Source organism: Zea mays, chromosome 5, assembly GCF_902167145.1.
Source record: "Zea mays cultivar B73 chromosome 5, Zm-B73-REFERENCE-NAM-5.0, whole genome shotgun sequence".
NCBI lineage: Eukaryota > Viridiplantae > Streptophyta > Magnoliopsida > Poales > Poaceae > Zea > Zea mays.
Window position 1 is genome coordinate 198054626 of NC_050100.1, and position 71672 is coordinate 198126297.

General features: G+C 49.7%; 2 protein-coding genes and 1 pseudogene across 3 annotated transcripts; 1 reads left to right on the plus strand and 2 right to left on the minus strand.

Moving 5' to 3' along the window:
- Window positions 1-5777: 5777 nt before the first annotated feature.
- Window positions 5778-41671, minus strand: LOC118471965 (NEDD8-conjugating enzyme Ubc12-like; annotated as a pseudogene).
- Window positions 41672-44565: 2894 nt separating this feature from the next.
- LOC100283773 (Pseudouridine synthase family protein) lies at window positions 44566-49334 on the plus strand. Of its 2 annotated transcripts, none has more exons than XM_008645539.4 (3): window positions 44566-48027; window positions 48112-48532; window positions 48611-49334. In XM_008645539.4, exons 1-3 carry the CDS (start codon window positions 47130-47132, stop codon window positions 48987-48989), a joined length of 1698 nt encoding a protein of 565 aa, XP_008643761.1. In that variant the 5' UTR covers window positions 44566-47129; the 3' UTR covers window positions 48990-49334. The 2 variants fall into 2 exon arrangements, with proteins under 2 accessions (XP_008643761.1, NP_001150144.2); NM_001156672.2 differs by having other exon boundaries at window positions 47044-48027; window positions 48121-48532; window positions 48611-49331.
- A 1461-nt stretch (window positions 49335-50795) lies between these two features.
- On the minus strand, window positions 50796-51860 carry LOC100282866 (cellular retinaldehyde-binding/triple function, C-terminal). The gene is made up of 3 exons (NM_001155772.2): window positions 51643-51860; window positions 51269-51542; window positions 50796-51173 (listed from the first exon to the last, which is right to left on the minus strand). Exons 1-3 carry the CDS (start codon window positions 51773-51775, stop codon window positions 50951-50953), a joined length of 630 nt encoding a protein of 209 aa, NP_001149244.2. The 5' UTR covers window positions 51776-51860; the 3' UTR covers window positions 50796-50950.
- Between the last annotated feature and the right edge of the window lie 19812 nt (window positions 51861-71672).

The window sequence follows — 71672 nt, forward strand, 5'->3', positions numbered from 1 at the left end:
CGCTTGCGACTTCTTCTTGCCTTTCTTCTTGGCGCCGCGCTGAGTCGACGCCTCGGGAGCATCTTCCGATGGGCGGCCCTGGGCTGCTTGTCCTTTTGGAAGATGGCCTCGACCGCTTCCTGGCCGGAGGCGAACTTGGTGGCGATGTCCATCAGCTCGCTCGCCCTGGTGGGGGTCTTGCGACCCAACTTGCTCACCAGGTCGCGGCAGGTGGTGCCGGCGAGGAACGCGCCGATGACACCCGAGTCGGTGATGTTGGGCAGCTCGGTGCGCTGCTTCGAGAATCGCCGGATGTTGTCCCGGAGAGACTCTCCTGGCTGCTGCCGGCAGCTTCGGAGGTCCCAGGAATTCCCGGGGCGCACGTACGTGCCCTGGAAATTGCCGGCGAAAGCTTGGACTAGGTCGTCCCAGCTGGAGATCTGCCCCAGAGGCAGGTGCTCCAACCAGGCGCGAGCGGTGTCGGAGAGGAACAGGGGGAGGTTGCAGATGATGAGGTTGTCATCGTCTGTTCCACCCAGTTGGCAGGCCAGACGGTAGTCCGCGAGCCACAGTTCCGGTCTCGTCTCCCCCGAGTACTTTGTGATAGTAGTTGGGGGTCAGAACCGGGTTGGGAACGGTGCCCGTCGGATGGCCCGGCTGAAGGCCTGCGGACCGGGTGGTTCGGGCGAGGGACTCCGATCCTCCCCGCTGTCGTAGCGTCCCCCACGCCTGGGGTGGTAGCCTCGGCGCACCCTCTCGTCGAGGTGGGCCCGACGGTCGCAGCGATGGTGCTCGTTGCCGAGGCGGCCCGGGGCCGCAGGCGCGGTGTTGCGCGTGCGCCCGGTGTAGATTGAGGCTTCCCGCATGAATCGGGAAGTCGCGGCATGAGGTTCCGAGGGGTACCCCTGCCTTTGGGAGGCAGAGCTCTCGGCCCGTCGGACCGCAGCGCCTTCCAGGAGATTCTTGAGCTCCCCCTGGATTCGCCGGCCCTCGATGGTTGATGGCTCCGGCATCGCGCACAGAAGCATCGCTGCCGCAGCCAGGTTCTGGCCGACCCCACTAGATGCGGGTGGTGGCCTGACCCTGACGTCGTTGGCGATGCGGTGCTGGAAACCCTGAGGCAGATGACGTATTTCTTCGGCCGGGGGTTGGCCCGCCCATGCCTGCCCGACGTCCCGGCGGATCGGCTCAAGCGCTCCTGCTTCCTCGTCGAGCCTGGCCTGCACCCCGTGGATTTGCCCGAGCTGTGGGTCATGGCCCCCCGCCTGAACGGGGACCACAGCTAGCTCCCGTGGGATGTCAACACGGGGCACCGGCCTAGGGAGATCACCGTCCTCCGGCATGCCGAGATGATTGCCTTCGGAGGGACCCCCTAGATCGACGTGGAAACATTCGCGGCTTGGGCCGCAGTCCTCGTCGCCGAGGCTGCGGCTACCGTCGGAACAGTCGGAGAGGCAGTAGTCACATGCGGTCATGAAGTCCCGCATGACACCGGGGTTTCCAAGTCCAGAGAGATCCCAACAGATGCTGGGCTCATCGTCTTCCTTGGACCCAGAGGGCCCGTAGGTCGAGACGTCCGTCAGCTGGTCCCAAGGCGACCGCATGCGAAACCCCAGAGGGTTTGGACTCGCCTCTACGAGAGCGCCCGCCAAGGCGAGGTCGCTAGGCGGGTTGAGGCTGAACCCAAATGACATGGGATGGGAATCGGTCGGTACCTCTTGGTCGATGAGCGGTGATAAAGTCACGTCGGGGACTGACTGCACCGTCGTCTCAGGTACGAGGGTGACATCCAGCAAGCTTTTCGCGAGCGCGCTGGCGTCGTCCACTTGCTCGGGATTGGCGTGTCACGGGGAGACGGCGCTCGTCTTTGTCTCAAGCGCGAAGTCGATACCCGGTGCGCCCCTCGTTGGGGTGCCGGCGCTGTCGACTCGCTCGACAGCCGACGAGGTGTTGCCTCCTGCTTGGCCTTGGTCGCCCTGCCTTCCCCTCCGTCGGCGGGGGAAAGGGCAGGATGAGCTCGAAGGTTGTTCTTCCACCACGCGGGGAAGACGTCGTCGATTCCGCCGCCGGCGGGCGGGCTGTCGGCCATCATTGTCGTTGCCGCGCGGCGGTGGAAGGAGTATCATGTCGTAGCTGCCGTCGAGGGACATGAACTCAAGACTCCCGAAACGGAGCACCGTCCCGGGTTGGAGAGGTTGCTGGAGACTGCCCATCTGGAGCTTGACGGGAAGCTGTTCATCAACACGCAGCAGGCCCCTACCTGGCGCGCCAACTGTCGGTGTTTCGAGACCGGGGGGTCCTTGGGCCGATGAGTGAATGTTGCCGCGTGCCCCAGCCCAGATGGGTCGAGCGCGAGGGCGAGCGCGAAGGGGGGAGAGCGAGGCGGCCGGAGACCGGCGTGAGAGAGGTGGGAATCCCGCGGCCTTCGTGTTCGTCCCGCGCCCAGGTCGGGTGCGCTTGCAGTAGGGGGTTACAAGCGTCCACGCGGGAGAGGGAGCGAGCGGCTCCAAGCGAGCGCCTGTCCCGTCCTCGTCCCCACGTGGCCAACCCTCTCTAAGAGGGCCCTGGTCCTTCCTTTTATAGGCGTAAGGAGAGGATCCCAGTGTACAATGGGGGGTGTAGCAGAGTGCTACGTGTCTAGCGGAGGAGAGCTAGCGCCCTAAGTACATGCCGTTGTGGCAGCCGGAGAGATTTTGGCACCTAGCTGGTGTGATGTCGTGGCCGTCGGAGGAGCGATGGAGCCTGGTGGAGGGACAGCTATCGGAGCGGTTGAGTCCTTGCTGACGTCCTCTTGCTTCCGTAAGGGGCCTGAGAGCCACCGTCGTCACAGAGTACGCGGGGCGCCATCATTGCCTATCTGGCAGAGCTAGCCAGATGGGACGCCGGTCTTGTTCCCTGCGGCCCGAGTCAGCTCGAGGTAGGGTGATGATGGCGCCTCCTATTGACGTGGCTGGTCTGCGCCCTAGGTTGGGCGATGTGGAAGCTCCTCCGAAGCCGAGGTCGAGTCTGTCTTCCGTGGTCGAGGTCGAGTCCGAGCCCCTGGGTCGGGCGAGGCGGAGTTCGTCGTCTTCTAGGGCTGAGCCCGAGTCCGAGCCCTGGGTCGGGCGGAGCGGAGTTCGCCGTCTTCCGGGACTTAGCCCGAGTCCGAGCCCTGGGTCGGGCGGAGCGGAGTTCGCCGTCTTCCGGGACTTAGCCCGAGTCCGAGCCCTGGGTCGGGTGGAGCGGAGTTCGCCGTCTTCCGGGACTTAGCCCGAGTCCGAGCCCTGGGTCGGGCGGAGCGGAGTTCGCCGTCTTCTGGGACTTAGCCCGAGTCCGAGCCCTAGGTCGGGCGGAGCGGAGTTCGCCGTCTTCCGGGACTTAGCTCGAGTCCGAGCTCTGGGTCGGGTGGAGCGGAGTTCGCCGTCTTCCGGGACTTAGCCCGAGTCCGAGCCCTGGGTCGGGCGGAGCGGAGTTCGCCGTCTTCCGGGGCTGAGCCCGAGTCCGAGCCCTGGGTCGGGCGAAGCGGAGCTTCCTATGGTGCCTTCGGCAGGGCCTGACTGCCTGTTAGTCTCACTCTGTCAAGTGGCACCGCAGTCGGAGTGGCGCAGGCAGCGCTGTCCTTCTGTTAGGCCGGTCAGTGGAGCGGCGAAGTGACGGCGGTCACTTCGGCTCTGCCGGCTGGGGGGCGCGCGTCAGGATAAAGGTGTCAGGCCACCTTTGCATTAAATGCTCCTGCGATTTGGTCGGTCGGTGCGGCGATTTAGTCAGGGTTGCTTCTTAGCGAAGGCAGGGCCTCGGGCGAGTCGGAAATATGTTCGCCGTTGAAGGGGGGCCTCAGGCGAGACGGAAATCCTCCGGGGTCGGCTGCCCTAGTCCGAGGCTAGGCTCGGGCGAGGCGTGATCGAGTCGCTCGAATGGACTGATCCCTGACTTAATCGCACCCATCAGGCCTTTGCAGCTTTATGCTGATGGGGGTTACCAGCTGAGAATTAGGAGCCTTGAGGGTACCCCTAATTATGGTCCCCGACAATATTCTTCTTGTCTTCATGACCATCTTCATTAGTTCATTATCACTTGATGAAGTATCATAATCCCATTCAACATAATAGGTGTGGCCCTTATTTTTCTTAATGCCATCTTCTTGCCTTGCTTGTCCTCCTTGCTTTCTTGATTGCTTCCTTGTTGTAGTTATTGTGAGGACAGTCAACAATAAAATGATCTGGCTACCACACATGTACCATCTTATTTCTTCTCTTGTTTTTGATGAAGACCTTTTTCTTGCACTATACCCTTTATCATTCATGAACTGCCAAATCAGCGCACGAACTAAGTCGTTTCTTCATCTTCATCATTTGAACTTGAGCTTTCATCTTCACTAGATTATTCTTTCTTCTTGCTCTTACCCTTGGATGATGTGATGGATTTGAATGCCACACCATTTTTATTATTATCATCTTCTTTGTATTCCCCATCTCTTTCCATACAATGTATCTTGTGTGACCACATGACTTAATACTTGAGTTAGGGTTACTCCTTTTAGTCCACCTCTCATAATGATTGTGACTAGAGTTTCAAATCTTGGAGGCAAACACCTTAGGTACCAATGAGAGAAGTCCCTACCATCCACATTGTGTCCCAAGTTCCTTATATCATTTATAATCATGTTGTGCTTATGGAACATTTTCAACACACTTTCATATTCTTGCATCTCAAACTTCATATATTTATCTTTGAAGATGTATAACTTCACTTGTTTCATGGCCGGTTTTTCTTCATATGAGTCTTCTAGCCTCTTCCAAATTTTATGCGCAAATTTCAAGCCTTTAATTGATTCAAAGAACTTTGGATTAAGGCTTCATAGATTACATTGGGAGATTGATCGCCTAATTACAAAATCTCTTATTCTCTTAGTGTTTGATCTTTCATGTCAAGCACTACAAAGGATCATGCACAACACCACATATTTTTCTACTCCTAGCTTTTAAATGTAAACACATACTACTTTTCGAATAATCATAATTTGTACGATCAAAATGAGGAGGTTTACTAACATGATTAATAGCCATCCTTTACACCATAATTTGTTAATTACCATCTCTTATTCTCTTGGTGTTGGATCTTTTGTGTCAAGAAGTACAAAGGATCATACACAACAACACATATTAATAGTTTATTAAGACTATAATTAACGATCTTTTACATAGTTTGTTAAGACTAAAATTAACAATGTCCTAGCTTCCATACCACTTGATAGGATAGAAGGAGTAAATGGCCTATAAAAATTATTTTACAAAGGGATCATTTCGTAGTTGCCCCCTACTCGAGGATACAACTCCCTTTTTACCACTGTGTTTTTAAACCTTGCACATATACTTATTTTTTGAAATGAACAATCAATCATGCATCAACACTGACATTATTCCACTAGTTCCCAGCTGGATGAAATGTTCCTTATAAACTGACTCAAGACATCAAAAGTGGTGTCACCTCCATGGTAATTGCACTCAAAAAGGTATGAAGGGCTTTTCAAGATGGTTTCCAAAGCAATGGTGATCCTACCCAAGCCCAAGCTTGCTATTACTTAACATACAACATGTTGAGTATTTTCTCCAAAGCACACAAAAGCATCATATGCATCGTTACCAATCCTAATGAACTATGCTAATGGTCAGATGGTAGCATGTGCTCATGGATTGTCACACCAACTTATATTACACTATCGGTGTACTTTAGCTTATCGTTTTTTCCTTGGCATCTTATGTTTCACATAGCACACACTGATATGATAAAAACAATTTCCCATGCACCATCTTCAGGCATTATATACACCGAGGGAAGTGGGTTTCACCAATGTATCATCTAGCCATCGCCTGCTAGACATTCTTCCCAAACTTTTTTGGGTCATCACAGAGAACAATTGCTGCATCATGGTTCAGGGGATCCTCATCATTAGGTTGCTACAACATGATATTTGACACAACAACAACAATAAGCATTTTCGGTGGCTAGGGCTATTTTCGGCGGTCAGGTCCTGGCCACCGAAAATAATGGTTATTTTCACTAGTCTGCAACTGCCGCCGAAAATAGCCTTATTTTCAACGTCGACACAACCATCGAAAATAATCGTTATTTTGACAGCCAACCTAAGGCCGCCGAAAATTAACGTTTTAAAATCCTTTTATCCCTTTCTCTGTGCTCGACCGCGCGCCCCTGGCTTTGTCGAACGCGCGCCCCTTTCTCTCTTGCCCCTCGCCCGCCCATGAGCTCGTCGTCGTCGTCGTTTGTATTAACCTTTCCAATCTTGACTTAACTTGATTTTGTAGAAATCCGGGGTTATGGGCCACAACACGCCACCACCGGTGATACCATCACTAGGAGGAGCTTCTAGAGGGAGGGAGCTACTAAAAAAAGGTTAGTTTGACAAACAATTCGTTTGAATAGTGGTCAACTTAACACTATAGTTATTAATGTCTTCTTTCTTTCAGACTCCAAACCAGATAGACAACTTTGTAAACAACTTTTCGCTTCTGGAGGTAGTGATCACAACTCAAACAACCCCCATATGTGATGACTTAACTCTTGTGGTGAATTTGATCAATGTGATGGATTATATTTGTAATGGAATCGTGAGTTTGTGGTAGATTGTAATGGATTTGTAAGGTATTTTGGTGGACTGTGATGTATTTGTGAGGAATTATGGTGAAATGTGATATTTTTTGTTGAATGTGTGTAATTCTAAAATTTCTGTTGTTGTCATAATATTGTGATTATATCATTGTTGAAATTGTTGTTGATTTTATATTTTTTTTATTTTTTGCTCTCAAATTAGAGGGTGTTTGGTTTAAGAAATCACTACATCCAAATTGAGGTGGTGCATCATGGGTTCATTCCTCAAATTTGGTGGGATGACCCCATTCCTCATATTAGTACTAACTAACTAACTATGAGGAATGAGGTGGTGATTGTCGGGGACCATAATTAGGGGTACCCTCAAGACTCCTAAATCTCAGCTGGTAACCCCCATCAGCACAAAGCTGTAAAGGCCTGATGGGTGCGACTAAGTCAGGGATCGGTCCATTCAAGGGACGCGATCACGCCTCGCCCGAGCCCAGCCTCAGGCAAGGGCAGCCGACCTCGGAGGATCTACGTCTCGCCCGAGGACCCCCTCCAGCAACGGACACACCTTTGGCTCGCCCGAGGCCCAGTCTTCACCAAGAAGCAACCTTGGCCAAATCGCCACGCCAACCGACCAAATCGCAGGGGCATTTAATGCAAAGGTGGCCTGACACCTTTATCCTGACGCGCGCCCTCCAGTTGACAGAGCCGAAGTGACCGTAGTCACTTCGCCGCTCCACTGACCGGCCTGACAAGAGGACAGCGCCGCCTGCGCCGCTCTGACTGTTGTGCCACTCGACAGAGTGAGGCTGACAGCAGCCATGTCCGGCCCTAGGCGCCATGGGAAACTCCGCTTCGCCCGACCCCAGGGCTCGGACTCGGGCTTAGCCCCGGAAGACGACGAACTCCGCTTCGGCCGACCCCAGGGCTCGGACTCGGGCTCAGCCCCGGAAGACGACGAACTCCGCTTCGCCCGACCCCAGGGCTCGGACTCGGGCTCAGCCCCGGAAGACGACGAACTCCGCTTCGCCTGACCCCAGGGCTCGGACTCGGGCTCAGCCCCGAAGGACGACGAACTCAGCTTCGCCCGACCCCAGGGCTCGGACTCAGCCCTGGCATCAGCCGACGGTCTCCGCCTCGCCCGACCCAGGGGCTCGGATTCGACCTCGGCCTTGGAAGACAGACTCGATCTCGACCTCGGAGGAGCCTCCACCTCGCCTAACCCAGGGCACGGACCGACCACGTCAACAGGAGGCGCCATCATTACCCTGCCCCAGGCTGACTCAGGCTACGGGGAACAAGACCGGCGTCCCATCTGGCTCGCTCCACTATATGGGTAATGATGGCGCCCCGCACGCTCTATGACGACGGCGGCTCTCAGCCCCCTTACGGAAGCAAGAGGACGTCAGCAACGACTCGACAGCCCCGACAGCTGTCCTTCCGCTAGGCTCCGGCGCTCCTCCGACGGCCACGACATCACACGAACCGGGTGCCAAAACCTCTCCGGCTGCCACGATGGCATGTACTTAGGGCGCTAGCTCTCCTCCGCTAGACACGTTAGCACACTGCTACACCCCCATTGTACACCTGGATCCTTTCCTTGCGCCTATAAAAGGAAGATCCAGGGCCCTCTTACGAGGGTTAGCCGCGCGGGGAAGGACGGGACGACGCTCGCGTGAGGCCTCTCGCTCCCTCCCGCGTGGACGCTTGTAACCCCCTAATGCAAGCGCACCCGGCCTGGGCGCGGGACAAACACGAAGGCCGCGGGATTTCACCTCTCATGCATGTCTCCCTCCGGCTTCTTCCCCCCTTCGTGCTCTGTCTCGCGCCGACCCATCTGGGCTGGGGCACGCGGCGATAATTTACTCGTCGGTCCAGGGACCCCCCGGGTTCGAAACGCCGACAGTTGGCGCGCCAGGTAGGGGCCTGCTGCGTGTTGACGAACAGCTTCCCGTCAAGCTCCAGATGGGCAGTCTCCAGCAACCTTTCCAGCCCGGGACGGTGCTCCGTTTCGGGAGTCTTGAGTTCATGTCCCTCGACGGCAGCTACGACATGATACTCCTTCCCCCGCCGTGCGACAGCGACAATGGCGGCCGACAACCCGCCCGCCGGCGGCGGAATCGACGACGCCTTCCCCGCGTAGTGGAAGAACAACATTCGAGCTCGCCCCGTCCCCTCCCCCGCCGATGGACGAGGAGGCGGGGCAACCAAGGCCAAGCAGGAGGCGGCACCTCGTCGGCTGTCGAGCGAGTCGACAGCGCCGGCGCCCCAACGGGGGGCACGTCGGGCATCGACCTCGCGCCTGAGACGAAGACGAGCGCCGTCTCCCCGCAACACGCCAACCCCAAGTAAACGGACGATGCCAGCACGCTCGTGAAGGACTTGTTGGGCGTCACCCTCGTACCTGAGACGACGGTGCAGTCAGTCTCTGACGTGACTTCGTCACCGCCCGTCGACCAAGAGGTACCAACCGATTCCCATCTCACACCTTTTGGATTCAGCCTCGACCCGCCAAGCGACTTCGCTTTGGTGGACGCTCTCGTAGAGGCGAGTCCAAACCCTCTGGGGTATCGTATGCGGTCACCCTGGGACCGGCTGACGGCCGTCTCAACCTACGGGCCCTCGGGGTCCGAGGAAGATGACAAGCCCGACTTCTGTTAGGATTTCTCCGGACTTGGTAACCCCAGTGCCATGCGGGACTTTATGACCGCGTGCGACTACTGCCTTTCCGACTGTTCCGACGGTAGCCGCAGCCTCGGCGACGAGGACTGCGGCCCAAGTCGTGAATGTTTCCACGTCGACCTAGGGGGTCCCAACGAAGGCAACCATCTTGGTATGCCGGAGAACGATGATCTCCCTAGGCCTGTGCCTCGCGTTGACATCCTTTGAGAGCTAGCTGTGGTCCCCGTCCCGGCGGGGGGTCATGACCCACAGCTCGAGCAAATCCGCGAGGTGCAGGCCAGGCTCGACGAGGGAGCAGGAACACTTGAGCCGATCCGCCGGGACATCGGGCAGGAATGGGCGGGCCAACCTCCGGCCGGAAAAGTGTGTCATCTCCTCCAGAGCTTCCAGCACCACATCGCCGACGATGTCAGGGTAAGGCCGCCACCCACTTCCAGTGGGGTCGGCCAGAACCTGGCTCCAGCGGCAATGCTTCTCCGCGCGATGCCGGAGCCATCAACCACCGAGGGGCGGCGTATCCAGGGAGAGCTCAAGAATCTCCTGGAGGACGCCACGGTCCGACGGGCCGAAAGCTCTGCCTCCCGAAGGCAGGGGTACCCCTCGGAACATCGCGCTGCGACTTCCCGATTCATGCGGGAAGCCTCGGTCCACACCAACCGCACGCGCAACACAGCGCCTGCGGCCCCGGGTCGCCTCGGCAACGAGCACCATCACCGCAACCGTCGGGCCCACCTCGACGAGAGGGTGCGCCGAGGCTACCACCCCAGGCGTGGGGGACGCTACGATAGCGGGGAGGATCGGTGCCCCTCGCCCGAACCACCCGGTCCGCAGGCTTTCAGCCGCGCCATACGACGGGCGCCGTTCCCGACCCGGTTCCAAACCCCGACTACTATCACAAAGTACTCGGGGGAGACGAGACCGGAACTGTGGCTCGTGGACTACCGGCTGGCCTGCCAACTGGGTGGAACAGACGATGACAACCTCATCATCCGCAACCTCCCCTTGTTCCTCTCCGATACCGCTCGGGCTTGGTTGGAGCACCTGCCTCCGGGGCAGATCTCCAACTGGGACGACCTGGTCCAAGCCTTCGCCGGCAATTTCCAGGGCACGTATGTGCGCCCTGGAAATTCCTGGGATCTCCGAAGCTGCCGCCAGCAGCCGGGAGAGTCTCTCCGGGACTACATCCGGCGATTCTCGAAGCAGCGCACCGAGCTGCCCAACATCACCGATTCGGATGTCATCGGCGCGTTCCTCGCCGGCACCACCTGCCGCGACCTGGTGAGCAAGCTAGGTCGCAAGACCCCCACCAGGGCGAGCGAGCTGATGGACATCGCCACCAAGTTCGCCTCTGGCCAGGAGGCGGTTGAGGCTATCTTCCGGAAGGACAAGCAGCCCCAGGGCCGCCCACCCGAAGATGTCCCCGAGGCGTCAACTCAGCGCAGCGCCAAGAGGAAAGGCAAGAAGAAGTCGCAAGCGAAACGCGACGCCGCCGACGCGGACCTTGTCACCGCCGCCGAGTACAAGAACCCTCGGAAACCTCTCGGAGGTGCCAACCTCTTCGACAAGATGCTCAAGGAGTCGTGCCCCTATCATCAGGGGCCCGTCAAGCACACCCTTGAGGAGTGTGCCATGCTTCGGCGCCACTTTCACAAGGCCGGGCCACCCGCGGAGGGTGGCAGGGCTCGCAACGACGATAAGAAGGAAGATCACCAGGCTGGAGAGTTCCCCAAGGTCCGCGACTGCTTCATGATCTACGGTGGGCAAGTGGCGAACGCCTCGGCTCGGCACCGCAAGCAAGAGCGTCGGGAGGTCTGTTCGGTAAAGGTGGCGGCGCCAGTCTACCTAGACTGGTCCGACAAGCCCATCACCTTCGACCAAGCCGACCACCCCGACCGCGTGCCGAGCCCGGGAAAATACCCACTCGTTGTCGACCCCGTCATCGGCGACGTCAGGCTCACCAAGGTCCTCATGGACGGAGGCAGCAGCCTCAACATCATCTACGCCGAGACCCTCGGGCTCCTGCGTGTTGATCTGTCCTCGGTCCGGGCAGGCGCTGCGCCTTTCCACGGGATCATTCCCGGGAAGCGCGTCCAGCCCCTCGGACAACTCGATCTTCCTGTCTGCTTTGGGACGCCCTCCAACTTCCGAAGGGAGACCCTCACGTTCGAGGTGGTCGGGTTCCGAGGAACCTACCACGCAGTACTGGGGAGGCCATGCTACGCAAAGTTCATGGCCGTCCCCAACTACACCTACCTCAAGCTCAAGATGCCGGGCCCCAACGGGGTCATCACCGTCAGCCCCACGTACCGACACGCGTACGAATGCGACGTGGAGTGCGTGGAGTACGCCGAGGCCCTCACCGAATCCGAGGCCCTCATCGCCGACCTGGAGAGCCTCTCTAAGGAGGTGCCAGATGTGAAACGCCACGCCGGCAACTTCGAGCCAGCGGAGACGGTTAAATCCGTCCCCTCGACCCCAGCAGTGACGCGTCCAAGCAGATCCGGATCGGCTCCGAGCTCGATCCCAAATAGGAAGCAGTGCTCGTCGACTTTCTCCGCGCAAACGCCGACGTTTTCGCGTGGAGTCCCTCGGACATGCCCGGCATACCGAGGGATGTCGTCGAGCACTCGCTGGATATCCGAGCTAGAGCCCGACCCGTGAAGCAGCCTCTGCGTCGATTCGACGAAGAAAAGCGCAGGGCCATAGGCGAGGAGATCCACAAGCTAATGGCGGCAGGGTTCATCAAAGAGGTATTCCATCCCGAATGGCTTGCCAACCCTGTGCTTGTGAAAAAGAAAGGAGGGAAATGGCGGATGTGTGTAGACTACACTGGTCTAAACAAAGCATGTCCGAAAGTTCCCTACCCTCTGCCTCGCATCGACCAAATCGTGGATTCCACTGCTGGGTGCGAAACCCTGTCTTTCCTTGATGACTACTCAGGGTATCACCAAATTAAGATGAAAGAGTCCGACTAGCTCGCGACTTCTTTCATCACACCCTTCGGCATGTACTGCTATGTCACCATGCCGTTTGGTTTGAGGAATGCGGGTGCAACGTACCAACGGTGCATGAACCATGTGTTCGGCGAACACATTGGTCAAACGGTCGAGGCTTACGTTGATGACATCGTAGTCAAGACGAGGAAAGCCTCCGACCTCCTTTCCGACCTTGAAGTGACATTCCGATGTCTCAAGGCGAAAGGCGTGAAGCTCAATCCCGAGAAGTGTGTCTTCGGGGTTCCCCAAGGCATGCTCTTGGGGTTCATCGTCTCCGAGCGGGGCATCGAGGCCAACCCGGAGAAGATCGCGGCCATCACCAGCATGGGGCCCATCAAGGACTTGAAAGGCGTACAGAGTGTCACGGGATGCCTTGCGGCTCTGAGCCGTTTCATCTCGCGCCTCGGCGAAAGAGGTCTGCCTCTGTACCGCCTCTTAAGGAAGGCCGAGTGCTTCACTTGGACCTTGGGAACCTGAAGGCGCTCCTCACAAACGCGCCCATCTTGGTGCCTCCCGCTGCCGGAGAAGCCCTCTTGATCTACGTCGCCGCGACCACTCAGGTGATTAGCACCGCGATCGTAGTTAAGAGGCGAGAAGAGGGGCATACATTGCCCGTCCAGAGGCTAGTCTACTTCATCAACGAGGTACTGTCCGAGACCAAGATCCGCTACCCACAAATTCAGAAGCTACTGTATGCGGTGATCCTGACGCGGCGGAAGTTGCGACACTACTTCGAGTCTCATCCGGTAACTGTGGTGTCATCCTTCCCCCTGGGGGAGATCATCCAGTGCCGAGAGGCCTCGGGTAGAATTGCAAAGTGGGCGGTGGAAATCATGGGCGAAACGATCTCGTTCGCCCCTCGGAAGGCCATCAAGTCCCAGGTCTTGGCGGACTTCGTGGCTGAATGGGTCGACACCCAGCTCCCAACAGCTCTGATCCAACCGGAACTCTGGACCATGTTCTTCGACGGGTCGCTGATGAAGACAGGAGCAGGCGCAGGCCTGCTCTTCATCTCGCCCCTCGGGAAGCACCTATGCTATGTGCTACGCCTCCATTTCCCGGCATCCAACAATGTGGCCGAGTACGAGGCTCTGGTCAACGGGTTGCGCATCGCCATCGAGCTAGGGGTCCGATGCCTCGACGCTCGCGGTGACTCGCAGCTCGTCATCGACCAAGTCATGAAGAACTCCCACTGCCGCGACCCAAAGATGGAAGCCTACTGCGATGAGGTTCGGCGCCTGGAAGACAAGTTCTACGGGCTCGAGCTCAACCACATCGCCCGATGCTACAACGAGACTGCGGACAAGCTGGCTAAAATAGCCTCGGGGCGAACAACGGTTCCCCCAGACGTCTTCTCCCGAGACCTGCACCAACCCTCCGTCAAGATCGACGACACGCCCGAGCTCGAGAAGGCCTCGGCCCAGCCCGAGGCACCCTCGGCTCGGTCCGAGGTACCCTCGGCTCGGTCTGAGGTACCCTCGGCTCGGCCCGAGGCACCCTCGGCCCTCGAGGGTGAGGCACTGCGCGTCGATGAGGAGCGGAGCGGGGTCATGCCTAATCGAAACTAGCAGACCCCATACCTGCAATATCTCCACCGAGGAGAGCTACCCCTCGACCAAGCCGAAGCTCGGCGGTTGGCGCGGCGCGCCAAGTCATTCGTCTTGCTCGGAGATGGAAAGGAGCTCTACCACCGCAGCCCCTCGGGCATCCTCCAGCGATGCATTTCCATCGCCGAAGGTCAGGAGCTCTTACAAGAGATACACTCGGGGGCTTGCGGCCATCACGCAGCACCTCGAACCCTTGTTGGAAACGCCTTCCGACAAGGTTTCTACTGGCCGACGGCGGTGGCCGACGCCACTAGAATTGTCCGCACCTGCGAAGGGTGTCAGCTCTACGCAAGGCAGACCCGCCTACCCGCTCAGGCCCTGCAGACCATACCCATCACCTGGCCATTTGCTGTGTGGGGTCTGGACCTAGTCGGCCCCTTGTAGAAGGCACCTGGGGGCTACACGCACCTGTTGGTCGCCATCGACAAATTCTCCAAGTGGATCGAGGTCCGACCCCTAAACAGCATCAGGTCCGAACAGGCGGTGGCATTCTTCACCAACATCATCCATCGCTTTGGGGTCCCGAACTCCATCATCACCGACAACGGCACCCAGTTCACCGGCAGGAAGTTCCTGGACTTCTACGAGGATCACCACATCTGGGTGGACTGGGCCGCCGTGGCTCACCCCATGACGAATGGGCAGGTAGAACATGCCAACGGCATGATTCTACAAGGACTCAAGCCTCGGATCTACAACTGTGGGGGATAGATATCCCTCGGGTTCACTAAAGGAGTAAAAGACCTCACGAAAGGCCCAAGGGCCCAATAAATCGTAAGGTCATTCTTTCGTGGGCCTGGGGAGAAACAACCAACAAAGCAGAGCGATGTGATACCGGATTGGTGCAAACCCGGATGGCCCACAACGTCGAGCGAGTAAATCGCAACAGAGACCCGACTTTCCCGCGCTGAAGCCCCCATGCAACGGAGCCATGCGAGGATAAGTCGGCGAGGGTTACGTAGGGATAAACTCAAGAGGTTCACTACCTTTTAGCTACTTGTTGTTATCATATCCACGTGTACTGCCCCACGGTCGAGTATATAAGGCCTAGGGGGCACCCCTTCAGAACGATCAACCCTATCTTACTTAGCCACCCACATCAACTCTCTGTGTCTTCAGTCCAGAGAGCCCTCTTGTAACCACGCTCACATACTCACCAGGACGTAGGGTGTTACGCATCTCTAAGCGGCCCGAACCTGTAAATCTTGTCCACTGTCCCTCGTGCGATCGGCACGAACCATTTTGCTACAGTCGTCGACACCGTCCTACTCCAAGAAACACCTTGAGGGGCAACCCCGGGTGTGCGGTCGGACCCAAAACACCGACAGCTGGCGCGCCAGGTAGGGGGTGTGTCGACGATCCAAGCTAGCTCAATGGCCGTCACCTTCAACAGCAAGATCACCATGCGTCCCGGATCCGTATTCTGCTTTGGGACAATCTCATCTGTAGCGGACGAAGAGGGAATTCTACACCGTATCGCGGATCCGCCGAAAAAGAAGTCTCCTCCAACGAACTCCAAAAATGCCGGAGAGGTGCAACCTCCAGCTCTTCGGAAAAAGATCGTCTCCGGAAAGTCGGGGGTCGAGGGCTCGCTGACCCGGAAGACTCCGTTGTCTACTTCCTCGACAAAAGAATGGACACGGATCACGAGGAAGGAGACCAGGGAAAAGCAAGTCGTTCTTTCCGTTCCTCCGGCCTCAAAGGAGAACGGAAAGAAAGTCGCCACGACAGCAGCACCATTCTACCCCGACGTCCTCTTCATCGGGAGAGTGGAGTCGCCCACCGTCTCTGATGACGAACCGACCGCGCCCGGAGAAGAACCGCCTCAACGAGAATCCCGCCGACGGAGGAACCGGCGCAGGAACGTTCGACGACATCACGCGGCCGGAGAACGGGATCCGGAGCAGCCTGTCTCGCGAGACGAGGTCTCGGAGATAGGAGAAACTCCGGAAGAACGCGTCTTCAGAGAACGAAGGAACTCCCGACGATGTGATCGCCGGCGGGCTCAGGAACAGGCCGAGCAAGACGCAAGGCAACGCCGGGAGAATCCATTCTTCGGGCGCAACCTGAATCCCGACTTCGCCCGAGCTATGAACACGCCGAGTGAAGTCGGAGGGGTACTAGCTCGGATAGCTGACGAACTTCCTCGAACTCCCGACGCCGAGGGTACCGACGCCTGTTCACCCAGGCAGCCAACCATCTTCTACCACTCGCTCACCCGCCGAACGATCTATGACACGCCATCAACAGTCGCCGAGACGCGCGAAGCTCCATCAATGCTTCACGCGAACGGCGGCATGAGAACGAGATTCACCGTCGGGAGGAGTACGACCGGGATCATGGCATCCCGACTCAGAGTCAGGCCACCAGGACTGAGTCGGCAACGGCCTCAACTGGCGGTACCACTCGGGGACGGTCGAGGAACCACAATCACAACTCCTCTCCCCGGGACAGACATCGTCCCCGACGACAGGAGGACACGTGCGGAGTGTCCGCTCTTACTCCACGCCTTAGGGCCATCCAATGGCCTCCCAACTTCAAGGTATCCAATGTCGACAAATATGAACCTAAGCAGGATCCAGGGGGTTGGCTAGCTGTCTACACCACCGCAGCTCGAGCGGCCGGGGCATCTGAGGACGTTATGACCGCGTATTTGCCCATCGTCCTTGGGCAAGATGCGCTACAGTGGCTACGACATCTACCCCGACACTGCATCGACGACTGGGGAGACTTCAGTCGACGTTTCACCGCCAACTTCCAGTCCCTCTCCGACAAGCCAGCGCAACCGTGGGACCTCAAATCCATCAAGCGCCGGGGGGATGAGACTCTCTGGTCGTACCTCAAAAGGTTCCAGACCATGAGAAATCGCATCCCCGAGGTCACGGAGGCGGCCGTGATCGAGGACTTCTACAGAGGATCCAACGACTCGGCTTTTGTCCGAGCCATACTGCAGAAGGCGCCGACTACTTCCGAGGAGCTGTTCCGGGAAGCCGACCTCTACATCACCGCCGACGAGCGAGCTCAGGACCTCATCGGAGGAGCAAAGCCTGCACCGGCAGCACCACGACGCGACGCGAACCAGCCACCCGACAAACGCTGGGAGAAGAGGCCTCGCGAAGAAGTACACGCCGCCGGACCACCTGCCTCTCGCGCCCGAGGAGGACCTCGCGGAGGCGAGCGCACGCTGGACGACATCCTCGACGCCCAGTGCCCATACCACAAGGACATGCGCCATACTCTCCGCAACTGTCGTGACTTCAAGCACTCCGTTGGGCATGGCCGACCCTTCCAACCTCTACCTCCTCCTCCGCCGAGGGGAGGACCGGATGAACCACGACAACCTCATCAGCCAGAGGAGGGAGGAGGAGGAGCTTTCCCACGCGTCGACAGGGAGGTCAACGTCATCTTCGGCGGACATGGGTCGCAGGAGAACAAGAGACAACAAAAGCTCAACGACCGCCAGATACTGGTGGCGACCACCGGTCCTCCCGCCCCATACCGGTGGTCAGAACACCCGATCACTTTCACTCGGGAGGATCAATGGCTCAACTTCGACCATCCGGGCAAATACCCGCTCCTCGTCGATCCGGTGATCCGAGAGAGCCGGGTGAAGAAGGTGCTAGTGGACGGGGGGAGCAGCATCAACGTCACCTTCCCCCGGACACTCCAAGGTTTGGGGGCTCACCTCAAAGAGCTCCACAAGTCGGACACTCCTTTCTTCGACATCGTGCCGACGGAGGGGGAATACCCGCTGGGCCACATCTACATGCCAGTCACCTTCGGAACTCCGGAGAACTACAGAACCGAGTTCCTGAGGTTTGAAGTGGCAAACTTCGACTGCGGGTACAACGCCATCATTGGAAGGCCGGGATTGGCCAAATTCATGGCCATTCCGCACTATACATACATGATACTGAAGATGCCAGGACCGCGAGGGATCATAACTGTGCGCGCCGACTTCCAAGGCGCCGCAGAATGTTTCCGAGTGGCCATCCAAGCAGCCCTCACCACCAAGCCGTCAACGGTCCCTTCTACACTGGCGAATTCTAAGCCTGAGGAGGACCTCGCCGTACCGGCGAACGAAGCTCAGGTCGCGACCTCTATGCGGCTGACTGAAGAAACCAAGCGAATTAACCTGGGGTTCGCTGATGAGCGCAAGACAGCCATCATCAGCTCCAGCTTGGACAACAAATAGGAAAGCGCGCTCGTCCAGTTCCTGCAAGATAACCGAGATGTATTCGCATGGCAACCTGCGGATATGCCGGGAGTCCCAAGAGAACTGGCCAAGCACAAGTTGAAGGTTTATCCCCAGGCCAGGCCAATCCGGCAAAAGCTATGTCGTTTCACGCCCGACAAGAGAGAGGCCATTCGCGCCGAGTTAGCTCGCTTGGTTGCGGCTGGATTTATTAGAGAAGTATTGCACCCCGAGTGGTTAGCCAACCCTGTTCTTGTACTCAAAAAGAATAAAGTGGATTGGCGCATGTGCGTCGACTATACTGATCTCAACAAACACTGTCCGAAGGATCCCTTCGGGCTCCCGAGGATAGATCAGGTGGTGGACTCCACCGCTGGATGTTCTGTGCCGTCTTTCTTAGATTGTTATTCCGGGTATCATCAGATTAGTCTGGCAAAAGAAGACGAGGAAAAAACGGCGTTCATCACTCCGTTTGGTGCTTTCTGTTATACCTCCATGTCGTTCGGCCTCAAAAACGCTGGAGCGACTTATCAGAGAGCCATTCAAACATGCTTGGCCGATCACTGGGGCAAGCGTGTGGAGGCTTACGTAGATGATGTGGTAATCAAAACAGAAAATTCGGAAAACTTCATCGAAGACTTACAGCTGGTTTTCAACAGCTTGAGACGATATAGATGGAAGCTCAATCCCGAAAAATGTGTTTTCGGGGTACCAGCAGGAAGATTGCTCGGGTTTATTGTCAGCCACCGGGGAATTGAGGCTAATCCAGATAAAATTGAGGCTATCATGAAGATGGAAGCTCCTCGGTCACAAAAGAAGGTTCAGCGACTTACTGGATGTATGGCAGCTCTGAGCAGATTTATATCCAGGCTGGGAGAAAAAGGTTTGCCATTTTACAAGCTACTCAAGAAGGTGGATAAGTTTCAATGGACTTCAGAAGCACAAGAAGCTCTAGATGCACTGAAGAAATTCTTGACAACACCACCAGTACTGAAACCACCCCGGCGAGCTACGTCGACTCAACCGGCTGAAGATTTGCTACTGTATATCTCTTGCACGACTCACGTGGTAAGCACCGCGTTGGTAGTCGAGCGAGTAGAAGAAGGACATGCCTATCCAGTACAACATCCCGTTTACTTCATCAGTGAAGTTCTAGGCCCCTCGAAGAAAAAGTATCCTCAGGTTCATAAGCTATTATACGTAGTACTTCTAACTGCCCGCAAGCTGCGTCACTACTTTGACGACCACAAAGTCATAGTAGTTACTGGTTTCCCAATAGGGGATATTCTTCACAACAAGGAAGCCATTGGCCGAATAGCCAAGTGGGCTTGCGAGCTGGGATCCCACGACATCGAGTTCCGACCTCGCACTGCCATCAAAACTCAAGCACTGGTAGATTTCGTATCAGAGTGGACAGAACAGCAAGTACCGGATAATCCAGAAACTGCAGAAGTATGGCGAATTTATTTTGATGGCTCGCTGAAGCTGCAGGGAGCAGGAGCAGGGATTCTCTTCACCGCACCTGGAGGCGAACACCTCAAGTACGCCCTCCAGTTGCTATTCTCGGCCTCTAACAATGCGGCCGAGTACGAAGCTTTGATACACGGATTGAACATCGCCATATCACTGGGCGTCAAGAGATTGATGGTATACGGAGATTCTCTGGTAGTCATCAGCCAGATAAACAAGGAATGGGATTGTTCAAGCGATTCAATGGGAAAATACTGCGCTGCCGTCCGAAAGCTGGAAGATAAATTCGAGGGTCTGGAATTTCATCATATAGAAAGAGATCGGAACACAGCAGTCGATGTACTGTCAAAGCTCGGATCCAGTCGAACTCAGGTCCCACCCGGAGTCTTCGTGCAAGAAATTCTGCGGCCGAGTATCTCAATGGATCAAACAGAAGAGTGCAACATCATAGATCAACCCGAGTCAGACTCTGATGACTGGAGAAGGCTGATTATCAAGTATATAAAGAATGAAGAAGAACCAGACGACAAGAACTCGGCAGAGCGCATTGCCAGGCAGTCGGCTCACTATACACTCATTGGGGAGATATTGTACAGAAGGGGCGCATCAGGCATCCTCATGAAGTGCGTTCTCCCGTCCACTGGGAAGCAACTTCTGGAGGAGGTCCATGCAGGGCAATGTGGAATACATGCGGCATCCAGAACACTAGTCGGGAAAGTTTTCAGGTCAGGATTCTATTGGCCGACAGCGAAGAACGATGCAGCCGAGTTAGTCCAGAGGTGTGAAGCTTGCCAATACTTGTCAAAGCAACAACACATACCAGCACAGCAACTACAGACCATACCAGTAACCTGGCCTTTCGCATGCTGGGGACTGGATATGATTGGACCTTTCAAGAAAGCTCAAGGGGGATATACTCATGTATTGGTGGCGATTGACAAATTCACTAAATGGATAGAGTTCAAGCCCATTGCTTCTTTAACCTCTGCTAAGGCCGTGGAATTCATACAAGACATAATATTCAGATTCGGGATACCAAACAGCATCATCACCGACTTAGGATCCAACTTCACCAGTTCAGAATTCTTCGACTTCTGCGAGCAAAAGAGCATTCAGATCAAGTACGCATCTGTAGCACATCCAAGAGCCAACGGACAGGTTGAGCGAGCCAACGGAATGATATTGGAGGCACTCAGGAAAAAGGTCTTCGATAAGAATGAAAAATTCGCAGGAAAGTGGATAAGAGAATTGCCTTATGTTGTTTGGAGCCTAAGAACCCAACCTAGTCGAGCTCTGCATGGAAACACTCCTTTTTTCATGGTCTATGGGTCGAAGGCAGTGCTACCTGCTGATCTCAAGTTTGGGGCGCCAAGGTTGATCTTCGAAAGCATAGCAGAAGCTGAGGCCACCAGGCTGGAGGACATTGACGTACTTGAGGAAGAACGGTTGAATGCGGTAATCCAATCTGCACGGTACCAGCAGACTCTAAGGCGTTATCACGACAAGGCTGTGCGGCAACGGTTCTTTTCAGTAGGAGACCTCGTCCTCCGCCGAATTCTAACGGGGGAGGGACGGCACAAGTTATCACCCTTATGGGAAGGACCCTTCATAGTAGCAGAAGTCACTCGGCCCGGATCGTATCGCCTCACTCAGATGGATGGCACAGAAGTTGGGAACTCCTGGAACATAGAGCACCTCAGAAAGTTTTATCCCTAGCTATATTTCAAAACTGCTGAGGCAACAATGTATTCTGTAAAGTGGAAATATGTCATCAATAAAGAGAGATTTCAAAGATACTCGGCTCGTTTACAATTGACTTGCATTCTTACTTAACTCGGGGTGACCACTATGCCCTACAAACGGAGCAATCGACTTAAGTCGGCAACGACTTAAGGCGGTGCAACATGCTCACGCTTACTTAACTCGGGGTGACCACTATGCCCTACAAACGGAGCAATCGACTTAAGTCGGCAACGACTTAAGGCGGTGCAACATGCTCACGCTTACTTAACTCGGGGTGACCACTATGCCCTACAAACGGAGCAATCGACTTAAGTCGGCAACGACTTAAGACGGTGCAACATGCTCACGCTTACTTAACTCGGGGTGACCACTATGCCCTACAAACGGAGCAATCGGCTTAAGTCGGCAACGACTTAAGGCGGTGCAACATGCTCACGCTTACCTAACTCGGGGTGACCACTATGCCCTACAAACGGAGCAATCGACTTAAGTCGGCAACGACTTAAGGCGGTGCAACATGCTCACGCTTACTTAACTCGGGGTGACCACTATGCCCTACAAACGGGGCAATCGATTTAAGTCGGCAACGACTTAAGGCGGTGCAACATGCTCACGCTTACTTAACTTGGGGTGACCACTATACCCTACTAACGGAGCTATCGGCTAAAGTCAGTGGCGGCTTAAGCCGGTGCAACATACTCGCGCCCATGTAATTCAGGGGATGACTTCCATATCCCGCAAACAAATTTCATAATCATCATGCGTCATTACCACAAATTTACGAACCAATAAATTTTGATACAATAAGAGAGTAATTATGTCATTCAAATGATAAACTGATGTCCTCTAACAAATACTCGATCATGCTAACCACGCGCTCAGAGCACGCAAAATGTTTCTCTATTTCGCAATGTCTTTCTCAGGAGCGACCGACGAAGAAGGACGACTCGAGGAATCGGGGGCAGCATTCACGTCAGCCTTTATGTCTTTAGGAACAACCACGCCGGGTCTCCTCATTAAGATTCGTCCAGCCCGAATAGCCTTGTCCATGGCTTTATCGCGCTGGGCTTTGAGAGTAGCAGCAGTTTCTTCGGTAACTTTAGCAGCCAGCCGAGCAGCCTCTAACTCCTGGGCAATGGATTTCTTGGAAGCTCGGAGTTCTTTGATGGTGGCATCCTTCGCTGATATCAATTGCTTAAGGCGGGTCACTTCGTCCGCAGATTCTTGCAGCTTACAACGCTGATTGTCTAGTTCCTCCATTGTAAAGCGGTGACTCCTCTCCAAGATTGACAGCGAGCTGCTAGAATCACGATACAATCTGTCTAGATTGTCACGAGAAGCAGCAAGGATACGTTTTTCTTCCTGCAAACAAAAATCAACTCCTTCAGAAACCAAGCAAGTAATAAGAGCATAGCAAGGCAAGGCACAGTTTTGTAAATTACCTTTTCAGAGTCAAGCCGAGCATGAAGAGAAGAACTCAGGGCATTGGCGTCATCCAAGGCAGCGAAGACCTGATTTAGTTCAGTTTGGCTCTGAGAGTACTTCTCCTCGAACTCAGCGCACCGTTGAACCATTTCAGCCTGATCTCGGGAATGTTTTTCCTCAAGAATTGCAATCTGCCGAGTCATTCCTAGCAAGAGGTAATCAAACAAAACGAGGTCAGAAGGTAAAACAATCCACAACAAAGGCGAAGAGAAGAAAAAGGGCACTAACCGGCGTTAGTTGCCTCCAATTCGGATACACGACGATGAAGTGACACTGGATTCCAACACGCAAGAGACGAAGCCATTTCTGGGACGGAAGCACCCTGCAACCTCAGCTGGCTGGCCATCCCATCCACCAAAGCCTGATGAGAAGAACAGATGAACATAATGACAAAAGTTCATGCAACATAAAGAACAAGCTAAAATACAGCACAGTACCTGGAGGTTGGAAAAGAACGAAGGGATCTCCAAATCAGGAGAAATCAGCTGATAACCAGGCGCAAGGCCACCACCCGAAGCAGCTTGCAACGGACCAGAAGGAATCAGCTCAATGCCTTCAACAGAGCCAAACGCCCGATCAGTGGGGACGCTGCCCTCTAAAGTGACTCCCTGGTCCAAAGTTTGGGCTACCACCATGCAGCCAGAGTGTGGAGGTGATCCCGCGTGAACGTCCATGGAAGTGCAGGAAGGAGACCCTGCTTGGGCACCCTCGGGGACTGGGTCATAGTTGGCACTGTCCACTTGAGCCGGATCATCCCCGGCAGCACCCTCGGGGGCTGGGCAGTGGCTTACACTCTTCACCCGAGCTAAGTCATCCCCGGCGACATCCTCGGGGGCTGGGAATGTGTCAGCACCATTCTTGAGGTCCAAACTCTCCGCAGTAACCACCTCTAAGGTTGACGGGCCTTCAGCCACTTCCATGGGACCAGGACAATCCAAGTCAGCATCCCGACCCTCGAGATCGCGCTCTAAGGTCGACGAAGCACGGGATGACCTCAACCCAGCATCAGGCACGGCAGCGCAAGCCTCCGTTGCATCATCATCCACTGGCTCTGATAGCAAGTCCTCTGGGACCATATCCTCAAGAGTTTGATCAAAGTTGGCCAGGGACAGTTCTTGCAGACCAATGAGGGCAGACAAAGCAGGAGAATGAACTCCACTACTTTCACCGCTGGCGACGAACTGTCGACTGTTTTTCCGAGTTAAAGGAGCTTCATTTTCTTCCTCCTCATTGTAACACCCCAGGTGTTTATATTTCGCTCGACAACGAGTATGAATTTAAGCACGTAATATCAGTGGATGAAACGGGTGCTAAATTTTAAACATCTTCGTTCATCGTGATTTTAATATCGCATCGGTGTCGTCTGTCGCAAGCGCGACATCGTTTTTATTTTTATCTATTCGGGCTCGTCGTAAAATTTTCGTGCTGTTCGGAACATATTTGTTCTGAAAATCGGGCGTCCGATGATTATTTAAAATTCGTCGCTCGCGCGAATACGAAATCGTAAGCTCGACCCACTCTTACGATTTTGATCCAGAGCAAATTTATTTAGAACTCGACGAATAAAGTTTCGGGGCAAAATAATCTGAATCGCACATCGTCCGAGAGAAATCGGGCGCGAGGTTAATAATTTAGATATGGTTTCGGCTAATTTTAGTCGAATCCCATAGAACAAATTCTCGAAGACGAAATCCGTCTTATTCGGGCCGTCGTTTCTCGCCCCGATCCAAAACTTTGGATATAAATAACAGCGCAAACTCATCTGATTCCAAAGCATTCGCTAAATCAAAACCATGTCATGTCTATATCGTATGCATTGCTAAGAAAATTAGAACCGAGCTGAGTATTCATAACTAATCTGTTTCCTATTCAGACTGCGGATAAAATTATCTACTCTAAATTAAATCAAGCGCAGTCTGTACTAGTTGACGGATATCTTTTGTTTTGCCCGGGTTACATCTCACGTCGATTTAATCAGAGAATTAAATTATCTTTGTGTTCTTGTGTAAAGAAAATACGGAAAAATAGAAAAATATGTTTTTCTCAAATATTTCACCCCTCTCTCCTTTGATTTTTTTTTCTTCTCTATTAGTCACCACATCAGCTTCCTGATTTTTTTGCTGCCGCTCGTCCACGAAGAAAATCCAGCCGTGGTTATCTCTAGGCGCTGCAGAGGAAAATCTGCTGAAGTCGCCCAGCTCCTTCTTCCCAGCCAAATGGCTCTTCCTCGCGCAGCAGCAAATCATCTGCTTCCTGATTTTTGTTCCTGACGGCGTGCCATCCCTATCCTCTCCCTCCTCTGATTTTTTTCTGCTGGCATCTTCATCTCCCAGCCGCCCTGTCTCTCTGTCTGATCCTTTCCACCGCTGAGCATCATCTTTATCTTCTTCTACAGCCGTTTTCCTTCCCAGCGCTGCAGCCTTCTCCCAATTTCTCTCTGCGCGCTGGAGCTTCCTCGCTCCATCCCTGCCGAGCGGCTCCTCCCCACGGCGCCCCTTCTATCTATGCGTGCAGTACACAGGAACACCGCTCCCTTCCTCCCTGCTCTGCTCTGCTCGCCGAGCTTGGTTTCTTCCTCACCGGCGTTCCTCCATGGCACGCGTCCAACCTGCTCGCCTGGAACTCCAGTTGCCGCGCCCAGCTTCTCCCTGCGCGCGCTCGACTGAGCTCGCTGGTTCCCTTTCCCCTCTCCCGTGGCGACTCCCTGGTGCTCGCCCCAGCCCCGGCGCCGTGACCTCTCCCTCCCATGGACGCCGCCCACCTCCCTGTGCTCCTTGTTCCAAGTCGCCGTCGCAGCTCCAGCTCGTTCTTCCTGCTTGGATTCCTGCGCTCATCCCCCTGTCTCTCCCCTATGGCTGCTCCCTCGCGCATCCCAAGCTCCGCTCGTCCCTGTGCCGTCGCTCAACTCCCTGGAGTCCCTGCGCAGAGCCTCAGCCTGGTGCCGCGCCCCAGCTCGTCTCCCTTGCGCGCTGGTCGCCTCTCCCTGCCCCAGTCCGTCTCCAAGCTCCAGCCGCGCCCCTGTCCATCTCGCTGCGGCTGCTGCTTTAGTGTTTTCCCTGCGCGCCGAGATCGCGTGCAGCTTTTCCAGCTCGTCGTTCTTCACTGCGCGCGCAAGTTCTCTGTTGGGCGCGCGAAGCTCTCTGTTCGCCATCGACGAAATTACCTCGCCGTGCGCTCTGGCTGCTGCCGACCCCGCCATAAAGTTCACGAGCGCTCCTTGCTCGGCTGATTTCGTCGTGGGCAATTTTTCCACGCCTCAAATCCGTGCTGCCAGCCACGTGTGCGCTCGCTTTTCGTCCATCGGATTTCGCGTGTGCTCGCGTTTATCGTCGAGTCGTCAAACCCGTCATCCCAGCTCGATCCCCACCTCACCAGCTCGCTCTAAACATGATCTCGTCGTTGTTCCGTGCGTCAGCAAGAAATCCGAAGAATCGGATGAAGACGAAGCTAGCAGCGTGGTGTTTACCAAGTGCGCGACAAAAAGCTCGAACATCCTGCGCGACTCAAGTTCGGTTCGTCAAAGTTATTCAGTCGAGGAAAAGATCTGCAGCAATTGATTACCAAAAAAAAGTCCCTAGATGGCGTCAACCGGAATCGTCGTCGTGCTTGCGACTATCGCGTCGAATTAGTCAGCGTAAGTTGATTTGTATTCCCGTTAACTGAGTCTATAAATAGAGTGAATAGAATTATTGGTCTCAATAAATGTTATTAATTTAGCATGCGTATATTGTGATGATTGATTTAGATAAATCGGTAAATCAAGTAATTAAGATACATAGTTTAAAGAGTTAATAAAAAGCTAGGAATAAAAATAGATTTTCTAGTGTAATATGTCAATTTGGTTAATGGATGTAGTCGATGCCCTGCTGTGATATCCATGGTGCTTAACGCTAGGTTTTTAAGTGTTTCATCCTTTTTAGTGTAGATTATCTATAATATACTCGTATACTCGTGCTCATACATGTGCATCATGCATCTCATAAGGTACGATAAATGATCGCGTGATGCGAAAGACGAGCCAAGTCGACCCCAAGCGCGGGCTAATCCGCAGGATGATACTGATGGACAAACCTGAAGATGTTCGCCAAGTGGACGTCGTCTAACACTAACCTAGTGTTACTCAGGCAAGCCCCGGTGCATTTGCCACCTCCCTTGCTATTTTAAAATCTTTCTCACTTGATTGCTGCATTAGGTGATAGGAGTTGCTTGATAAAACCATTCCTGCATTACCTTCCTTGAATTTAATTACCTTCCTTGATCACCTGTTTTACAAAAGCTTTTTAATGCTTAGCTTTGCTTTAGAAAAACAAAAGGTTTTGTTTTTACAAAATATGATGTGGCAAAAGTGGGTGGGATGTTTTTCGAAAATAAAACTTGATGATGGATCTATCAAAGGCCTTGATAGGTTCAACATCGGAAAAGATGTACCTCTGCCAGGTACCAACTTTGGGTTTGAAATGATTAAGCTGAGACCGGGCGGGTGACTTGCACGAGAAGAGAGTCTCGGTGTAGTGTCTCCGTCTGAGTCGATTAAGGACCGTCTCGATGTAGGCTTGATGATCGAGGACCCTTTAACTGGTCACATGCCTCGTCATGGGTAAGCCTTGCCTCGGGCAGACTAAGGCCGGAATAAGATAACACGAAATGGGCGTGGAGCGGTGGCGAGAGTAGCGTGTACCCTCCGTGGCAAGAGGCTGGACGGTGGTGTAGCTGTGCTCTCGGTTTGCGTGAACCTGATCCGGTCTTAAGAACCCCGGTGGCGGGTTGACATATGCAAGGGTTAAGTGCTACATATGTCGTGTGATCGGAGATCCTCAGCTGAGTATAATCGATTCGGATCGCCGTACCTTCGCGGTTATGAAGACTTGGTCACTGCCCTACACGTAGCAATCCAGTGAAGATGAAGGAAGAATTAAGAACTTGGCTAGTTCAGGATAAGTGACTGAACTAGGGTAGAAAGAACTCTAGCTGCAGGTAATTTTACTTAACTTGACAATAAAATTGGATTTTAAGGATCCACTCGTAGTAAGCTTTTCTGCAAAACAGAGTCTTTGATTCTTGATAAGCCATACCTTGACTCCCATATAACCAGCATACCCTTGAGAGTCTTTTCTTTAGTCGGGTAAGACTTGCTGAGTAATTCCATACTCAGGGTTTTATTCCCTGTTGTTTTTCAGGTTCTAACTTTGTGCTGTTGTTGATGGTGTTAAGTGCCGGTGGGCTCGGCCTTCTTATAAGTCTAAGTAACCCTTCTATACTTCTTATTGAGGATGATCCCTTGAGCTAGCATATATATTTTAAACTTATACTTTCGTAATCACTCCGATAAACTAATGTAAAATTTTTGTAACCTGTAAAATTTGGTAGTAAGATTTCCGCTGCAACAATATTGGTGTGTGTGATTTGTGTTACTTAATCCCGCGGTTCTGGTTGTAAGTGGTTTATCCGATGTCCTTGGGGCAATCGGACGGATCCTGTTAAGCTATCTGGTGCACATGCATAGCAGTCTGAGGTCTTTAAGACAAGGGCAGGTGCATGTGGGTCCGATAACTTGGGAGGTTCTGCCACACTCATCTTCCACAGTGACAACACAAGCAGCACCCCCATTGGGTTCAGCAACAGATGGAGCACCCACATTGGGATCAGTAGCAGTTTGGGTACACCCATTGGGGTCAGCGTCAGTGAGGCCAGTTGCAGGCACTTCTTCAGCAGCAGGAACTGAGGTACCAGCGTCCTCATCAAAACTGGATACTCGCCGGAGGCGTCTTCTTTTCTTCTTTTGCTCATCAGCAGAAGGCTCAGGCTGACTGGTTCGGCTAGGGTGCCTCGGGCGAGTACTAACAGGTTTCTGGACATCCAAAGTTGTATCAAGCTCTGGAAGGGGCACCACTGCCAACGTACCAGTAGGAGCAGCGTCGGAGGAATCCTCAGCTAGCAGATCAAGCATGGCATTTATATCCGCATCACTAGGGTTCAGGGGCACCTCAAAATGAACCTGTCGTTCATCATCAGGAATCTCCCCAAGCGAAGCAGCCAAAGTACTGACTTCTTCAGCAGAGGGTCGCACTCTAAGGCCCAAATTGCCATCAGTCGCAGGCGGATTTGACACAAAAAGGGTGAAAGCTTTGGGAGGAGGCAGGCTCCAGGCCGAGTATGCCACTGGAGCACCAACATTTGACACCTTACCCCTGAGGATCATTTCAAGTCGGCTTACCAAGTCTACAGAAGGAATTCTCCTATTGGTAACCCGAGTTGAGTCGGCTAGCCCTCGATACAGATATGCTGGATAGGCCCTGTCTTTCAGTGGCTGAATGTTCTTGAAAACAAAGTCAGCGACCACAGCTTCGGCAGTTAGACCTCTCTCTTTCAGCAGTCCAACTTCAGTTAGCAACACACCTGCCTCAGCCACTTCCTGATCTGTGGGAGACTCGGTCCAGCTCGGAGTGCGAACGTCTGGCTGTCTTCCCGACCGGGAGGGGAGAGAATTTCCATAATTATCAACTATGAACCACTCTAGACGCCACCCCTTAATACTGTCCTTGAGGGGAATCTCAAAATACTCAGTTTTCCGCCCGCGATGCATCTCCAAACTGGCGCCTCCGACCAACTGATGTTGTCCCCCGGCCATCCCAGGGCGACAATGATATAAATACTTCCATAAACCAAAATGCGGCAGCACGCCAAGAAAGGCTTCGCATAAGTGAACGAAAATGGAGATTTGCAGAATGGAATTAGGGTTCAAATGGGTCAAGTTAATGTGGTAGAAATCAAGGAGGCCGCGGAAAAAGGGAGAGATGGGAAGGCCGAGGCCGCGGAGAAGAAAAGGAGCGTAAACTACAGACTCGTGGGTATCCTCTGTCGGGACAGTAGTCCCGTGGCAAATCCGCCAAGAACAGAGTTCCCGCGGAGGAAGAACCCCGATGGACACAAGGTGGAGAAGTTCAGCTTCGGAAATGATGGACATATGGTTACCTGCGAAAGGCAACTGGCTGTTGGGGTCGATCGGAGGGATCACCGCAGCAGACGAGCTCGCAGTTTTCCTCTTGGGCGCCATCTCGATTTTCACCAGCGAACAAAGTAGGAGGCGAATGGCAGAGAGGATTTAGAAGCGGGAATGCAAGAACTAGGGCACGGAAAGCAAAGGCGGCTAAAAGCGCAGCTCTTATGGGATATTCTCGAGCTAGATACCGTTTCAAAAAGTGCCCAGTCATCACCCGGCGGTTATTTCCGAAACCCCAGCATGCCACGTGGTCATCCGGCAGTTATTTCCAAAAAACCGATGTGCCACCTCATCACTCGGTTATCATCCTCAAAATAACTCATGCGGCCGGCTATCACTCGGCGTTGACTCTAAAACGCTGATTTCATATTCAGTCGCTCGGCATTACCTCTAAAATGCCGACGTTACCATCCAGTCACTCGGCGTTGACTCTAAAACGCTGATTTCATATTCAGTCGCTCAGCATTACCTCTAAAATGCCGACGTCACCATCCAGTCACTCGGCGTTGACTCTAAAACGCTGATTTCATATTCAGTTGCTCGGCATTACCTCTAAAAAGCCGATGCCGACCTCCGGTCACTCGGCACTACCTCTAAAAAGCCGATGCCAACCTCCAGTCATTCGACGTTGCCTCTAAAACGCTGATCTTGTGTTCAATCGCTCGGCATTACTTCTAAAATGCCGACGTCGACCTTCTATCACTCGGCGTTGCCTCTAAAACGCTGATCTCGTGTCCAAACGCTCGGCATTACTTCTAAAATGCCGACGTCGACCTTCAAACACTCGGTGTTGCCTCTAAAACGCTGATCTCGTGTTCGATCGCTCGGCATTACTTCTAAAATGCCGACGTCGACCTTCAAACACTCGGCATTGCCTCTAAAACGCTGATCTCGTGTTCGATCGCTCGGCATTACTTCTAAAATGCCGACGACGACCTTCAATCGCTCTGCGTTGCCTCTAAAACGCCGATACCGACTACAAGATTACTCGGCAGCTACTTCTGGAAGCATCAGTGTGATCCCCAAGTTATTCATCTACTGTCTCAAAAGAATCAGTTTTATAATCAAGCAAAGCGAGACATCAAGAAGAAGCCAACGTCATTCTTTCATTAAGGGAAGACAATAAGCTTACAAATCAACTCTTTGCGAGTTGATGCTTCCCTACTATTACTACATTACATTACTACTACTACTATACTACGCTATACTACTCTACATTACTACTACATTATTCTAACTACACTATACTAATATCTAAAGACCAGTGGCGCTTAGCCACTGGCCTTGCTGCTGCTGCCACCACCGCCGCCCCTAGTGCTGCCCTTGCTGCTGCCGCCCCTGGTGCTGCCCTTGCTGCTGCCGCCTCTGGTGCTGCCCTTGCTCCCGTCGCCGCCGCCGCTGCCCCCGCCGCTGCCGCTGCCGTCACCGTCGCCGTCGCCACCGTCGTCGTCGTCACCGTCGTCGTCATCCTCGTCCTCGTCGCCGTCCGAGTCCTCCTCATCCGAGGAGTACTCCGACTCATCCGAGCCCTCGAGCCCGGAGCGCTCGACGGCCCGGATGTACGTCCAGACTTCCGTGGCAATCCCCTGGGAATCGTCTGAATCATCAGACGACGCCGGGGGAGAGACGGGAGCTGGAGACCCCTCGGACTCGGAGGAGAACTCCTCCTCCGAGTATTCCGAGTCGCCGAAGTCCTCCGACGGAGGAGTCGGCTCGCGCTTGCATTTGTTACTCTTGCCCATGGCGGAAGCAGATGGGAGAGAAGAAAAGGATGCAGTAAAGAACAGCGAAGAGATGTGAAAAAACCAGAGGGGCAACGACGTTATTTATAGAAGGGAAAGGCAACCGCTCACCTCCAACTGTGGTCACTGAACAGTCGCAAAGCATTCAATAGGCACTTCCACCCGTCTGAAGACACGTCAGACGGCTGACGCTGTTTCATGCAACACTACACCCATTGGGACTCCAGTCAACAGCGCAAAGGATATGATTACACTCGCCGTCCCATCACATTACTACTCAGAAGCAGCCGGCTAAAACACTCAGCGTACCAAGCCATCCCTTGCCCACACCCATTGGGGGGGGACGCCCAGGAATTATCAGTATATTTTTCAAAACGGTCACATCTGTGCAGGGCACGCAGTGAATACCTCAAGACAAAAATGAGATATCAGTAAGGATCAGAGGAAAGCCAAATATAGCCAGCGAAGTACAATATATGGCCGACAGAAGCGACGTGAAGACTAGACAGAGACCGTCCATCAAACGTCCAATCAGTCGCAGGAGCAAATAAATTGCACTACCTAGCAAGATACGGATGGATTGCAAACTCGGCTGCTAAAGACAAAATATATGCTGACCTCTGCAGCAAAATATTGATGACATAATGCTGACCTCCAAAGCGTAATGCAAATAGCTTCATGCCAATTTCTACAAACGAAAGGGATAATTTTCAGCAAAGAGGCACGAAAGGAAGACCTTCGAATGGATTATCCTTAAAAAATCCATTTGAAGGTCGGGGGCTACACCCATTGGGTGCACCTCCGATGCACCCCATGGATTATCATTCCAAGCCGAGATAGTGTCGACTTCTAAGGCGTGGGACAAGATTAAAAGACCAACCCTCAACCAAGATGCAGGAGCACAAATGGAGATAATTTCTGGGGAAGACCTTCGAGTAGATTGTTTTCTAAAATCTACTCAAAGCTCGGGGGCTACACCCAATAAAGCTCAGAATCCTACAAAATTGAAATGCCGACCTCTAAGGCACAAGCATGAAACCAAACTTCGGTCAAATGAGTGATCGGAGCAAGAGAAGACAGCAGGAAGACGTTCTTCTTCAAAACACCCGCAAGTTGGACCTGGAATCTTTGGGCTGATTACTTCTAAATTAACCCAAAGATTGGGGGCTTGTGGGGGGTAGATATCCCCCGGGTCCACTAAAGGAGTAAAAGACCTCACGAAAGGCCCAAGGGCCCAATAAATCGTAAGGTCATTCTTTCGTGGGCCTGGGGAGAAACAACCAACAAAGCAGAGCGACGTGATACCGGATTGGTGCAAACCCGGATGGCCCACAACGTCGAGCGAGTAAATCGCAACAGAGACCCGACTTTCCCGCGCTGAAGCCCCCATGCAACGGAGCCATGCGAGGATAAGTCGGCGAGGGTTACGTAGGGATAAACTCAAGAGGTTCACTACCTTTTAGCTACTTGTTGTTATCATATCCACGTGTACTGCCCCACGGTCGAGTATATAAGGCCTAGGGGGCACCCCTTCAGAATGATCAACCCTATCTTACTTAGCCACCCACATCAACTCTTTGTGTCTTCAGTCCAGAGAGCCCTCTTGTAACCACACTCACATACTCACCAGGACGTAGGGTGTTACGCATCTCTAAGCGGCCCGAACCTGTAAATCTTGTCCACTGTCCCTCGTGCGATCGGCACGAACCATTTTGCTACAGTCGTCGACTCCGTCCTACTCCAAGAAACACCTTGAGGGGCAACCCCGGGTGTGCGGTCGGACCCAAAACACCGACAACAACGACCTCAACAAGTTCGGCAAGCGGTGGATGAAGGAACTCCCTTCGGTGGTCTGGAGTCTGAGGACAACGCCGAGCCGAGCCACGGGCTTCACACCGTTCTTTCTAGTCTATGGGGCCGAGGCCATCTTGCCCACAGACTTAGAATACGGTTCCCCGAGGACGAGGGCCTACGCCGACCAAAGCAATCAAGCTAATCGAGAAGACTCACTGGACCAGCTGGAAGAGGCTCAGGACATGGCCTTACTACACTCGGCGCGGTACCAACAGTCCCTGCGACGCTACCACGCCCGAGGGGTTCGGTCCCGAGACCTCTAGGTGGGCGACCTGGTGCTTCGACTGCGACAAGATGCCCGAGGGCGGCACAAGCTCACGCCTCCCTGGGAAGGGTCGTTCGTCATCGCCAAAGTTCTGAAGCCCGGAACGTATAAGCTGGCCAACAATCAAGGCGAGGTCTACAGCAACGCTTGGAACATCCAACAGCTACGTCGCTTCTACCCTTAAGATGCTTTCAAGTTGTTCGTATACCTCATTCCCACGCAAAGTTTAGTCATCAAGGAAGGGTCAGCCTTGCCTCGGCAAAGCCCGACCCTCCCTCGGGGGCTAAAAGGGGGGAACCCCCTCTGCGTCAAAATTTTCCTCGGAAAAAGATCTTTTCTGCCAGAATGTCTTTCGTGCTTTCCGACTATTTCGAAAGTGGATCCTGAAAACGACGGAGTACACGTAAGCAGCCAAGGCTGACCGAGCCGAGGGATTCCTACGCCTCCAGGATACGGATACCTCACTCATCACCTTCTGCGATAAGTAACTCGCGCTCGGATAGGTGATTCCGCGAACCGAACAAGTCTTCACGCTCAAAAGCTCCTCTGCCGAAACGATTCTTCGGGCCTTCTCGACTGCGTCGGTGACAGAACCCTATGGACGAACAAGGGTGCGCGTAAGCGGCAAGGCCGACCGAGCCGAGGGATTCCTACGCCTCCGGGATATGGATACCTCACTCATCACCTTCCGTGAAAAGTAACTCTCGCTCTCGCAAACAATTCTGTTACCGACAAATAAGTCCAGATATTCGAAACAAGGGGAAAAGAAACACAGCTTTACAACACGACGATGGTGTGTTTGGGCCTCGGCGGCCGCAGAAAACACACACTACAAGATAATCCGATCCTGCAGGCTCGGATCTTGACATTTGAAGGGAGCAGCAGCACCCTCGGCGTCAACTACACCATCGCCGCCAGGGTCTTCTCCAGGAATCCGGCTCGAGCAGATGGCTCGGGCCGGTCACCCCGAAGCCTCAGCCAGCCGTCCCCCGAGGACATCGGCTCGATTTGTGGCCTCGGCAATTCAACTCCGGCGTCGGTCCCGCCAGTGGACGACCCGGTCAGGCTCCGGCCGACCAAATCTTCTTTTCGAGCCAACTCTGCCTCTGTCCGTGCTGACACTGCTACCTCCGGCTTCGGCTCATCAGAGAGCGGCCGAGGGTTTCCTTTAACTAAGCAAGAGAAGCCTCGGACAGCAAGGCCGACCGAGCCGAGGGACTCCTACGCCTCTGGGATACGGATACCTCACTCGTCACCTTTGCACGAGGCAACTCACGCTTGGTGAAGCGGTTCAGATAGCCGACAGGCGAGTCTTAGTGCTCGAAATGAGGAAAAAACACGGCTCCGCGCCAAAAATGCATACATGTTCAGGCCCCGACAGCCGCAATGAACAAAACACCGGCATTCAAGGTGCCATTACAAACGGAACTCCGGTTCCGTCTCCGCAGGTACGAACAACCCCACACGATAGGGGGGCCTGCGGAGCAACAGAAGGCCGACGGATGGCTCGCCATCGCCCGCTCCAACAGCAACGACGACGACGACTTCTGCTCCGGGGGGCCGAACAGCAGCAGCGATGACCTCAGGGCGGATGCTGCTGCCATGAGGCCCTCACCCATGCCCTCACTCGAGAGGCAAGGACGGGCAGAAAGCCGTAGAGTTGGAGGTCAGTCCGTGGGCGGCACCGACTATCTCGTCGGCGGAGAAACCTCTTCCGGCTGCCGTGGCGGAAGGCGGCGCCGGGAGCGGCTCCGAAGCCACTCGGGTCAGAGAGCCAGGCACGCAGCAGCTGCCAGCGCCACGAACGATGAACGCCCTTCCCCCCGATCACTAAGGGAAGGAGCGGGCCGCCGCCCGCGCAGGGACCGACCCCAACTCGGCGCACTCCCCTCCCCAGCACTGATGATGAAAATCCTTGAAGCTGAGGGAGGGGCAGAGGCCACAGCCCGGCTTGCTTTTCCCCGCCATCGAACTGGAGGTCACCGTCTTGGGTGACCACCGGCGAGGGGATGCGGCCGGGCTGCATGATGAAAATCCTTGAAGCCGAACGATGGCTGAAAGGTACCAACTTCCATGAAGTTACGTTCCTCCAACGACAAGGCGAAAGGATTGCGGGTGTTTCCCATCCGGGGGCTCGGAAGGTGGAAAGACACGATGCATAAGGGAGTGCGAAGACATGGTCGCCTTTCAAGGGGGTCACCCTCCTTTTAAAGGCAACTCTCCCTACTTGCGTCCCCAGCCGTCGCGGGCTGAGTCTTCTCCAACACGCTCCAAGGTCCTCCCCCTACGGCGCGGGGGCTGGGTCCCACGCGTCATGCAGGCTGGCCCAGAGCAGAAGAAGTCAAACCGCCGCGCGCGGTGCATGCAACTGCCCAGCGGTTACGAGCATTCCTCCACTTTCGCACAGACCGGCGGGTGAAAGGGCGGACAGCCATGCAGTCGGCATGCAACCGCGCCAAGTGGGCGCACCCCTTCGACTCCAACGCACCCAGCATGGAGGCCTAGGCCCACACGTCACGCAACCGGCGCGCCAGTTGCGTGGTGCGAGCAGCCGCGCCGCCCCTTGCGCCACTATCGCGCCTCCTCGACTGCGGAACCAATACCGCGACTCAAGGCAACCCTGCGTATGACCCAACAGTGCCAGCCAGGCGCATCGATCACGGGCCAGTCAGCCGCGGGAGAAGGCGCGACGGTCGATGCGGCCAAAAATGGGCCGGTAGTAATGGCGGTGGCAGGCGGGCAGAAGCAGCGGTCACGTCGTCAGCCAAGCTCACGTCACCTCGTGGGACAGCGAGAGAACCCTCTCTCACGGCGTGAAGACGACGCGCCCGTGTTCCGTTCCTCGAACGGCCCACGCACGCGCAACGGCTGCCCCGCGAACCACTTGCCCCGTCGCATTAACTCCGCGGCGGGACAAGCGGCGCCTCTGGCAGGAGAAGCGAGCGACGCTTCGCCTTCGCCATAATGACCGCGTCAAAAAAGGTACGCCACGTCATTCGATTTCATATCCTTTTCCTTTTCCTCTTTCTCTCTCTTACAACAGAGACCGGGAAAGGGGGATACCCCGAAAAGGATCCTTCTCCGTGAAGGAAACAGGCCCCGAGCCTCCCTACTGATCAGAGGTTCAAAGGCTGGCCCCTCGGAGGGGTTTAACAGTCGCCTCAGAGCGCTTGGGCTCCGCGCCCACTACTGGTCAGAGGTTCGAAGGCCGGCCCCTCGGAAGGGTTCAACGGCCGCCTCAGGCCACTCGGGCTCCGCGCCCACTACTGATCAGGGGTTCGTAGGCTGGCCCTCGAAGGGTTCACAGCCGCCTCAGACACAGAGCGAGGGATGACCCTGGGTACGTTCGATACATAACCAAGGCTCGGGCTACGCTCCCGAGGTACCCTAGGACATTTCCGAGACCAGCGGGAACGATCTTGTAACGGAATCCCATCAGAGGGAGGCATCGAGCCCTCGGACCCCGTCAAAAGGGGACCGGGTCCGGCAGATCACTCGTAGGTACTTTTGGAGCGCGCCTCCGGGCCTCTAGCCGACCCCTAACAAATGGGGCACGGGCGTCCACTCGGATTACCCGTCAGCAGCTCGCTGGAGACACCATGTTCGGCGCCCTCCAAGGGCAACATGGCGCTTTCCACCCTCCTCCTTGCAGAAAGGCGACGCAGGGGCGTATGTAAAAAAGTCGAGTCTGTCCTTGACCGTCCTCTCGCCCTGTGCAGAGGCTCGGGGGCTGCTCTCGCAAACCCAGCTCCGGCCAAACCGTTGACAGCGTCAACATACCAGCCCGAGAACTTGGGACCCGACCGTGCACCCGGGCTACGGCCAGCTCGCATGAGGGAACGACCAGACCGGCCGAAACATTGTGAAATGCATTAAGACCTCGAAGGAGTCAAACCAATCCTCCGAGGCCTCGGGGGTTACACCCGGCGGGTGCGCTCGCGCGCACCCACCGGAACAAGACGCAACCGAGAAAGGCTGGTCCCCTTGCAAAAAAGTGCGACAAAAGCCTCCAAGCGAGTATTAACACTCCCTTCGAGGCTCGGGGGCTACTGTCGGGGACCATAATTAGGGGTACCCTCAAGACTCCTAAATCTCAGCTGGTAACCCCCATCAGCACAAAGCTGCAAAGGCCTGATGGGTGCGACTAAGTCAGGGATCGGTCCATTCGAGGGACGCGATCACGCCTCGCCCGAGCCCAGCCTCGGGCAAGGGCAGCCGACCCCGGAGGATCTACGTCTCGCCCGAGGACCCCCTCCAGCAACGGACACACCTTCGGCCCGCCCAAGGCCCAGTCTTCACCAAGAAGCAACCTTGGCCAAATCGCCACGCCAACCGACCAAATCGCAGGGGCATTTAATGCAAAGGTGGCCTGACACCTTTATCCTGACGCGCGCCCTCCAGTTGACAGAGCCGAAGTGACCGTAGTCACTTCGCCGCTCCACTGACCGGCCTGACAAGAGGACAGCGCCGCCTGCGCCACTCTGACTGTTGTGCCACTCGACAGAGTGAGGCTGACAGCAGCCAAGTCCGGCCCTAGGCGCCATGGGAAACTCCGCTTCGCCCGACCTCAGGGCTCGAACTCGAGCTCAGCCCCGGAAGACGACGAACTCCGCTTCGCCCGACCCCAGGGCTTGGACTCGGGCTCAGCCCCGGAAGACGACGAACTCCGCTTCGCCCGACCCCAGGGCTCGGACTCGGGCTCAGCCCCGGAAGACGACGAACTCCGCTTCGCCCGACCCCAGGGCTCGGACTCGGGCTCAGCCCCGAAGGACGACGAACTCCGCTTCGCCCGACCCTAGGGCTCGGACTCAGCCCTGGCATCAGTCGACGGTCTCCGCCTCGCCCGACCCAGGGGCTCGGATTCGACCTCGGCCTTGGAAGACAGACTCGACCTCGACCTCGGAGGAGCCTCCACCTCGCCCAACCCAGGGCACGGACCGACCACGTCAACAGGAGGCGCCATCATTACCCTGCCCCAAGCTGACTCAGGCTACGGGGAACAAGACCGGTGTCCCATCTGGCTCGCTCCACTATACGGGTAATGATGGCGCCCCGCACGCTCTATGACGACGACGGCTCTCAGCCCCCTTACGGAAGCAAGAGGACATCAGCAAGGACTCGACAGCCCCGACAGCTGTCCTTCCGCCAGGTTCCGACGCTCCTCCGACGGCCACGACATCACACGAACCGAGTGCCAAAACCTCTCCGGCTGCCACGATGGCATGTACTTAGGGCGCTAGCTCTCCTCCGCTAGACACGTTAGCACACTGCTACACCCTCATTGTACACCTGGATCCTTTCCTTGCGCCTATAAAAGGAAGATCCAGGGCCCTCTTACGAGGGTTGGCCGCGCGGGGAAGGACGGGACGACGCTCGCGTGAGGCCGCTCGCTCCCTCCCGCGTGGACGCTTGTAACCCCCTACTGCAAGCGCACCCGGCCTGGGCGCGGGACAAACACGAAGGCCGCGGGATTTCACCTCTCACGCATGTCTCCCTCCGGCTTCTTCCCCCCTTCGCGCTCCGTCTCGCGCCGACCCATCTGGGCTGGGGCACGCGGCGATAATTTACTCGTCGGTCCAGGGACCCCTCGGGTTCGAAACGCCGACAGTGATGGATCAACTCATTCCATTCCACAAACCAAACAAAAATAGTGAGGAGTGAAAAGATGATGGACTAGCTCATTCCTCAAACCAAACACTCTATTACTTTTTCCGGCGACCATGTCTAAGCCACCGAAAATAAGCATGTATACTTTTCGGCGGCTACAGTCAGACCGACGGAATTCACAAGTCATTTTCGACGGTCCGAGTGAAACCGCCGAAAATAGGCCTGGGTGTGGCCGCCAAAAATAGAAGCTAATTTTCGGCTATTTTTTGTGGTCAGAATATGCCGAAAATAGGCCATATACCACCGAAAATAAGCTATTTTCGATGGTATATGGTCTATCCAAAAATGATCGTCTGTACTGTAGTATGAATATGATTTGCAACTATAAGATGCCACTCTACCTGAACTAAACATAGATTTGCTTTCATAATGACGCATTGTTGTGTTTCTATTCCTATAAATAGTAGCTAACTAACAGACCTGAACATAAATCTGCTTTTATAAAGATGTGTTGTTATATTTCTGTTCCTATATACAATATCTATCTCAATAACTCACCAAGAAAAGAAGATTCAACCATGTACACAATGGTGTTGATGTTCAGGACAGGCTTCCAGTCTTCAAGCAGACTATTCAGGCATACGTTTCCCTCCAAGTAAATATTGGGATGGTAAACCTTGCATGTTACAAAAACTAAACATTAGTACACAGAATGACACGTTACAATCAAGACTTGAGTTAATTTTACAAGTGAAGTTCTTCCTTGTTACCTTAGTCTTGCACTTGACTTTTGGAGGTTCATGCAGGTAAACTTGGAAAGTAAAAATAAATTTTCCACCCCTAACAATAAGCATTTGCACATTAGAAAACAAGGTTAGTAATAAGGCATTATATTGAATAGGGGAAACAAAAATAAAAAAAATAAAGGTAGTCTTGAGTTCATAACTCGAACTTCAGAGTAACAAATTTCGGTTCCTCCGTGGTGAAAAAATCCACAAAATTATGCTTCTAATTTTGAGTAAAAGCAATATCTAAGGATCAAATGTTCACCAACCCAACTAAAAGAGCAAACCACCAAAAGACAAAAGGGGAAATATCCTCGGTTTGCTTCGGCAAGCAATTAGGAACATTGTGATATGATGATAAGCAAGAAAAATACTATTAATGGTGTTGAGTAGTCATCACCCAGACAGAGCCTAGGTGTCCAAGGATGCGTCCTAACACTATAACGGCTTGTTCGTTTTGCTATTAAACCATGTGGATTGGGTGAGATTTAGTCGGTTTAAATCCATAGCAAGTCAAAATACATCTCAATCCCACCCAATCCACTTCAATCCACGTGGAATTGAAATAACCGAACAAAGCCTAATATGGCATGAAACCCAAGAATATCTAGCAAAGCATATAATTCTATTTTGTCCAAACATATCAAAATCCATAACAAAACCCACCCTAACAAGAGTATGCCCTTTCATGCTCAAAACTCTATTTGCAAACAGTTCAATTCCATTTTCAATATATACATAGTAGATGCACGATGGGATATCTACATGTAAAATTAGGACAGAATGAGTAACGTACATGATGAATATATATGTTGTGAATAGCATAAGGCAATTACGCCATTCTCCTCAGGACCACTTACATGTAGTATCCTTCATCAGGCTTAATAGTGGACTCAAAGTTCATCAGATCATCCTTGCCATTCTTAAAAGTAATCTTAGTTGTCTTAAGAAGGTTAAGCTCAACAATATCTGCCAAAAATGTAAAAGTGATACTAAATAACCACCTAAAACAACAAATGTGCAGCACAAGAAAGAACCAATATAGAGGAAAAATAAAAAATAACGAAAACAAGAAAGCATTTAGTAAGCCACTAAATAACACCATCATGCCTTCAAATCACACAAAACATAGCATTGATTCTACAAAACTGTGGACAAAATCATGTCTTCAAATCTAATTGTTCAATACACAATACTTAATATTTGAATCTGGACCCATGTATCATATATTAGCGGGTTCCCCATCGGGTAGCGAGTATGGGGGCAACAAAGAACATACCCACGCCCACCGTACCTAATGGGCATAACAAATGACCCAATAAAATATCCATGGGTATCAAAATCTGCCATACCCATGCCCTAATAGGGTTTTTACCCATCGGATTTCGGGTTTCGGGTACCCATTGTCATCTCTAACCGTGACAACGAAGTCCCTCTTCTGGCAAATGTCTCTGAACACCAGAGTCGACGGGTTCACCGCTACGTCAACCTATGCTCTGTTTGTCTTCTCGGGCTCCCCCACGTTCGTCAGCGTCAGGCCCATAATTATATTTTTTGAGCCCTAGAGTGAAACACAGACTTAGGTCTTTGTTGACTTTTCATACAAATGATATTTTTATTTTTAAAGTTGTGACGATAAAATTTATCTCTCTATTTCACGAGGAACAAGGGCCAAAGTAATTAATTAAACTAGTACACACCTAGTAAAATGAATACATTATTTAATTAATGGGGCTTAGTTTATTGTAATCACCTAAAAATACTAGTGGTTTTATTGCCTAATACATACGTGATGCTGGAGGAATCAATTGATGATCAAGTCACCACTTCCCCATGTAAGGTTTAAATTCTTGCCTACAACCTAGTTGGTTTGCTCTTAGATGTTGATGTTACGTGTTGACTACAGAGGTGAAGGTGACTATTGAGACGTGCTAAATATAAGAGCTATCTAATCGGCGATAGGTACCTTATGCCTCAAAGGATCGGCGACGGCGCTATCCTAGCCTTTGTATCGCGCGGTATAACGGTTCGTGTTCATTTTCTGTATGTGAGTATATCTCCCTATTTAGACATACTAAAGTATCCAACACATTAAGAGTTGGAGGCCCTCAGATTTTTAGGGGCCCAGGCCACTTGCACTGGGCCATGTATGGCTTGGTCACTGACTGCTTCGCCTCCACTTGCCACACGTCGTTGCCCGTGAAGATCATGATGGAAGGGTAGTTTAGGTCCTTCGTCGCGATCTCCCCGATCTCCGCGCACGAGGCGTGCGTCGGCTCCACGATCTTGCATTTCCGGTCCGCATCGAGGCTCATAACGCATAGATACGGGATGAACTCACCGACAGTGAGGTCATATAAGAGGCCTAGGTCCATGGCCTTCGTGGGGTCACGAAGTAGCTTGCGCTATCGGTGGCTATGGCGGCCTCGGGTCCGACTGGGTTGAATGATGTGACGATTGCCGATTTAATCTCGGAGGTCGACCAGTCCTGGTGTGCCTTCTTGACCATCGCCGCGAGGACTAGCGTGAACTGCCGCCAATGACGTGGCCAACACTATCTGTGTGTTGGTGTACCCCACGTCACCGTGTGGCACCACCGTGAGTGTATTCGTGCATGGCGCGCTAACGTCGGGCTTAAAAATCTTGCTGTCGAGCTCGATGTTCGTGACGACACGACGGACGACGCCGCTGGCGGCCACGGTGAGCAGCCAGGGCACGTTTCTCTCGACCTTGAGCATGTCTGGGTTGTTCCTCCCGGCCGGCGTGTACTGATCAACACACATTGGGCGACAACATTATACCACGGTGCGGTCACGACATCGTCATGGAACACCATGTTGTCCTCGGTGCCATTGAAGGACATCGATATGACGTCGACGTCGTCGTCCACCGCGGAGTCCATCCCTGCTCTTACTTCTTTGGGGTGGCACTCCTCGTCGCACACATGGTACATCACGAGGTGCGCCTTGGGCGCCACCGCGAACGCCTTGTCGTACTCGATTCCAAGAACGGATGCGCGCTGCAGCAGGGAATTCCCACACGTATCACTGGTATCTACGAATGTTTTGAACCCAATCAACTTGTTGTTGCATGCTTGGTTATTGTCACACCTGTCCTTCCACTTGACCGGAGGCGGTGGCATCCCTTTGGCTTTGGAGTTGGCATTGATTTGGCCTATGGTGGTGATGCCTGCGTCAAGGATGCCAATGATCATAACCTCACCCATGTTGCCCTTGCACCACACGCCATCCCTAACATTGTCAAGCCATGATAGCTGCGAAGAAGCCGACGCGTCGTCGGAAATAAGCTTGTAGCTCTTGTTCGGGATGATCTCGATGAACTAGGGGAACCTCGCCACGTCATCGACCTCCTGCCGTGTGAGCCACGCCGAGAACCTGCTCACCACATGGCTATACGAGTAGATGAGGTGCGACCCCACCATCGAAAACCGCTCTGCGGTCACCGAGTCGCTAGTGTTGCACACCTACTTGAGGAGGTGTGTGTGCAAGTGCTCGAGCGCCTCCAGCTCGTCGACACCAACCAGACCATCCGGGCGGTAGACGACGATGAGGTATGTAGCGAGCGGGTTGTCATGGTCAGACGCTTGTCGGATGGGCTAAATGAGGTGAGATGAACAAAGAACGATAAGGAGGGTGAGGTGATACCAGGGTGTCATGGTTGCAGCGAGCGAGGTTTTGGTGGAGCTTAAAAAGAGTAGAGACAAACGAAATACGCTTTTGTATTACTTCCTCCAACTTCGTGGAGCCTAAACTTAGTAAAGCTAGGAGTGTTTCGTGTTCATCTTATGTGGCATGAATTTAAATTGAACCCTAATTAATTCACCAATTGTTTATCATATTGTCGCAGTATTACTGTTTTATGAAAGTAATGTTTGTAACTTACAACAGAACATGATTACTAGGAATAGACTTCTCCTCAGGACTCAGTCCATGTCTACTAAGACTCATGAGATTCTTATCTCTCTCATTTTAAACTCCACTATATAAATGGTGCAAAATAGTGTTTTACGTGACTATACACATGACCTGCTGGTCATAGCCCGAGTCAACTAAACTCCAGCGAGCTAGGGTCTGTCTAGGCTCGTCCATGAGGAGAGTGGATTGCTAGTAAGGAAACAATAGCCTGTGTTGAATTGATTCAAATAGACAAGTATATGCATAGGTAAAACAACACTATCTGTTCACGTGGGAAATTGTTAATACTCTAGAAATGTTGAAACAAACATTATATAAATTCCATTTCTTTAAAACGGATACAAGTTCATCCCGAAAAGTCATATTTGGTTGTACTTGTATCCATCTCAATCAATATATATTGCAATGGTTTGGAGATGATGGTTTGAGATTTGCGATGGATATAAATGTTGTTAAATAAGAGCTGATTGTTGGTCATCTGTTCTCAATTGATATGCACAATAAAAATCAAGGCAACATAATGTTAAAAAGATAATCAACCTTCGTCCTTAAGGAGTTATCCCTCCTTCGAAGATGAAGGTTATGACTTAATTACCTAAATAAGTAAGGAATGTAAAGAAATTTTAACATAATAATTCATCTTTGATGTATTAATATCATATTTCTTCTTTTTCGTATAATGAATTTATAATCGTACCTTCGGCTCTACAGAATGAGTTAGAACGAATGTGCTCTAGAGAAAAGATTACACACAACAATTGTTCAGCCCTTCAAAAGGAAATTTATGCAGGGCACTATTCATCTATTTATACAGAATCGTACAGCTTCATACAAAATTACACTTACACTCACAAAGATTACACACATGAGTTACAAAAAATACAAGGACAACATTATCTTTTGCTTTCAGTATTCAGGATGACACCTTCTTCTTGCATTGTCTCCCTGTGTTGCTATGACGAATCTAGCTTCGTTGCCCCTCCATTGTCCTGCATCGAAGGTGCTCGGGTGCCGAAGCTCCTACAATACTTGGTAACATATTGATAGCCAATGATTAAACGTGTTTTTGAGGACCTTCAAAAGACGAAGGCCCCCAACATTGATTCTAAATCAAGCCTTAGCAATTAGTAACATCAAGTCATCTTAAAGACTAATGTGTCATTCAACCAACGATATATAGGGTATATTTGGATCTCATTCTTATTATGGGACTTTGAGTTTTAGGCAATCAATATAAAATTTGAACATTGGATTTTAAAATGAGACATGTTAGATCTCATTCTCATAGCAATAATTGTCTTTGTACAGTAGAAGTCTCCAAATAAATTTATCGTAGATAACTGATCTAATATTTCTTACGCAACATCTTATTTTTTTAGGAGACTCAAACAACGCCACATTAGTTTATGTTTAGCGTTTTATTGTATGTTTGGTTGCTTGGGCTCCATAGGCCTAGGTAGGCACAAGAAGCATGGATGGGGTTAGCCTTGGTATGCCTATTTCCTTGGCATGAATTATGTACCCTTAGGATAGCCTTGTGAAACCAAAGTATGTAAATTACAAACTTAGGATCATGAATGCTCAACATGGTAAGTTGACAAATTCCAATTGGTTTCTACCTTCACATGTCTATTGGAATGGTCAGGATCAAGGGTGATGACAAAGTTTGTCAGTCCCATCCAGCCCCACTGATACCTCGGAAAATATCGAAGCATTGCTAATACTTGCTTTATTTAAGTATTTATATTTGTGTAATTATATTCAAGTATTACATTATTAGAATTGACATGCTAGAATAAGATTAAAACCTAGACGTAAAACTTTTGATCGTAACGTAGAAAAACACTTCTAAGCAAAAGGGGTGAAGTGGGCTTTTTGCTAAGCTTTAATTTACGGGGGGGGGGATAGACAAGCCCAATTCATCCTCTCTTGGACATTTAGATTCTTTCAACCCAATATAAATGTGGGTAGACCCTTCTCATCTAACTAACACATAAGTGAACCTTGGATCAGAGTCAACAACCGCAAAAACAATTTGGTTGTAGTGTGTTTCTCCCCTAAAGTTATCTCCACCAACTTACTCATCTTCATCTTTTATTTCAAAGTCTACTATATAAACAATGCAATATACAACACAAAACAATGTTTTTGCACGACCATATGGATGATCTGCTAGCCATAGCCTAAGAAAGCAACCTTAGAATTAATAGGGACCCTTGTAAGGACATGTGTCCCATCAATAGCCCCAATACGGTCCTAGATTATATAACTAGAACATTTTAAGTTATTTAATTTACCTAAGAAAGTTAAGGATTATGGGTTAACTACCCAACCATGAAAAGAGGTTAACTAACATGTTTGTTGGCTAGTGAGGTCACAGGACTCCGTGTAAAAAGCCACATGTGGCTTGGGTACAAAACTACAAACAAGACCAACAGAGGGAAGAAAACAATATGAGAGGTAGAGCATTTTCATCAAGCTAATAGTCCACTTTTGGATTCGTCGTGTTTGGCTTAGATGCATGTGTAGTCAAACATGTGAGATTCACATTACACTAGTCTGATTGACCTTTAACCACACATGCAAACACACCTTTGACACACATGTTTTGTAGATTACCCTGTTTTTAGAATTATTTCGTTTTTCCCTATTTATCTTAGGATCAATTTGGTAGAGCCCGCTCCATGATTTTATAGCTCTGAGACTTGAATCTCCATACTCCGCTAGAGTGATTTTGAGTGGGTTTTTAGCAAGGGTAAATCTATCTAACAAAAACAAAGCGATTTCTAAGGGATTAGACCGAAGTGTGAATAAAGTGATTTCTAACAGAAAGTTGTAAGAAGATTTATATATAATAGATATTTCACTTAGGACATCTGCAATGGTCGTCTTAAATACCTAGCTGATAGAAGAATAAAAATAGTAATTTATTTCATCACTAGTATTTGGTTCCAGACATAATACATTCAGTTTCTTAAAATACTTGAAATCTTCTCATATTTTTAACTATGTAGCAAAGAGATTGAATCTAGCTAGTCATTGGGACACCCTTAGCCCATACCATAAGGCATATCTTTTACGGTGGCGGAAACTCCCTTCATTTCTTTCACCTCCGATTCGATTCCTTGTCCCCTCTTGATCCGAGCCGCCACCAAACCCTAACTATCTAAACCCCCCGTCTCGCTGTCCGATGGCCGCCGCCTCGCCGCCGCCCTCCCCACCCCACGCAAAGCGCCCCAAGATGTCCTCCTCCTCCGACCCGGAAGCCGATGCTGAGCCCACCTCGGCCTCCGCCGCCGTTGAGGGCGCCGATCCTGCGCAGCGTCGTCCCAGGTACAAGCGCCGCAAGGTCGCCATCCTTCTCGGGTACTGCGGCGCGGGGTATCAGGGCATGCAGAAGAATCCGGGCGCGCGCACCATCGAGGGGGACCTCGAGGAGGCGCTCTACCAGGCGGGCGCCGTGCCCGAGGCCGACCGGTCCGCGCCGCGCCGTTACGATTGGGCACGTGCTGCGCGCACCGACAAGGGCGTCAGCGCCGCGGCGCAGGTGGTGTCCGGGCGCTTCTACGTCGACCCGCCGGGCTTCATCGATCGCTTGAACGCGCAGCTCGCGCCGCAGATCCGCGCTTACGGCTACGTGCGCGTTACCAACTCATTCAACGCGAAAAAGTTCTGCGACCGCCGGAGGTACCTGTATCTGCTTCCCGTATTTGCTCTTGACCCCAGCGCACACCCGGACCGCGAGGCCGTCATGGCGAGCATGGGGAGTGGGAGCGAGCTTACCAAGTGCCTGGAGTGCTCCGAGAGAGGCAGGAAGATTCCTGGTGTCATGGGCCGGGAGGGGAAACTGCCCAGCCCCGGGCAGAATGGTGTTGATGCTCCCGTGGAGGGAAGTAGCCATGACGAATCTGGAACACTTGGGGATGCAAAATGTGACCATACAAGTTCAGATGGTAATAACCCATTTGCCCATGGGGAAGTTGGATCGAACAGCAAGGAGAAGCCTGATTTACCGGTCTCTGGTGATAGAACTGAAGTTGCAAATGCAAAGATGGGATCAAATGGCGACGGTGCTGTTGTATCATCAGGTACTGGGTGGAAATCAAGTCTTGTAATTCTAATCTGTGTTGGCTAGTGTTGATTAGATTTTTGTTCTGATCTGAATAGTTCAGCTGATGCAGATATTTATATTGGGAACGAGGAGAAGAAACTTGAGCCTGCAGCCACTGAAAATAAAGCTCAAGGTATGGAATCTGAGAAGATCAATGGAGAAGAGAAACTGCCAACTAAGAGTACCTTTTCTTACACTGATGAAGTGAAGGAGAGGTTCAACAGGATTCTCAAGTACTATATTGGGACACACAATTTCCATAACTTCACTACAAGAACCAAAGCAGAGGATCCTGCAGCAAAAAGATTTATCATTTCCTTTGCTGCTGACCGTGTTGTCAGCCTGGATGGGATTGATTTTGTCAGGTGTGAAGTTGTTGGACAGAGTTTCATGCTCCATCAGATCCGGAAGATGATTGGTCTTGCTGTAGCTGTGATGAGGAACTGTGCACCTGAATCAATTTATGATGTCGCTTTTCGCAAGTATGAATCTTATAAGCTTTTAGGTATTAAGCAATCCATATAACATATGTTTGCACGCTTACGCCATGTGTGTTGCAGGGATGTCAATCTTAATGTGCCTACTGCACCTGAGGTCGGACTGTACCTAGATGAATGTATGTTCACATCATACAACAAGAAATGGAAGGATTCACATGAGGCAGTTTCCATGGAACCTTATTCTGAGGAGGCCGAAGAGTTCAAGGTCAAGTATATTTTCACTCATATTGCGGCGATGGAACACAAGGAGGGAGCTGTAGCTTTGTGGTTGCATTCATTGAACCACAGAAATTATCCAGATTTCCGTTACATGGAAACTGCCGAGCACAATCCTGGTGCTGAAGTTGAGAGTATTGCTGCTGGTGCAGAGCCCAAGGTTGGAGCTGAAGTTGAGAATACTGAAGAAGTACAGATGCCAAGCGACAATCTAAGTGAGTAATAAATTTTGCCAAGGGGCATGCAAAACTGAAGAAAATATCTGTTTGTCGTGTTACTGAGAGGGACCTCAAACATTTCTAATGAGATATCGTAATATAGAGAATGAAAACTCATATGTTCTCCAATGGAATATGAACATCAAGAGGTTAATGTGCATCACTTTATGCCATCATGATCCCTATGTTAATCTTCTGAAATAAGAACCTATAGGTCTATATTAGTCTTATATCTGAACTTCATTAATTGCTTCCAGACAATTGTATGACAAATGGCACTCGGAAATGTTTCAGCAATGTTTTTGTTTGCTGAAATTATTATGGGATTCACTATTTTCTCTTATCTACAATATAGGTTTATTTTCTTGCACTTTTTTCTTTTCTTTTGGTAATAGCTGTATATCACTTAGACTGCCATAGTGCGTCAAATTTCATTGCAGCATAATATCTATTGATATTGCTAGTACATTTTTTGTTGAGCAAATGTTGGAGCCAAAGGCTGTTCCAGGCATGCCAAATATTGTGAGCTTTAAGATACAAATTCAACCTGATTAGCCCTGGTCCTGCTGATAGTTAGCTAGGGTAAGTGCGATACAGTGGTAGGGAGACAGGTAGCTTATTTTCAAGACAGTTGATTTTATCTCCAAATTAGTATCATTAATTGTCTGTCTGGTGTTTATTTAAAAGTTAGTATTGATTAAATACTGGATCTATGGCTGCAAGTCTTGCGGAAAGTTATACATTTGAAAGTGATGTATTGTAGCATTTTATCATTTGTTATGATGTCAGAAAGTGAACTACATCAGCTTTATTCAAAAAGAAATTGTTAACCTTGAAAGCTAAATTGTAATATGGGACGGGAGAAAAGACCAAATCTGAGCTCTATAATCCTTGCTTCATGGTGGTGGATTGTTTTGGCAAGATTTCCGGAGTCGATCTTGTTTAAGTTTTCCCCCTTCTGGGCTTAAGTCAGGAGGTTATCTGACATCCGCCAAATGTTTTTACATGTTTTATTAGTTCATGGTCTGCCTTGATAAAGATCCTCAAGATCCTCGTAGTTGCGCTTAGGCTGTTCACAATAGACTGTGTAAAATAGGGGATTAATATTACACTGAAGTTTGAAATAGAGGACGTAATAGGAGCAGGTTTACCTTCCCGTTTGGAAAACAATGGATTTCACCATTTTTCCTCGATTTCTCTACTTTCGGTCAGGTTTTAACTAGATTTTGATTCAAAATACAAAATACAGAAGTCAAATTTTGGTAAAAAAACGAAATTCGAATCTTCCAAACGAAATTGTGAACTCTGAATAGGAGATATGTGTTTACAGGGATGTGATATGATAGCTTAGGCTATGTTTGTTTACCTTTGAGATTATATAATCCATGCAAATAAACAGCACAGATTATTAGGTGGGTTATATAATTTAGATTATAATAATCTATAAGTAGATCATTAGATGCTTATATCTATTATAAGATGGATTATATAATCATGCTAGTTTGGTGAACAGGACAATCGAGGGGTTCCTCTCCCATGGACCCCTCCAGTTCTCTCACCAAACGAGCCCGAAATGAAAAAAATAGGGCTTAGCCTGCCAACCAAGTATCTTCTCTATATATTTTTGTGTCACCTTTGTTCCAAGTAACCTCTTTGATGTCAAGTAACGTCTTCGATAGGAGGCAAAGACCGATCAGTGATCACACTATGGTTCCTGTTTGGTGGATTAGCGATTCTATTGGTGTTCACTTGTTCTGCTACCTATGTTCGCGTTCTTTGATCAGCTTTTCCATGCTACTCTTGCACACTTGCAGAAGCCATCTCGGTACTCCAAATTTTATCCATTATAAATACACAGCTAAACTACAGTACCGAAGCGCTATGAAGCCATGCAGCTACCTCCTACCAACCAGAACACAGAAAGCACGCCGTACCGGCGGGAATCGGGATGCCACTGTCCAGGCGACTAGGAGACGCAGCGGAGCGAGTGCAGGGACGCCGAGGTGTCCATGGACGCGGCGTCATACATGCAGCGGGTCTCCGTCGCCTCGATGCCGTAGTCCATCAGCGGGCGGCGCTCCAGCTCGTCGTCGTGCTCGCGCACGCAGTCGGGGACCTCCAGCTGCTCCTTGTCTATGTGGGCCCAAACGTACTCAAGCCGGCTCATGTATCGCAGCTTCTCATACAACCTGCAAGAGTAGATCCCGCACCCCGTAAAAATTCTGCTCCGCGGGCATGCCGAATGCAAACAGCAGCCGAGCGGATCAGGGATTCGCTACCGTACCCTGAGCTGAAGAGGAAGCGCCCGAAGGTGGCGAAGAAGATCCTGGACTGGAGGGCCGGGTGCACGAAGTAGACGGCGCGCAGCCTCTCCTTGGCCGCGGCCGGCAGCGTCTCGTACGCGCCGCGGATCGCACCGACGCCGGGGAAGTTGTGGCCGCGATCCACGCGGGAGTGCATGTACACGACCACGAACTCGCGGTCCCCGATCTCCGGGAGGATGCGCTCCCGCAGGTACGACCGCAGCGCCTCCTCCGCCCGGCCGCCCAGCGCGCGCGCTGCAAACGAGGCGGAGGCAACGTCCGTCAGTTCCACCACGGCACGGCGAAGCCCGCCTGCGATCTGGGCAAATTCTGAATCGCTGGTAAGGTGTACTACCTGGAAAGTAGTTGCCGACGATCCTGACGACGGCACGGCCCTTCCGGTCACGGCCGTGCAGGGTGATCGCCCGGCTGCGCTCCAGCAGCAGCGCCGGCTCGCCCATAGAGCCCTTCTCAACTGTAACCGCCATGGCTTCAGTTCCGTGGTCACACTCCTTTGAGTTTGCGTGCGTGCGTGCGTGCTCAGTGTTCGTACCGGTACGATTCGCGTGTTTTGAGGAGGTCACACGGGGGTGCGTTTAAATACGGCCGATCCGGTCCGAGCGGCTCGGCGTGGGCTGACGGGAGTAGGGTTGGCAGGCGCGGCGGGGCCTGGCCACTGGGCCATCGCGCGGGGATGGGCGCAGGCGGTGGATGCGATATCCCGCGGAATATGCTGGGGATAATTCTGTTTGGGCGGGCGTTCTTGCGTGTGCAAACTGCAGACAATCGGGTCGACGTGCCTATACTTGTTTCTGTGGGCGGCAGGCCGGCAGCTTGCACGCGATCCGAGCCGACGGGATGAGCTGCGCTGCGTGGTCTCATCGCTTGCGCTGGAGCAAGGAGTGAACGATATACTTGGCCAATGGGCCGTGACGGGCTGACGGCACGGGCTCATCATGGACCAGGCCGATTTTAGTCGAATTGAGACACCATGACACGCCGTGCCGTGTCCAACCGTGTGTCGAATCTAAGCTAAAGCATAACATAGCATATAGGTGTACATTTGGGCCGGGTCTGGTGGGCCGGCCCAAAGCACGAAAAAAAAGCACGATCCAGGCACGGCACGGCCCGAAATAATTTAGTGTCGGGCCGGGTTTAGACCGAGGTCACGGCTCATGGGCGGGCACGAGCACGGCCCGTTTAAGGCAGGCACGAAATGGCCCATATAGAGGCACGAAAAGGCCCATATATTTATTAAAACCACACTTTCATGTGCTTGATAAATAACATAAAGCTAGAGATAATGCTAGTTAGATGTTTTTTTAGCTTTGAATTAGAGTGTGTGATGTAATTTTTGCTTTTGTTATGAACATTAGACAATAAACTGAACTTACGAACTTTGTATAGAGCTGATTATACTCTTTTTTCTTCTAACAAAATGATTTATAAACGAGGTAGTCATTGCATAGTTGTGGTAACTTTAATACAAATACTAAGTTTGATTTTGTTCAAATTTATTTGTCTTATCTTTTATTTTTTTTATTTTTTTTTGAATTTTGGGCTCTAATGTGAATTTTGGGCCAAAAATTGAATTTCGGGCCTAAAATTGAATTTCGGGCCGTAATGTGAATTTCGGGCTTTTATAATTTCGGGCCGCCCGAAATGAGCCCGGCACGTTTAAGCAATTACGGGTCGGACCGTGGGCCGAGGGCTAGGCCCATGGGCCGGCCCGGCACGGCCCGAAATTCAAACGGGCCGGGTCGGCCCGAAATTCAAACATTACGGGCCTTTTCGGGCTTGGGCCGGGCCGGGCCGGGCGGCCCGAATGTACACCTATAATAGCATGACAGGAGCGGGTTGACTCGCTAAAAATTTCCTTCTGGAGGAGTTGTGAGGCATTAACCTTCTAACTGTCGTGAGGGGAAGAAAACTCAAGGGTTGCGCTAATGCAAGATTCACCCTCCATTAGTTAGCAACTGAAAGTTGTAAACATCGACCAACTACAACTCAAACAAATAGTCTAGTGTTCAAGCAAAACAAACATGTTTCAAGCATCACACGAGTGCGAAGACAAGCAGACTCCACACTCTAGTACTAAGGCTCAAACAACCTACATAGAGATGGAAATCACCAAAGAGATCCATTTGCATGACCCGCTCATCCACATCGGCATTCGCATGGGTCCTGTTGCCTCTCCCACCCGGGCCGATGGATGCACCTCAGCACTAGGGCAGGTGGTAGAGGCGATGTATGAATTGATATTGCAATACGTGTAGAGCACCAATAGTAATTGAGATAGCGAGATCAGACCCAAGGAAGATGATTAGTTAATTGGATTTATGGATGGAATTGAGGTTTAAGGTTTAGGGTATTTTTCTATAGGACATGGTAAAATGGAAAGAAATGAGGTAGTGGGACCACCATAGAGGCATCAACCGACCATGCTTATGGATCCACCAGCCTTTCCAAGCTTCCATGATCCATGTTACATACTTCTAAGTGATTCTTCGCACTTGGGTCAATCTTATGTTTCTTCCCAAGGGTGAAAGATGAAGTTACATGGATTGATGGGCCGATAATAAAGTTAACCAATGTGCCAACTGCCAACACACTTTTCAGGGTGCACACCCACTTAAGGCCCAATCAAGAGGGTCCCCACCAGAGGGTGACCCCATAGGACAGAAAGGGGGTTGATCGATACACCCCATTTGTTGCCTAACCCCCTAAGTATGTCCATCTAACATAATTGCCTTCGAGCGTACCTCGATGCAAGAAAGCACAAATGCGACACATCTAAACACCCCATTTGAAGTCGGTCAAGTGGTTACAATGTGCAACATATGGATCCATGGACCCGCCTCTGCTTGCCTATAAATAGAGGTTCACACCTATCCCTCTTGATTCATGGCTTCAAGTGAAGAGTAGCATTGCTCCATTTTACCCTTAGTAGTGCAAGATAGTTTAGTGTGGGTGTTAGAGTAGTGAGTTTGTTCTAGTTTCTAGATTAATCTTTTTGGAGAGTCAGGTATAGCTCTTATACCCCTTTTTAGTAAGACTTTACTTCGTTTAATATGTTTATTCTTTATATACTTTACTAAGTTGTTACTTTGTACAACTTTATACTTACTATATTATTGTTGTGATATATATATTATCTTATAGTCCTACATATTAGATCGATGATCCAAGACCCACACTTGTATATGACCATTGTTTTTTCATTTCATGCACTAATTGGCCTATGTAGAGTAGTGAGAGTACATGTAAACATGGTGTTTATACTAGATCTTCTATTAGATTGCCGCTTTTGCTAGCATATGATGACAACCATGTTTATTTTTTTTATATCTTATCATGTGGTTTAAGCAAGTTGTTAAAAAGGCCGGTGAGGCTCCCGAAATAAGGTGGCTGCTTCGACTTGGAGTTTTGTCCTCCTACTATCTCAACGACCTCCTAAGGCTTTGTTTGGTTACCTGCAGTTTCTCAGGATGAGATAAAATTTATCAACTAGACATCCAAACAGTTTGTATTCCATGTCTTGGATAATGTGCTATCTGAAATAATCTCAGTTATCAACCATACACTACATTTTCTTGGGTATTGTGCACTATCTAGATTCTGAAAATGAACCGGTTCCAAACGTGGCCTAAGTATACCCATTATATATATAGAGTCGATCTATTTGTGGTAATTGTACGATTAAGGTAGAAACAGCAAATCCTTTGCTCCCCATAAATATAAAACAGTTCATGGGCATGACGTACGTACGTATGCTGGTGCACTCAAACCTGATACGGCCGCATCATGTAGTACTCCGGTTCCGGTCAAAGCGGCACACGCGTGAATGAATGCGGTACGCAGACGAGCAGCCGCAATGATACGCCGGCCACGCTCAGTCAGAGCATGCAGCGCAGGGCGCAGCGGCCTCCGCAGACGGCAACCGCTCACTCCTCCAGTCCTCCGGCCTCCGCAGCATCGGCATGCAGCTGCCACATGATTGCCCTCCTCGGACCCCTCGCCTCGCCGAGTCGCCGGGATCAATGCGACGTGATGGGCTAGCACATCGCCTATACGTTCGTCTGCCTGCGTGCAAATGATTTCGCTTTGGGAAATGATCTTTTTCTTGCAGCGGAGATGAGCCAGAGCCCAGATGGCAGTGGCAGATGAGGCCGCTTTCCCTTGGATGGCTTTGGGGGAGCTCACGGCAGCATGCAGTTGCCCGTAGTACTGTACAGTAGAGGCAAAAGAGCTCGCTCTGTGAGCTGTGCAGTGCAAATCATCACTTCAGTCGCTAGCTACGCTACCTGTTCTTAATTTTTTATTAGTGCAGTCACAATTCGTATATAATAATTTCCGAATACTGCCTCTCGCGCTGATTGCTCTGATTGGTTGGATGCTATGTTTTCTTCTGTATATTTCGCGTAAGTATATGTTGCTGGTCGAGGACTAGGACCATGCATGAATTATGATTGAGGCTGAGGATTTGCTAGCTGGACTAGGACCAGAAGAAAGTGCTCAATCTATCACTAATAGCCTTGCGCAAGGGAGAAGATGAACTTTTTGGCCTTTTCCACGGTATATAAAAGCTAGCATAAATCTATTATGCCCTGTCTGTCTGGTCACTAAGAAAAAAAAGAAATTAAAATATATATTACCAGGTGTAGAATCTTACTTTGCCTAAAATCTAGAACTCAGAGTGGAGAGAAATTCACCTTCGCACTTGCAAGAGTCCGCCATTGGAAGGAGAGACTTCGGTCATAGATCGACGTCGGAGTCGGTATGCGATGGCAGTGGCCATAAGGGTCCAGAGGCCATGGTCATCCTCTCACTAACCCATCTATTATGCGCTTTTATTGAGAAATAGCTAGTGGTATTGTGTCATCGACCGGTTTGAGAAGAGACTCAGTAATTGAAAAGCCAAATTCTTGTCTTCAGGGGAGGCTTGTTTTGATTAATTCTGTTTTAAGTAGCCTACCTATTTTCATGAAGTCGTTCTTTAAAATTCCAGCAGGCGTATTAGAGAAGCTAGATGCTATTCGGTCCAGATTTTTTTTTTGGCAAGGAGGACATCATAAAAAGAAACATAGACTAGCCAAATGGCAGATTATTATTTGCCAACCTAAAGAGTTAGGTAGGCTGGGAGTTGCCAATCTAGCCATAAAGAACATTTGTTTACTCAGCAAATGGCTCTACAAATTACTCAATGAAGATGGTATTTGGCAACGACTCCTAACAAACAAATGCCTGGGAGGCAAATCACTCACCCAAATTTCTAGAAAACCAGGTGATTCTCATTTTTTAGGCTGGCCTGATGAACGTCAAGGATCAATTCCTTAGGTGGGGTCGCTTTCGGGTGGGTAATGGTCAAGCAACAAGATTTTGGGAGGATAAATGGCTTAATAATACTACTCTTAGAGAGCAGTCCCAAATCTTTTAAATATAGTGCGCAATAAGACCTCGCTGGTTGCAGAAGTGATGTCACATGCAAATCTAAATCTTTCTTTCGGAGACCCATTGTTGGAATTAAACTCGTGAAATTGCAAAACTTGATACACTTACTGGCTCCGGTTACCCTGAATTTGTTGAGGGACACTTTCGTGTGGGGAGCTCATAGGGATGAGACTTTCTCAACCCGATCCATGTACTATATTTTACTAAATAACCCCAATTTTAATAGTAACTGTGTGCTTTGGAAGCTAAAACTACCCCTTAAGATAAAAATCTTTCTTTGGTATTTAGGTAGAGGTGACCCTCACCAAAGACAACTTAGCCAAACGTAGATGGCAAGGAAGACTGAAGTGTAGCTTTTGTAATCAGAACGAGAGCATACAACACCTTTTCTTTGTCTGTTACCTAGCTAAAACTGTTTGGAGAATTATTTACTTTGCTTTAAAGATAGACCAACTCGTTAATATTAATCATATTACAGGGGATTGGGAATCCAACAAAGGTTGCACACATAAAAATTTGCTTCTTACTGGCGTTGCAGCATTGTTTTGGTCGATTTGGCTTTGCCGTAATGTTGCAGAAAGAAGAAACGCAACAGCAAATCCTCGTCATGTGCCAGTCTTTGGAGGTAGTAGCCATAGAGTTCTTCGCGAGTCACCGGTGGCGGTTCTATTCAAGAATTGAAGCAACTTAGTGTCCGTGTTTTATTTTACTCAATAGCATGATTTAATTGAAGTCCATTTAAACTACAAATTATTGTAGGATGATGTAATAATTGAGTTGTAAGGTCGTATACATGCAAATGCAAAAAGGCTGGAACGATGTTTCCATTTAAAAAAAATCAACGAACGTTGGTGGTGGTCTCGTCCCCTTTTTATGTTTGCGGCGTGAATGGAGACCACGACTAATAGATTGCTTGCGCCTGATCAGGATGCAAGGGACGGACTCGAGACTCTGACCGAATCCAAATCCAACTTGAAATCAAATCAACACTCTTAATTTCTTCCCCTTGGTCTCATGCTTACTCACTTATACTTAGAATTTAATTTCTTAACTACTTATTTTTAGCTTACAATCTCTACTCTAAATAGATCAGTACACCAAAAATAAGATGCTACAGCAGCTAGTTATGCGCTACTGATAAAAAATGACTAAAGTGCACCATTCTTCTAACTTAAAATAGAGAGCTTATTTGTTGTCGGAATATGATTGCATTAATAACTCAGTCGAGAATCATGGATACTCTATTAATTAAACTTATACCAGCCACTATGTGGTTTCTTAACATATTGGTTAAACTTATACCAGCGCATGGAATTTATGATGATCCATCGATTTTGGAGCGGGGCTGGGATGCCGCGCGCGGCTAGTGCGCCGTGGCGGCCCACACACTTCTGGCATGGTGCTTCCCCTGTTCCTCTTGCTCGCTCGCTCGCCGCACCATTCTTGCTCGTCATCGAGGCGGCCATGATGCAGTTCTACTGTCGCAGCAGTCCGCAGATGCTTTGGACGACGGCGGCCCCGAACAGGAGATATATGCTTCCTTTTCGGTAACATTACCGAACAGGAGCCAACTTTACTGATAGCTGCTCCAGTAAACTATACTCTCTCCATCCCAAAATATGAGTCATTCTAAGATCCTTGGAGAGTCAATTTTTTTTTTTCAAATTTGACCAAATTTATACAATGAAGTAATAATATTTATGATATCAAATGTATATTATTAGATTCTCCATTAAATATAATTTCATACTATATCTACTCCGTGTCATAAATTTTTATGATCCTCGCTATACTTTTAGTTAAACTTTAAAAACTTTGACTTTTAGTCAATTCTAGAATAGTGCTCGATCAGATTATCGAAATTTGACTTAAAATATGCAAATATTGTTGATTATTATAGTACACAAGTCTATCATCCTATAGTCTCTTATGGGGTACACATTATTAATTACGAGATAGATGTATTAGTTATTGTTTATAGCCCTTACTAATAAATATTACTCACTCCATCTCGTTGATTAGGGCATATAATTTTTTGGCATGGTCTTGCAAAAACTTTGATCAATCATATCTTTCAAAATACTCCCTCCGTTTCAAAATATAATTCATTTTAGATTAATTATAAATTTATTGACTAACCTGAGAATGTAGTATGTATGTATGTCTATATTCATTATCATTCATTCGAATGTGGGCGAAAAAAAGTTAGAAAAAACTATATTTTAGGGCAGAGTGAGTATATCATTAAAAAATACAAAAATATCATCATCTTAAAGTACTTTTGTATATGAATCTAAATATATAGCATGCATACACTATATATATACCTAAATCATCAGTCCAAGATTTAAAAGGTTGACCTAGTCAAATACATGCATGCCTTAATCATAGGAGGAAGGTGTTGGGTACCTTCCTCTTCTGAAGGTCCTTAAAACACGACTAACTATTTGTTTCTAGCATAATATTGAATATTACAGGAGCTTCGTCATAAATAAAGGTTCGTGATGGGAGTCTTCTTCTCTGTCGAAGATCCTTAAGACGAAGATACAAACTGAAAATGACAACGATGAATACCGAAGCTATAACCGAAGAACAACAGCTTAGGCTTAAAGTGGTGACGAAGATCAAGCATGATGCTGAGCCGAAAAGTAAAAACTAGCTAGTCTCTAATGATTTATGTTACAATTGTGACCACATATTAAGATCATAAATGTATTTCTACTCGGGCTGCGTCCCGCGCCTATAAATAGATGAACAGTACCCCCACACTATTCACGCTGAATTGTAATCGCTCTTGCATCAACACCTTCAAACAAGTCGAAGGTACTCATGTAATATAAACTTTGTTAATATTCATCTGTATACCATAAAACGAACATATAAATGAATAAATGAATTACATATATTATCTCTATTAATTCCTATCTTTGCAAGTCCTGAAGGTATGTCCTTCATGACCTTCGTCCGAAGATCATTTTATTCGAAAGGAGATGATGCTTCGAAGGACGAAGTTCCTTAATCTTTAATAATTGGTTGCCTTGTTTTTTAATCACAACATTTGAGAACAAGTGAACAACAACTGGTAAGCCTTTAGTGAAAATATCCGCAAATTTGAGATGAAGATATAACATGAAGACCCTTGATTTGTCATAGTGCAACCTTGTGTCGCACAAAGTGGAGATAAATTTTGATATGTTTTATCCGTTGATGTTGTACTAGGCTAGTAGAGAGATAAACGGTGGAGACATTAACACAAAACACAAGGGTGGCTTTGGATTATGGTCGGTGAAGATTGTCTTTTTGGAAGATCATGAGACCAATTTCCCTCCAAGAAAGATACAAAAACTATATATGGATCGCCTGATGTCAAGGCAACCAACCCAGTCAGCATCTATGTATTCTATCAAGTCAGTACTTGTTGTGCGTGATATGGCGAGGCCATGATGGAGAGTCCCGGTCCCTTAATGTATTGCAGGATATATTTCAGAAGCTGGAGATGAGAGTGGCGGGGTGCATGCATGAACAAGCAAACTCGTTAAACGACATAGGTGGACAAAATGTCCTAGCTATACCTTTGCCTTGAACTCTTGCATTTTATTTTCTCCTTCCTCTTCTCATTTTGAGTACTTGATTTATCATTTGTGGACACCACCATCATTTTCATGCTTGCCACTATTGCCCAATCTTGGATGTTGACTTAACCTAATTCATTCACAACACTAGAGTAAGGTTTAGTTCACTAGTTGTCTCAATTACCAAAACCAAAAGTGGGGTTTTCAATATCCCTAATACAATGTTTTCAATATTCCCGGCACAAGACTTTCACTCATAGAATCTCATTGAGCATGCAATAGATTGCTATCACGGTATCACCTTACTTTATGTTGTAATACTGTGATAGGTTGCATGGTAGTAAATTGCTTGATTTTATACATAGTCACACCCCTACTCATGCATAGCCGCTAATAGGATAGATGCTTGCTTTATATACACGTCCTCAGGGGCGGATCTAGGACTCGACCACGTCCCAAGCTAGGTATATTAGATATAATATTATTTTAATATATTTTGGTCTAAAAATTACAAACGTAAGTAGAGATATATGGATCATGCCCGAGCCAAGGATCGGGTGGCTTTGGGCTTGTATTTGCCCCTGCACGTCCTATTTACTTCTACTACTATGTGTGATATCTGATGATGTGATGCATAGAGTGGACATGCTTGTGTGTGGATGAGGCACTTGGTACCACTACTATATGGTTTTCACCATGGATGAGAGATTATATCATGTGTCTTGGGTGTGTGGTGAAGGACAAGTAGACTAGAGGTTGCACGATGAGTCTTGCTAGGTGAAAGTCGCCTAGAGGGGGGGGGGTGAATAGGGCAAAACTGAAATTTGCAAAGTTAATCACAACTACAAGCCGGGTTAGCATTAGAAATATAATCAAGTCCGCGAGAGAGGGCGCAAAATAAATCGCAAGCGAATAAGAGGTGTGACACGTGGATTTGTTTTACCGAGGTTCGGTTCTTGCAAACCTACTCCCCGTTGAGGTGGTCACAAAGTCCGGGTCTCTTTCAACCCTTTCCCTCTCTCAAACGGTCCCTCGGACCGAGTGAGCTTTCTCTTCTCAAATCAACCGGGAACAAAACTCCCCCGCAAGGACCACCACACAATTGGTGTCTCTTGCCTTGGTTACAAGTGAGTGTTGGTCACAAGAAAGAATGAGAAAGAAGAAAGCGATCCAAGCGCAAGAGCTCAAAAGAACACGACAAATATCTCTCGCTAATCACTAAAGCCTTGTGTGGAATTGGAGAGGATTTAATCACTTGGGTGTGTCTAGAATTGAATGCCTAGCTCTTGTAAGTGGTTGAGAGGTGGAAAACTTGGATGCCTTGAATGTGGGGTGGTTGCGGGTATTTATAGCCCCAACCACCAAACTAGCCGTTTGGTGGGGCTGTCTGTCGCATGGTGCACCGGACAGTCCGGTGCACACCGGACATGTCCGGTGCGCCAGCCACGTCACCAAGGCCGTTGGGTTCCGACCGTTGGAGCTCTGTCTTCTGGGCCCGCCTGGATGTCCGGTGGCACACCAGACATGTACTGTAGAGTGTCCGGTGTGCCAGCGCGCGCGTGCCTGACTTCTGCGCGCTTCTGGCGCGCATTAAATGTGCGTGCAGGTGACCGTTGGCGCGAAGTAGTCGTTGCTCTGCTGGTTCACCGGACAGTCCGGTGTACACCGGACAATCCAGTGAATTATAGCGGAGCGAATTCCCGAAGCTGGCGAGTTCCTGAGGCGCTCTTCCTTGGAGCACCGGACACTGTCTGGTGTGCACCGGACAGTCCGGGAATTATAGCGGAGCGCCTCCGGATTTTCTCGAAGGTGAGGAGTTCAGCGTGAAGCCCCCTGGTGCACCGGACACTGTCCGGTGGCACACCGGACAGTCCAGTGTGGCAGACCAGGGCACACTTCGGTTATCCCTTTGCTCTCCTTGTTGAGCCCAATTCTTGATCTTTTTATTAGCTAAGTGTGAACCTTTGACACCTGTATAACTTATACACTAGAGCAAACTAGTTAGTCCAATTATTTGTGTTGGGCAATTCAACCACCAAAATCATTTAGGAAATAGGTATAAGCCTAATTCCCTTTCAATCTCCCCCTTTTTGGTGATTGATGCCAACACAAACCAAAGCAAATGTAGAAGTGCATAATTGAACTAGTTTGCATAATGTAAGTGCAAAGGTTGCTTGGAATTGAGCCAATATAAATACTTATAAGATGTGCATGGATTGTTTCTTCATTTTTAATATTTTGGACCACGCTTGCACCATAAGTTTTGTTTTTGCAAATTCTTTTGTAAATCCTTTTCAAGGTTCTTTTTGCAAATAGTCAAAGGCAAATGAATAAGATTTTGCAAAGCATTTTCAAGATTTGAAATTTTCTCCCCCTGTTTCAAATGCTTTTCTTTTGACTAAACAAAACTCCCCCTAAATGAAATCCTCCTCTTAGTGTTCAAGAGGGTTTTGATATATCAATTTTGAAATACTACTTTTCTCCCCTTTTTGAACACAATAAGATACTAATTTGAAAATTATCAATTGAGAATCATACCAATTGAAAAACTCTTTTAAAATTAGGTGGTGGTGCGGTCCTTTTGCTTTGGGCTAATACTTTCTCCCCCTTTGGCATGAATCGCCAAAAACAGAGTCATTAGAGCCCTTGAAACACTACTTTCTCCCCTTTGGCAAATAAGATATGAGTGAAGATTATACCAAAGCCGGAGTCCTTTTGCTTCTCTCTCCCCCAAGGATTGAGAGTTGCTCGGAGCGACGACGAAGGATGAGTTACGGAGTGGAAGCCTTTTGTCTTCGCTGAAGACTCTAATTTCCTTTCAATACACCTATGACTTGGTTTGAAATAGACTTGAAAACACATTAGTCATAGCACATGAAAGAGACATGATCAAAGGTATATAAAAGAGCTATGTGTGCAAATCAACAAAAGAAGTTCCTAGAATCAAGAATATTTAGCTCATGCCTAAGTTTGTTAAAGGTTTGTTCATCTAGTGGCTTGGTAAAGATATTGGCTAATTGATCTTTAGTATTAATGTATGAAATCTCGATATCTCCCTTTTGTTGGTGATCCCTTAAAAAGTGATACCAAATGGCTATGTGTTTAGTGCGGCTATGCTCAACGGGATTATCCGCCATGTGGATTGCACTCTCATTATCACATAGCAAAGGAACTTTGGTTAATTTGTAACCATAGTCTCGCAGGGTTTGCCTCATCCAAAGTAATTGCGCGCAACAATGGCCTGCGACAATATACTCGGCTTCGGCGGTAGAAAGAGCTACGGAATTTTGCTTCTTTGAAGCCCAAGACACCAAGGATCTTCCCAAGAACTGGCAAGTCCCCGATGTGCTCTTTCTATTAATCTTACACCCTGCCCAATCGGCATCCGAATAACCAATTAAATCGAATGTGGATCCCCTAGGATACCAAAGCCCAAACTTAGGAGTATAAACTAAATATCTCAAGGTTCGTTTTACGGCCGTAAGGTGAGCTTCCTTAGGGTCGGCTTGGAATCTTGCACACATGCATACGGAAAGCATAATGTCCGGTCGCGATGCACATAAATATAGCAAAGAGCCTATCATCGACCGGTATACCTTTTGATCAACAGATTTACCTCCTTCGTCGAGGTCGAGATGCCCATTGGTTCCCATGGGTGTCTTGATGGGTTTGGCATCCTTCATTCCAAACTTGCTTAGAATATCCTGAGTATACTTTGTTTGGCTTAGGAAGGTGCCCTCTTGGAGTTGCTTCACTTGAAATCCTAAGAAATACTTCAACTCCTCCATCATAGACATCTCAAATTTTTGTGTCATGATCCTACTAAACTCTTCACATGTAGACTCGTTAGTAGACCCAAATATAATATCATCAACATAAATTTGGCATACAAACAAGTCATTTTCAAGAGTTTTAGTGAATAAAGTAGGATCGGCCTTGCCGACTTTGAATCGATTAGTGATAAGGAAATCTCTAAGGCATTCATACCACGCTCTTGGGGCTTGCTTGAGCCCATAAAGCGCCTTAGAGAGTTTATACACATGGTTAGGGTACTCACTATCTTCAAAGTCGGGAGGTTGCTCAACATAGACCTCTTCCTTGATTGGTCCATTGAGGAAAGCACTCTTCACGTCCATTTGGTAAAGCTTGAAGCCATGGTAAGTACATAGGCTAATAATATGCGAATTGACTCAAGCCTAGCTACGGGTGCATAGGTTTCACCAAAATCCAAACCTTCGACTTGTGAATATCCCTTGGCCACAAGTCGAGCTTTGTTCCTTGTCACCACACCATGCTCGTCTTGCTTGTTGCGGAAGACCCACTTGGTTCCTACAACATTTTGGTTAGGACGTGGAACTAAATGCCATACCTCGTTCCTAGTGAAGTTGTTGAGCTTCTCTTGCATCGCCATGACCCAATCCGAATCTTGGAGTGCTTCCTCTACCCTGTGTGGCTCAATAGAGGAAACAAAAGAGTAATGCTCACAAAAATGTGCAACACGAGATCTAGTGGTTACCCCCTTATGAATGTCACCGAGGATGGTGTCGACGGGGTGATCTCGTTGGATTGCTTGGTGGACTCTTGGGTGTGGTGGCCTTGGTTCTTTATCCTCCTTGTCTTGATCATTTGCATCTCCCCCTTGATCATTGCCGTCATCTTGAGGTGGCTCATCATTTTGATTTTCTCCTTCATCAACTTGAGCCTCGTCCTCATTTTGAGTTGGTGGAGATACTTGCGTGGAGGAGGATGGTTGATCTTGTGCATTTGGAGGCTCTTCGGATTCCTTAGGACACACATCCCTAATGGACATGTTCCTTAGCGCGATGCACGGAGCCTCTTCATCACCTATCTCATCAAGATCAACTTGCTCTACTTGAGAGCCGTTAGTCTCATCAAACACAACGTCACAAGAGACTTCAACTAGTCCTGAGGACTTGTTAAAGACTCTATATGCCCTTGTGTTTGAATCATATCCTAGTAAAAAGCCTTCTACAGTTGAAAGGGAATTAGGCTTACACCTAGTTCCTAAATTATTTTGGTGGTTGAATTGCCCAACACAAATAATTGGACTAACTAGTTTGCTCTAGTGTATAAGATTATACAGGTGCCAAAGGTTCACAACAAGCCAGTAAAAAGATCAAGTATTGGATTCAACAAAGGAGCAAAGGGGCAACCGAAGGCACCTCTGGTCTGGGGGCACCGGACTGTCCGGTGTACACCGGACAGTGTCCGGTGCACCAGAGGACTCCAACTCAAACTTGCCACCTTCGGGAGTTTCCAGAGGCACTCCGCTATAATTCACCGGACTGTCCGGTGTACACCGGACAGTGTCCGGTGCTCCAAGGAAGAGCCGCCTCAGGAACTCGCCAGCCTCGGGAAATCACAGCAGTTGCTCCGCTATAATTCACCGGACTGTCCGGTGTACACCGGACTGTCCGGTGAACCAGCAGAGCAACGGCTACTTCGCGCCAACGGTCACCTGCAGGCGCATTTAATGCGCGCCAGAAGCGCGCAGAAGTCAGGCACGCGCGCGCTGGCACACCGGACATTGAACAGTACATGTCCGGTGTGCACCGGACATCCAGGCGGGCCCAGAAGTCAGAGCTCCAACGGTCGAATCCCAATGGCATTGGTGACGTGGCTGGCGCACCGGACATGTCCGGTGTACACCGGACTGTCCGGTGCACCATACGACAGACAACCTCCACCAACGGTCATGTTTGGTGGTTGGGGCTATAAATACCCCAACCACCCCACCATTCATTGCATCCAAGTTTTCCAGCTTCCAACTACTATACAAGAGCTAGCATTCATTGCAAAGCACACCAAAAGAGATCAAATCCTCTCCCAACTCCACACTAGAGAGAGTGACTAGAGAGAGTGATTTGAGCTCTTGCGCTTGGATCGCTTCTTTTCTTTGGCATTATTTCTTGTGATTAAACACTCACTTGTAATTGAGGCAAGAGACACCAATTGTGTGGTGGTCCTTGCGGGAAGTTTGATGCCCAAGTGATTTGAGAAGAGAAGCTCACTCGGTCCGAGGGACCGTTTGAGAGAGGGAAAGGGTTGAAAGAGACCCGGTCTTTGTGACCACCTCAACGGGGAGTAGGTTTGCGAGAACCGAACCTCGGTAAAACAAATCCTTGTGTCTCACCGCTTTACTCGCTTGCGATTTGTTTTACACCCTCTCGCGGACTCGGTTTTATTTCTAACGCTAACCCGGCTTGTAGTTGTGTTTATATTTGTAAATTTCAGTTTCGCCCTATTCACCCCCCCTCTAGGCGACTATCAATTGGTATCAAAGCCCGGTGCTTCATTAGAGCTTAACCGCTCGAAGTGATGTCGGGAGATCACGCCAAGAAGGAGATGGAGACCGGCGAAAAGCCCACTACAAGCCATGGGAGCACTTCATCGGAAGAGTCCCGCACCAAGAGGAAGGAGAAGAAAGACTCCTCCAAAGGGAAGGAGAAGAAGAAGGACTCCTCTAAAGGGAAGGAGAAGAAATCTTCTTCACACAAAGAGAAGAAGGAAAAATCCTCTTCTCACAAGCCACAACGGAGTGGGGACAAGAAAAAGAGGATGAGGAAAGTGGTCTACTACGAAACCGACTCTTCATCAACATCCACCTCCGGCTCCGACGCGGCTTCCGTCACTTCTAAGCGCCAAGAGCGCAAGAAGTATAGCAAGATCCCCCTATACTACCTCGCATTTCTAAACATACACCTTTACTTTCCGTCCCATTAGGCAAACCACCAACATTTGATGGTGAAGATTATGCTAGGTGGAGTGATTTAATGCGATTTCATCTAACCTCACTCCACAAAAGTATATGGGATGTTGTTGAGTTTGGTGCACAGGTACCATCCGTAGGGGATGAAGACTATGATGAGGATGAGGTGGCCCAAATCGAGCACTTCAACTCTCAAGCAACAACAATACTCCTCGCCTCTCTAAGTAGAGAGGAGTATAACAAAGTGCAAGGGTTGAAGAGCGCCAAGGAGATTTGGGATGTGCTCAAAACCGCACACGAAGGAGATGAGCTCACAAAGGTCACCAAGCGGGAGACGATCGAGGGGGAGCTCGGTCGGTTCCGGCTTCGCAAAGGGGAGGAGCCACAAAACATGTAGAACCGGCTCAAGACCTTGGTGAATCAAGTGCGCAACCTCGGGAGCAAGAAATGAGATGACCACGAAATGGTTAAGGTTATTCTAAGATATCTTATTTTTCTTAACCCCACTCAAGTACAATTAATTCGTGGCAACCCAAGATATACACTAATGACCCCCGAGGAAGTGATCGGGAATTTTGTGAGTTTTGAGTGCATGATCGAAGGCTCGAGGAAGATCAACGAGCTTGATGATCCCTCCACATCTGAGGCTCAACCCGTCGCATTCAAGGCGACGGAGGAAAAGAAGGAGTCTACACCAAGTAGACAACCAATCGACGCCTCCAAGCTCGACAATGAGGAAATGACGCTCGTCATCAAGAGCTTCCGCCAAATCCTCAAACAAAGGAGGGGGAAAGACTATAAGTCCCGCTCCAAGAAGGTTTGCTACAAGTGTGGTAAGCCCGGTCACTTTATAGCTAAATGTCCATTATCAAGTGATAGTGACAGGGGCGACGACAAGAAGGGGAGAAGAAAGGAGAAGAAGAGGTACTACAAGAAGAAGGGCGGCGATGCCCATGTTTGTCGGGAGTGGGACTCCGACGAAAGCTCTAGCGACTCCTCCGACGACGAGGACGCCACCAACATCGCCGTCACCAAAGGACTTCTCTTCCCCAACGTCGGCCACAAGTGCCTCATGACAAAGGACGGCAAAAAGAAGAAGGTTAAATCTAAATCCTCCACTAGATATGAATCCTCTAGTGATGATAATGCTAGTGATGAGGAAGATAATTTGCGTACCCTTTTTGCCAACCTTAACATGGAACAAAAAGAAAAATTAAATGAATTGATTAGTGCTATTCATGAAAAGGATGACCTTTTGGATTCTCAAGAGGACTTCCTAATTAAGGAAAACAAGAAACATGTTAAGGTTAAAAATGCTTATGCTCTAGAAGTAGAAAAATGTGAAAAATTATCTAGTGAGCTAAGCACTTGCCATGAGACTATAGACAACCTTAAAAATAAGAACTCTAATTTATTAGCTAAGGTTGATTCTCATGTTTGTAATGTTTCAATTCCCAATCTTAGAAATGATAATGATGATTTACTTGCTAAAATTGAAGAATTGAACTTATCTCTTGTTAGCCTTAAGAATGAAAATGAAAAATTAATTGCTAAGGCTAAAAATTTTGATGTTTGCAATGCTACTATTTCCGACCTTAGAAGTGAAAATGAAATATTGCATGCTAAGGTTGTAGAACTAAAATCTTGCAAACCCTCTACATCTACCGTTGAGCACACTTCTATTTGTACTAGATGTAGAGATATTAATGTTGATGCTATACATGATCACATGGCTTTAATTAAACAACAGAATGATCATATAGCTAAATTAGATGCTAAAATTGCCGAGCATAACTTAGAAAATGAAAAATTTAAATTTGCTAGAAGTATGCTCTATAGTGGGAGACGCCCTGGCATCAAGGATGGCATTGGCTTCCAAAGGGGAGACAATATCAAACTTAATGCCCCTCCTAAAAAATTGTCTAATTTTGTAAAGGGCAAGGCTCTCATGCCTCAGGATAACGAGGGTTACATTTTGTACCCTGCCGGTTATCCCGAGAGTAAGATTAGGAGAATTCACTCTAGGAAGTCTCACTCTGGCCCAAATCATGCTTTTATGTATTAGGGTGAGACATCTAGTTCTAGGCAACCAACCCGTGCTAAGTTGCCTAAGAAGAGAACTCCTAATGCATCAAATGATCATGACATTTCATTCAAAACTTTTGATGCATCTTATGTTTTGACTAACAAATCCGGCAAAGTAGTTGCCAAGTTTGTTGGGGGCAAACACAAGGGCTCCAAGACTTGTGTTTGGGTACCCAAAGTTCTTGTTTCTAATGCCAAAGGACCCAAAACCGTTTGGGTACCTAAAGTCAAGAACTAAAATTGTTTTGTAGGTTTATGCATCCGGGGGCTCAAGTTGGATACTCGACAGCGGATGCACAAACCATATGACAGGGGAGAAGAAGATGTTCTCCTCCTACGAAAAAAACCAAGATCCCCAACGAGCTATCACATTCGGGGATGGAAATCAAGGTTTGGTCAAAGGTCTTGGTAAAATAGCTATATCTCCTGACCATTCTATTTCCAATGTTTTTCTTGTAGATTCATTAGATTACAATTTGCTTTTTGTATCTCAATTATGCAAAATGGGCTACAACTGTCTCTTTACTAATGTAGGTGTCACTGTCTTTAGAAGAAGTGATGATTCAATAGCATTTAAGGGTGTGTTAGAGGGTCAGCTATACTTAGTAGATTTTGATAGAGCTGAACTCGACACATGCTTAATTGCTAAGACTAACATGGGTTGGCTCTGGCACCGCCGACTAGCCCATGTTGGGATGAAGAATCTTCATAAGCTTCTAAAGGGAGAACACATTTTAGGACTAACAAATGTTCATTTTGAGAAAGACAGGATTTGTAGCGCATGCCAAGCAGGAAAGCAAGTTGGTGCCCATCATCCACACAAGAACATCATGACGACCGACAGGCCGCTTGAGCTACTCCACATGGATCTATTCGGCCCGATTGCTTACATAAGCATCGGCGGGAGTAAGTATTGTCTTGTAATAGTGGATGATTATTCTCGCTTCACTTGGGTGTTCTTTTTGCAGGAAAAATCTCAAACCCAAGAAACCTTAAAGGGATTCTTAAGACGAGCTCAAAACGAGTTCGGCTTAAGGATCAAGAAAATTAGAAGCGACAACGGGACAGAGTTCAAGAACTCTCAAATCGAAGGCTTCCTTGAGGAGGAGGGCATCAAGCATGAGTTCTCTTCTCCCTACACGCCACAACAAAATGGTGTAGTGGAGAGGAAGAATCGAACTCTATTAGACATGGCAAGAACCATGCTTGATGAGTACAAGACTTCGGATCGGTTTTGGGCCGAGGCGGTCAACACCGCATGCTATGCCATCAACCGGTTATATCTACACCGAATCCTCAAGAAGACATCATATGAACTCCTAACCGGTAAAAAGCCCAATATTTCATATTTTAGAGTCTTTGGTAGCAAATGTTTTATTCTTGTTAAAAGAGGTAGAAAATCTAAATTTGCTCCTAAGACTGTAGAAGGCTTTTTACTAGGATATGATTCAAACACAAGGGCATATAGAGTCTTTAACAAGTCCACTGGACAAGTTGAAGTTTCTTGTGATGTTGTGTTTGATGAGACTAACGGCTCTCAAGTAGAGCAAGTTGATCTTGATGAGATAGGTATTGAAGAGGCTCCATCCATCGCGCTAAGGAACATGTCCATCGCGCTAATGATTCCGTTTTTGGCGATTCATGCCAAAGGGGGAGAGAGTATGAGCCCCAAAGCAAAAGGACCGCACCACCACCAATTTCAAAAACTTTTTTTTCAAAGAGTATTTTTCAATTGGTATCTTATTATGTTCAAAAGGGGGAGAAAGTAGTATTTCAAAAAGGATATATCAAAACCCTCTTGAACACTAAGAGGTGGATCTCATTTAGGGGGAGTTTTGTTTAGTCAAAGGAAAAACATTTAAAACAGGGGGAGAAAATTTCAAATCTTGAAAATGCTTTGAAAAATCTTATTCATTCACCTTTGACTATTTGCAAAAGAACTTTGAAAAGGATTTACAAAAGAATTTGCAAAAACAAAACATGTGGTGCAAGCGTGGTCCAAAATGTTAAATAAGAAAGAAACGATCCGTGCATATCTTGTAAGTATTTATATTGGCTCAATTCCAAGCAACCTTTGCACTTACATTATGCAAACTAGTTCAATTATGCACTTCTATATTTGCTTTGATTTGTGTTGGCATCAATCACCAAAAAAGGGGAGATTGAAAGGGAATTAGGCTTACACCTAGTTCCTAAATTATTTTGGTGGTTGAATTGCCCAACACAAATAATTGGACTAACTAGTTTGCTCTAGTGTATAAGATTATACAGGTGCCAAAGGTTCACAACAAGCCAGTAAAAAGATCAAGTATTGGATTCAACAAAGGAGCAAAGGGGCAACCGAAGGCACCTCTGGTCTGGGGGCACCGGACTATCCGGTGTACACCGGACAGTGTCCGGTGCACCACCGGACAGTGTCCGGTGCACCAGAGGACTCCAACTCAAACTTGCCACCTTCGAAAATTTCCAGAGGCACTCCGCTATAATTCACCGAACTGTCCGGTGTACACCGGACTGTCCGGTGTACACCGGACAGTGTCCGGTGCT

What these genes read in the sequence shown, in the direction of transcription:
- LOC100283773 (XM_008645539.4), top strand. Translation starts at nt 47,130, where the DNA reads ATGGCCGCCGCCTCGCCGCCGCCCTCCCCACCCCACGCAAAGCGCCCC. An exon ending in CGGTGCTGTTGTATCATCAG is followed by an intron (nt 48,028 to 48,111) that starts GTACTGGGTGGA and finishes TGAATAGTTCAG; the next exon opens with CTGATGCAGATATTTATATT. An exon ending in TATGATGTCGCTTTTCGCAA is followed by an intron (nt 48,533 to 48,610) that starts GTATGAATCTTA and finishes TGTGTGTTGCAG; the next exon opens with GGATGTCAATCTTAATGTGC.
- LOC100282866 (NM_001155772.2), bottom strand. Translation starts at nt 51,775, where the DNA reads ATGGCGGTTACAGTTGAGAAGGGCTCTATGGGCGAGCCGGCGCTGCTG. An exon ending in CGTCGGCAACTACTTTCCAG is followed by an intron (nt 51,543 to 51,642) that starts GTAGTACACCTT and finishes CCTCGTTTGCAG; the next exon opens with CGCGCGCGCTGGGCGGCCGG. An exon ending in CGCTTCCTCTTCAGCTCAGG is followed by an intron (nt 51,174 to 51,268) that starts GTACGGTAGCGA and finishes CTACTCTTGCAG; the next exon opens with GTTGTATGAGAAGCTGCGAT.